This window comes from Arachis ipaensis, chromosome B2, assembly GCF_059453495.1.
Source record: "Arachis ipaensis isolate K30076 ecotype BB chromosome B2, ASM5945349v1, whole genome shotgun sequence".
In the NCBI taxonomy this organism is placed as follows: Eukaryota; Viridiplantae; Streptophyta; class Magnoliopsida; order Fabales; family Fabaceae; genus Arachis; species Arachis ipaensis.
In genome coordinates, this window is record NC_142437.1 from 17,716,189 (window position 1) to 17,788,277 (window position 72,089).

At 31.9% G+C, this 72,089-nt stretch overlaps 3 protein-coding genes, 2 long non-coding RNA genes and 2 pseudogenes across 5 annotated transcripts in view; 6 read left to right on the forward strand and 1 right to left on the reverse strand.

Annotated features, from left to right (window-relative positions):
* The window catches only part of LOC107626964 (uncharacterized), a 2,564-nt gene extending 332 nt beyond the window's left edge, over positions 1-2,232 (forward strand). The window contains exons 1-5 of the mRNA XM_088505696.1: positions 1-511; positions 662-1,066; positions 1,148-1,429; positions 1,583-1,833; positions 1,953-2,232. The exon at positions 1-511 is cut by the window's left edge and continues 332 nt beyond it. Of these exons, the coding sequence (XP_088361822.1) occupies positions 1-511; positions 662-1,066; positions 1,148-1,429; positions 1,583-1,833; positions 1,953-2,232 (1,729 nt within the window). The remainder of the gene's footprint in view (positions 512-661; positions 1,067-1,147; positions 1,430-1,582; positions 1,834-1,952) is intronic.
* Positions 2,233-7,241: 5,009 nt separating this feature from the next.
* LOC107628230 (uncharacterized) lies at positions 7,242-8,294 on the forward strand. Its single transcript, XR_015904805.1, has 3 exons — positions 7,242-7,910; positions 7,995-8,115; positions 8,230-8,294. It is a non-coding gene; the product is annotated as an uncharacterized LOC107628230 (long non-coding RNA).
* Positions 8,295-13,719: 5,425 nt separating this feature from the next.
* Positions 13,720-16,645, forward strand: LOC107628229 (uncharacterized). The gene is made up of 4 exons (XR_001617646.3): positions 13,720-14,452; positions 14,537-14,657; positions 14,772-14,945; positions 16,396-16,645. It is a non-coding gene; the product is annotated as an uncharacterized LOC107628229 (long non-coding RNA).
* A 20,109-nt stretch (positions 16,646-36,754) lies between these two features.
* LOC148573169 (uncharacterized) lies at positions 36,755-37,680 on the forward strand. The gene is made up of 2 exons (XM_088503616.1): positions 36,755-37,526; positions 37,646-37,680. Exons 1-2 carry the CDS (start codon positions 36,755-36,757, stop codon positions 37,678-37,680), a joined length of 807 nt encoding a protein of 268 aa, XP_088359742.1.
* Positions 37,681-44,798: 7,118 nt separating this feature from the next.
* LOC148573170 (uncharacterized) lies at positions 44,799-47,447 on the reverse strand. Its single transcript, XM_088505697.1, has 5 exons — positions 45,798-47,447; positions 45,584-45,695; positions 45,276-45,480; positions 45,034-45,173; positions 44,799-44,950 (listed from the first exon to the last, which is right to left on the reverse strand). The coding sequence occupies exons 1-5, from the start codon at positions 47,445-47,447 to the stop codon at positions 44,799-44,801; spliced, it is 2,259 nt and encodes a 752-aa protein (XP_088361823.1).
* A 2,728-nt stretch (positions 47,448-50,175) lies between these two features.
* On the forward strand, positions 50,176-51,169 carry LOC107626963 (ethylene-responsive transcription factor 1B pseudogene; annotated as a pseudogene).
* Positions 51,170-63,324: 12,155 nt separating this feature from the next.
* LOC148573171 (uncharacterized) lies at positions 63,325-64,611 on the forward strand (annotated as a pseudogene).
* Positions 64,612-72,089: the final 7,478 nt, after the last annotated feature.

Here is a 72,089-nt window from a genome sequence, read left to right on the forward strand (position 1 = left end):
ATGCTCAAAGTACTCCAAATTATCGTTCTTAGTGAAGCTTTATCATATTAAGTGTATGTGCAGTGTGAGTGATAAGGCAATGACCATGATTCTTTACTTACTGCAGGACGCATTCGAACAAGCAAAACTTCCAAAGACAGTGTATGAAGATATGAAGATAATAAGAAAGTTGGGTATTGAATACACCAAGATAGATGCTTGTCCAAAAGATTGTATGCTTTATCGAGGTGATGATGAAAACTTGACCAGGTGCAAGCGATGTAGGTATTTAAGATGGAGGCAAAAGAATAAAAAGGGCTCTATTGTTAGGCTCAACATACCTGTGAAGATAAATGAGAAACCTATAGCAGCCAAGACTCTTTGTTACTTTCATCTCATACCACGATTGCAATGGTTATTCATGTCCAGCAAGACATCAACTGACATGTTACGACATAAAGAGGTGCGTAATAACGATGGTTTGCTTAGGCATCCAAGGGATGCTGAAGCATGGAAAAAGTTTGATGCAAAAGTATACTAACTTTTGAAGGATCTGCGCAATATTCGCCTAGCCTTGGTGAGCGATGGATTTAATCCTTTTGGGAATATGAGCACAAAGTATTCCATCTGGCCTGTGATTCTTATTCTGTATAATCTTCTACCCTGGTTTTGCATGAAATAGACATCTTTCATTCTATCCATGCTTATTCCTGAGCCGAAAATGCCAGGTAACGACATAGATGTTTACTTGCAGCCTTTGGTAGATGAGTTGAAGCAATTATGGGATGGCGTTGAAACGTATGATGTCAAAGAGGAAAACACTTTCAAGATGTGTGCGACACTAATGTGGACTATCAGTGACTTTCCAGGATTGGAAAACCTATCTGGTTGGAATACGCACAGTGAGTTAGCTTGTCCTACGTGTAACATGGACACTAAGCCTCATCGGCTGAAAGATAGTAAAAAATGGTGTTTCATGGGCCATCGCCGCTTTTTGAATCAAGGACACAAATACAGACTAGACCGGAATAGATTTGACGAGCAAGTCGAAGGTAGAGATCTACTGAAGAAGTTATCCGGAACAGATGTATTGAGGCAACAGTGTAATGTGCATGTTTTATTTGGGAAGATTTCAACTATGACATCCAAAAAAAGACGCAATGGTTAGGATGCGGATGAAGATGACTTGCATTGGAAAAAGAAGCATGTTTTCTTTGACCTCCCAAATTGGAAGGATCAGATGTTGCGTCATAACCTTGATGTGATGCATGTAGAGAAAAATATATATGACAATGTGGTATTCCCTATCTTAAGTGATAGCGGCAAATCAAAAGATAATCTTAAAGCTCGCAAAGATTTACAATGCATGGGCATAAGGCCTGAATTATGGCCAAGCGAAGGTGGTAAATATTCTTCTGCAATATTTACGATGTCAAATTCACAGAGGGATGTATTCCTGAAGACTCTGTAGAATGTGGTCTTTCCAGATGGTTACTCTAGCAATATTGCTCGTTGTGTTGATTTGCGACAGCGCAAGTTGTCTGGGTTGAAAAGTCACAACTACTATATTCTGATGGAATAATTACTTCCGATTTTGGTGAAGAATGCACTTCCGAGTCCTGTGTCCAATGTGATTGCAAATTTGTCATCATTTTTTCGAGAACTTTGTGGGAAAGCCATAAATCCTATGCAGCTTGTTGACCTTCAGAATCATGTTGTGCAAACCCTGTGTAAGATGGAAATGATTTTCCCTCCATCCTTCTTCACCATCATGGTTCACCTCACAGTGCATCTCGTTGATGAAGTAAATCTTGGTGGACCAGTACGTTATCGGTGGATGTATCCAATAGAAAGGTTAGCCTATTTATAAATCCCTTTTAATACAATCAGTTGAATTAATTGTGTAAATACTGAGCGTTATATTGTATATATAAAATGTATCTAGGTCGTTTGAAGCAATATGTTCATAATAGGGCACAATCAAAAGGGACAATTGCGGAAGGCTATTTATCTGAGGAAATTCTGACTTTCTGTTCTAGATATTTGGATAATATTGAGAGTAGAATCAACCAACCAGGGCGAGTTGATGATCAACCTGTTGATGTTACACATAATTTAGGGGAAACTTTGTTCCCAACTATTGGAAAGGCATTAGGGGCTGTTTCACATTTCAAACTAACTCCAATGGAAAAACATCAAGGACATCGTCATGTTCTACTCAACTGCGAGGCTGTGGTTCCATTTGTTGAGTAAGTATACACATGTATTTTTAAAACACGAATATAACTCTTTTCACCCAATGACTAGTTGGACTAATTTTCTTTTCTCTTATAAAGTATATTTAGGAAAAAAACAAAGCGAAGTTTACAAGCTCAGACAAGGTCGCAATCTAAGATAGACAGTGTTGTACATGCGGAATTTCTTCGGTGGTTCAAGCATGAGGTTGATAGAATATTAACATGACCAATGTGTTTTTAGGCTAGAATTCGTACTTTATGAAATTGATTTTAATATAAAGCATGAATGTTATGTAGTTCCAGGTTCCAATGGAAAGTACGCTTCATTCGAAAGAAATGAAGTTGCTTGCATGCGGTTCCATGATTCAGGCAAAATATTTTGGGACATACAACGTTAATGGACACAAGTTTAGAACTATCACAAAGGAAGACGGGCTGAAAACCCAAAATAGTAGAGTATATGTATCATCTAATACAAGAAGTTATGCAAGCATGTGTGATAATAGAGTGCTGTTGGGTGTTCCGTATTACGAAAAAAGTGTGGACATAATTAAATTGAATTATAGTTGTCATTTGACAGTGGTATTTGATGAAGCGAGATTGTTGTGATGGTATAGAATTTCTCAAATAAATTCTCGTTGCAAGTATAGTTCTACACGAACAAACAAACCAAAAATCAAGCTATTCACAATATATATAATAACTAATAACATAGCACCATTGCAACTCCCTGACAACGGCGCCATTTTGATGAAGAGATTTGTTGTGATGATATAGAATTTCTCAAAATTAATTCTCGTTGCAAGTATAGTTCTACACCAACAAACAATCCTCCCAATAAAGTAACAAACCCCAAATAAGAATTAACTGAAGTATTTAAACTCCGGGTCGTCTCACAAGAAATTGCAATGAAATGCTCAATTATTGGCTATGAAGGAACAAAGGGGTTTGATTTTATAATTGGCAAGAAAAGTAAACAAAAAGAAAGTAAAATGTCAAGAACTAATAAAATAAAGGAAAAAGAACTCTTGGCTAGACATAGGTAATTGAGATCACCATCCTTGTCAACAAACCAAATATTGATAACTATGAGGGGCCAACCTATTAAGTCTACCTCCAAAAGCTTTAAGTACGTAATATCTACTCCTAAGCTTGAAGTACATCAAATAGGCTTGATCACATCAACACATAAGTCCCAACCTATCTATTAATTAGATTAGTAGTGGGTTAGTGTCAATGGATATCAAATTGATCACCACGGGTTCTCAAATCACCAAGGGTTCTCAAATCACCAATTTAATGAGACCTAATGACTCAAGATCACTCAATTCCCTTAGCCTAGGCCAAGAGTCAAGGAAACTACTCAAAAACTAGAGAAAATATTTTATCAAACACCTAGTATGCAAGAAAAGAAAACATCACAAATTGCAATAATTAATAAAACCCATAACTAACATAAGCAAGAAATCAACAATAACAATCAAGATCAACATAAAAGAAACATGGAAACATAAAATTGCATTAAAAGAAAATCAAAATCCAACAATGGTTCATCAACACAAAAGAGAGCAAAATAAGAAATTAACAAGAGAAAATAGAAGATTAAGACAATAGAACACTAAAATATGAAGAGAATTGAAATCAAAACAAGAATTGAAAGAGAAATTTGAGAGAGATTAACCTAACTTTATCCTAATTTCTATCCTAAATCTAGAGAGAGGAGAGAGCCTCTCTCTCTAGAATTCTACCCTAAAACATGATGAAAACTAAACTATGACTACTTGGTTCATTTCTCCTTCAATCCTTGGGTTCAATGGCATCAGAAATGAGTTGGATTGGGCCCAAAATGAGCTACAAATTGCTGGCCATGATTTCACTTTAGTGAATCACGCTGATCCATCAGCGCATATGCGTATAGTGCACGTACGCATTCTTAAATACAAAGCAAATATGATAAATTTTATATAATTTTGAAGCCCCAGATGTTAGCTTTCCAACGCAACTAAAACCGCCTCATTTGGACCTCTGTAGCTCAAGTTATGGTCAATTGAGTGCAAAGAGGTCAGGCTTGACAGCTTTGCGGTTCCTTCATTTCTTCATGAGTTCTCCCACTATGCATGCTTTTCCTTCATTCCTTCAATCCAATATTTGCCTTCTAAACCTGAAATCACTTAACAAACATATCAAGGCATCGAATGGAATTAAAATGAATTAAATTTAGCTATTTTAAGGCCTAAAAAGCATGTTTTCACACTTAAGCACAAATTCAGGGAGAATTACAAAACCATGCTATTTCATTGAATAAATGTGAGAAAAGGTGATAAAATCTCCCAAAATAATCACAAGATAAACCACAAAATTGGGGTTTATTAGTATTGTTCAAATGTGTTTGGGCTGATACCACTACCAGTAGAGGCATCAAACATGACCATTGGGGCTTACCAGCGTTAATTTCTCTCGTCCAATACACACTGGTAATCGAGAAGATGATGAACCGTACATATTATCATCAGAAGCTCAGCTTGTGTACTATGCGGATGATGAAGTAGCTAAGGAATGGAATGTTGTGGTTCATGTGAAACCACGAGATTTGTATGACATGGGAGAAGAGAATGAAAAAGCTGAACTTGATTTTTCTCCATAGCTAGGGTTAAACATGTCAGTGGAAGGTGACATTGGAAATTTATAGTTGACAAGGGAGGATGATATAGAAGACCCCACAGAATATGCTTCAAAGAATATAGATGATGTTGTGTAATGCTTATATGAAGAATTTTAACATAATTTAAAAAAGATCTTTGTGTCATGAACTAAGTTAAATAAACTCAACGTTGTACGTTGTTTTCTTTGGTTACAAAAAAATTGGTGTATTTTCGATTTGCAGTTAAGTATTTTATTATATTGTGGATTTTCATGAGTAAAAGCAGATTTTCCGTTTATTTCAACGGTTTTTTTTTTGTCAAAAGTTAGTTTACGTTAAATCTTTAATGTTGTTTCAGTTGTTTTTGTTCTTAATGTTGCAGTTTTGATAATCTTGATATCTAATATTCAATATCAATTCCAATAGTGTTATGTTTTTTAAACATTAGTGAACATAACATGACGGTGGAACAGGACAAAAAAACTGAGGACTTTTCATCATCCTCTGCAAGCACAACTGATGAACGGATTTTTGCTAGTAAAGAATTCACAAATAAATTTCCGTTGCTAGTATAGTTTCTAAACCAACAAGAATCCTTTCATACAAAAAATTGTTTGTCACTAAAGCAAACCCAATAAAATTAAATCGAAGTATTTAAACATCGGGTCGTCTCTCAAGAAATTGCACGGAGGTGTATTTATTATTGGTTATGAGATTGTATCTTTTTGGGTTTTTTTTTGAAATAAGAAAACAAGAAAAAGTAAATGATAATGAAAATCAAATGATAAAGAGGTCTTGGCAAGGTTTGGTGGTCAAGGATCTCTATCCTTATCACTAACCACAACATGAGAATTGGCAAGGATCAATCCCATTAAATCATCCTCTAACTAGTAGTAAAGGAAAGTTAAATGAGCTATATCAATCGAAGTCCATAAGTCCTAGCTCTCCACCAATTCAATTAGTGAGAACTAGAGTTAATGGCTCCAATCATCAATTACTTGGACATTAGTAACTCAAAAGTTCCTAAGTTACCATCCCAAGCCAAGAACATAAAATCCTACTCTAACATCCTTCCAAGCATTTTATCAAACACTTGGTAGGCACAAAATAAAAGCATAGAAAAACAATAAGAGATAATAAATTTCAAACAACTAATTGAAAGCATCAATAACATAAATTGAAGAAAGCAACTATAAATATGAAATACTTCAAATTGCATTAAATAGAAAACCAAATCTAACATGAGAGTTCATAAATTAAATTGGGAAAATAAATGCACCAACAAGAGAAATAGATAAACTAAAAGACTAGAACAAATAAAAGTAGAAGAGAAACTAAATTAAAGGAACATTGAACCTGAAATTGAGAAGAAATAAACCTAAAACTAAGAGAAATCCTAAAACCTAGAGAGAGGAGATGGCCTCTCTCTCTAGAAACTACATCTAAAACCTAAAACTATGTGTATTGATGAATGAATGAATCGTCTGTTGAGTCTCTGCTTGTCCCCTGGCTTTAGTCTTCGTTTCTGCGCCGAAAACTGGGTCCAAACTCATCCCAAAATCGCCCCCAGCGTTTTCTGCGATTTCTGCATGTAGCGCATGTCACGCGTACGCGTCAGTCACGCGTACGTGTCGCTTGTCTTCTGCGCTAGTCACGCGTACGCGTCAGGTACGCGCACGCGTCGTCGTGCAAACTCAAATTCACGCGTACACGTCAGGTACGCGCACGCGTCGATCCTCGCTGGTTGTCTCCTTTATTTCTGGTGTTCCTTCCATTTTTGCAAGCTTCCTTTCTATCCTCTAAGTCATTCCTGCCCCCATAAAGCCTGAAAATACTTAACGCACATATCACAGCATGTAAGACCCAAAACTTTTGAAAAGCCTTACTCTAAATTGATTTCAATTTAATTATTCATTAAAGACTTTAATTTTAGAAATTATTTAATTAAAGCTAATTAAATTAAGTTTAGATAATTAAATTAGAATTTTTCTCTAATTTTATAATTGTTAAATAATTTTCTATATTTGAACTATAAAATTTAGTAATTGCAAAATAATAAGAATTTTGTATAAATTGATTTAGAGAATTGAGATTTTGGAATTTAATATATTTTAATTTTTATGAATAAAGAAAATTAATTATATTATCTCTAATTATTGAATTAAAGTCTTTATTTAAAAATAATTTATAAATTGATAAATAATTAAATAGTATTTTTACAAATATTATTAATGGACTAAAAGTTGATTTTTGATTTTCAATTACTCCTAATTTTAGTGAGATGACTGAACCACCCCTAACCCTAATTCCCAAATTGGGAACCCTAATTCTAAAATCCCTAATGAAACCTGAACCGCCTTTCCCCCCCCCCCTCCAGTAAACAAAAGAAAAAGAAACCACCCTCTCTAACACATGAACTTCAGCCAAACAGAAAGGGAAGAGAGGAGAGGGATCTGCGGGAGAAGGGGAGGGGAGAGTGAGGGCGGCGCCGGCAAGCGTCACTGCCGCCGCGCCGTCAGGTCGTACAGAGAAGAGAGAGGGAGAGCTGAGGAAGGAGAAGAGAGAGAAGACCACGCTGCTACCTCGCCGCCGCTCACCGCGCCGTGTCGCGTCGCCGTCCAGCCGTGTCGAAGAAGAGGCGTCGCCGTTTTGAACCCACGTCGCCGTCACTATCGATTGGTCCAACTGAGGGAGAGTGAGAGAGGAACGAGAGAGCCCACGGTGGAGAAAGGGGAGATGCCGCCATTGTACCAGTCGCCGTCGAGCCCGCCGAGCAGAAGCTTCCATGGCCGTCGCCGTTGAGCTCACAAGTGAGAGAAAAAGAGTTCGCAGGTGAGAGAGGAAGGTGTTGCGCCGCCGTTCGTTGTTGTTCAGCCACCGCCACGCCTTGTCGTCGCCGGAGTTACCATCGCCGCGTGCCACCGCCGCTTCTCACCGCCGAGGGGAAGCCTTGTCTACGTTGCTGCCTTAGTCGCCGGTAAGTTGTGCACCGCCACCAGAGTCGAAGACAGCGCCAGCCTTGCTCTGATTTCAATTCTCCTATTCTTGAAACTGTAATGCTTTAAACCTTGCTCTGTTTTATCTTGTTCCTCTGTCCCTTCCTGGCTTAATTATAGGACTATGGATTATTGTTTTAGTCGTTGCTGGTTTACCGTTCGAAAAGGCATAATTGATGCTGAGATCGTTGTTGTTCTTGCTCCGAGAGAACTGATGTCACTGTCGCTGCTGTTGGTTCTGAATCCTATTACATTGATTCTGGTTTGCTCTTCTCCTTGGTTCTGACCTATTTGGCACGTTCTATTTTGTCACTTTTAATTGCCATGTTCTTGTTTTAATTCAATTCTGGTCTTTGAATTGTTGTGAATCTTCGAGAGCTATGTTTGCTTTTGATTCTTATCCAATTCGAATCCTTGTCTTGCTGCAACCATCGTCACTGCTATAAGAGATTGAGAATGCTGCTGCTTTAGTTACGTGCTTGTTGCTGCCATAAAAATTAAAAGAAAAGGGAGTTACCACGTTTAATCTATGTGAATTCAACTAATCGAGGTAGGGGTTTTTCTTAAAATCTAATTTACATTACAGAGTTGTGATAAATAGATATTGATGCAAAAAGATATATTTCTGTGATTATATTTGTCTTGTGGATGTAATGGATTGTTGGACTGGATTATTGGGTTCTTGATTGCTTGAGTGAAGTACGGTTGTTGTTAAGAAATGGATTTGGAAAGTTATTTACTTGATTATTATGAAAAGTGATTTTTCTTGGTTTGAAGTTAAACCGGTTTGATTTTGAGTCGGTTTGATTTTATAAATAATTTAATACTTGAGCTGGTTTGGCTTTAAAAAGAGTTTTATTATTGGAATTGGTCTGATTTTGAAAATACTTTGATATTGGAATTGTTTGAGATTTGGAAATGGTTGAGAAAAGGTTTGAGAAATGTTTGGATGGGACCCAAAAAGGGTGGCAGTGTCTGAGTTTTAGAGGAGATGCTGTCGAAATTTTATAAAATTGGAAGTTTTATTTAAAGTAACTAATTAAAAAGATTTGTTTTAAGCATTATACGTTTTAAGATTGATTTGCCTATCAAAGAAAGAATTTTGTTTTGGAATTGAGATTGTTAACGAACAGAATGAAAAAGAGGAGGATGAGGATTTTATTTGAAATATGACTTTGAAATGAACTTGGAAATGAGATTTGGATTGATGAATGATTATGATGTTGAGAATGTTGAGATGTGAACTTGGAATTATTCATATGGCTTATGAATTTGAAATATCTGAGATACGAGGTTCCCTGGATTAAGTGCCGTGGCTTGCCACCACGTGTACCAGGTTGAAAACTCGATACTCTGTTGACCCTACGATGTAAGTGGGTGACCGGGCACTATATAAATTCCCGAGAATGTTACCCCCATTGAGTAATATTGATTATTTGAGAAAAAGCTATGCATAGACTCTTGGGGATGCACGTCGGGGGACAGTCTAAGTACAATTCAGACTTGTCGGGTTGGCTGGATAACCGACAGATGAGCCTCATTAGCCATAGGACAGGCATGCATCATATGCATTTATATGCTTTGCTTGGGTTTGAACTTGTTTTGGTTTGCCTAATTGCTAAACTGTTCTTAACTGCTACTTGAACTATTTGCTGTAACTGCTACCTGCTTGTGTTTTCCTTGTCTGTCTTGCCTGTGTTTGTCCTGGCGTGCTACATTTGAGAATGAACTTGGATGTTGAATTAATGATTATATTGTTTAATTGCGTGGTTGATTTCTGATTGAGATTTTCTTATAAGAAAGGAAAGATTTCGGATTTCTGAAAGATTAAACATTGTTTCTTTGAAAAGGGTTTTGAACAATTTCCTATTGGTTTTAAAAGATACATAAGGCAATGATAATCACTGAGCTTGAAAACAGTTTCTTATTAAATATCTTCTTATGACAACTTTGAAACTCCGTGGTGAGACCGTGTGGTTAGGTCTCACCCCCCTACAGCTTTACCTTTTCAGGAACCAGATGAAGAAGCATTAAGAAGAGTTATACTACGTTTGGTTTATATGTTGTTGTATTAATTAGATTATTTTTTTCCCCTCGTCTTTGTTATTACAAGTTTGTAAGAGGGATAGGAATTGTATGTTTTATACATATATTATATTGAATTATTATATAAGGAGTCTTGTATATGAATCTATGCCTGTTTGTAATTTTCTTAAAATAAAGTATTTATTTCCGGTTTTCAAAGAAATTAGCGATACAGTATCAAGTTACAGGCTCCTATTCTAGTATTTAGTATGTAAAGTAGTCGTAATACTTCTTGCTATCAGAGTAGCGCAGCCGGAAGCATGATTTCTGATAGTGAGGGTGTTACATTATGGTATCAGAGCCGTCTTTTCTGTAGAGCCTGAGGAATGGACCGATTATGCTTTAATCGCATACTCTGAGTGTCTGTCATGTTATAGGTCTTGTCCGAATGACGAGAATTAGAGCTTTATGCACATGACTGTTTTTTTTATTAACACTGTTAGCTTTCCATTGCATATCTGTTATTATTAAGTCTGGCCAGCTTAATATTAATGGTTTACGTATACGGTAAAGTTAATGGGTTATCATTGACAAAGTTGAATTAATAAGCGATGTGGTTCACGGGTTCTGGGAGCGTTAGAAATTAAATTTTGAAGTTAGTTCCGTTTTGATGTGTAATCTTGTTCATGTCGTGTAGCTTAGTACACCGTTCTCTCTCTTATTGGTTATGTTGGAATTCCTTGTTTTAGATTTTTCCTTTTAAGATATGATTCGACTCTGTTCCTAGCGATACTTATTCATTCCTATATATATATTTCTGCTTGATTATAATCCTGATTATTCACTTAAAATCATTTGGAACTTTTACCTTTGATGTTGCTCATATTTCTCTTCACGAATCACGAGTTCTTCTTTCGAGTTGGTTTTGAACTTGTTTCACAAGACAATGGTCCTTAATTCTTTGAAAAACGTCAGATGTTATTCCTTGATTAGTTTACACCGAAGGTAGGTACTTTAATCATGTCACATGATGCGTGTGCTGCTTATCCTTCAATTTACCATCTTTTACACTCCTTGTTTCAATTCTTTTTGGAACCTGATTTGATTATTTATCATTATCATTATTTATGCATTTCTTCATAAATTTTGTATCCTTTTATTTGATCCTAAATCTGTTCTAGCGTAACACATAATTCTTAATACTTGAGTGATTTGAAACCGTGAGAGTTACGATTTGTAGCAAGCTAATTGTGTGATTTGGTTCTTCTACTTTGCCTTCTACAACTTATGCGTATTTTGCCCAGGTTACAATTTTTGATCCTGTTTTTCTCTAAATGAATAAAGTACTTCCCTTGGTAAAAATTTCGAATTTGTCTTGGTATGAGATAACAATTCTAGTAATATTCTTTCAATGTTTTTGTTTCGGAATCTTCGTTGAGAAGAGTTTGGATCTTTTTATTTTATCTATACTCTTATTAACTATATAAGAAAACTTTACATTAGATTTCTTTCTTTGAACATAATTTGATTCTCCTCCAATATTTACTCAAATTTTTATATATGTCTTTTTACTTGATTATGTACTCTAAGATTCTTGATAAGAAATTTTTGCTTCTATTCTAGTTAATCTCTAATTGACAAACTTCAATTAATTTATTTTAAATTGGATTGTTTTCACACAATACCTTATTAAAACTTATAGTAATTATTTTGGGAAAGTGGCTTCATTCCTTCATAAGGTTACAACTCGATTTTCCCTTTCGGTACATCTTCTTGTTTTTGTACATCCTTGCTTACTTATAATTTCAAACGTTTCTCCAAGACCTTGTGAAACACCATTTTGGTTACTTGTTCTTATTTATCAAAATTTGTATTCCTTTGAATAAACTCCAAACTTATTTTGGTGCACATACCACTTTTTATAATCTCGTTCTAAGGTTTTTGTTTTAGATTCCATTGAAGAAATTTCAATTCAGTTCTTGTTTTACTGGATTCTATCCGTAGCCCTAACTTAAATTTTAACAAAATCGTTTTGGAACTTAGCATATATTTACTGATACGAAGGTTTAAAACTTTCTTATGCAATCGAAACCTATTTGTTTGTAACGTACCAAGTATTCTTTTATTGACTAATTTATCTCGGACTTTTTCTTCTAAATAGAATTTAGTTCTACCTCTAGGTTTGATATAAATTTTTATGCATATTCTTGTTTGATTATGATCTTTTAAGATTTTTCAACATTTTTAGCTCAATTAATTTTCATTATTTCAAGTTTTGCACAAATTTAATTTAACTTGAATTTGTTTTAACATAATCCAATATTTACGCTTCTGTTACCTCTCTCTTGAAGGATATCTATTTCATATCTTTTCTTTTTAGAATGAGAAATCATACTTTCTTAGATTTTTCCATGCTTCTGAGTTTTGCAAATGATATCGTTAGTTCAGTTATTCCTCTCTTGTGAACTTAGTGTTCCTCTGTTCTGGCTTGAACTTATTTCAATTTAAATCATCACTACTTTTCTTATCTCTTAAGGAGTTCCTAGATTCAAATTTCCTATTTAGATGCAAAATGATTTTCTTTCTAGAACATTTTCTCGTGCCTGTAAATCGTTACTTAGTTGCAATCTTACGTATCCTCCTTAATTTATACGAATTTTATCCTCGTCACTTATTCATTTTTTCCTTAGATTTGTAACTACTTGAATATACTGGTGCTTATCTCAATGTCACATGTGGTCCCTAGAAAATAAAAACCGAAGCGTTAGTTTTTCAGGAAATGACTAATAGATGAGGAGATGAACTTCGGCAAGTTTGAAAACGCCGTAGGTTATGACGTTTAAATTTCGGGAAAGGAGTATTGTCGGGAAGATATTCAAGTTTTCGGTAGCTCAATTCGTATAAGATAACGATTCGCAACAAGTTAGTTAAGTGACCAGAGCAACGTGAGATAGATAAACTTAAGGTGAAACTTGTAACGCGGTAGTTCTTTAGGATACGGTTCATGAACGTTGAACGTGAAGCTTGTAAGTATGTGACATCAAAGGGAGTTGTGATAGTGAGCTATGTTAAAACTCATAAGGTTGACACCATGTAACCCATTTTCTTTTCAGCCTATTTCGTAACTACTGCTTTACACCATGCTTTTCCTTTATTTCTAAGTCTTATGGTTTATTTGCTATTTGAAAATTTATATATACCACAACTTTTTGTTTTTCTAAAGTATTCAAAAGAAAAGTATTGAAACCGTGTAATATTTCTTGTAATATTCTAAATTTTCTTATCTAAAAAGCATTTGAACAGTAGAGTACTTATTCTTAGTATTACCTTGTATATTCTTTTAATTTTCGAGGACGAAAATTTTTATAAGGTGGGTAGGATGTAAGACCCAAAACTTTTGAAAAGCCTTACTCTAAATTGATTTCAATTTAATTATTCATTAAAGATTTTAATTTTAAAAATTATTTAACTAAAGCTAATTAAATTAAGTTTAGATAATTAAATTAGAATTTTTCTCTAATTTTATAATTGTTGAATAATTTTCTATATTTGAACTATAAAATTTAGTAATTGCAAAATAATAAGAATTTTGTATAAATTGATTTAGAGAATTGAGATTTTGGAATTTAATATATTTTAATTTTTATGAACAAAGAAAATTAATTATATTATCTCTAATTATTGAATTAAAGTCTTTATTTAAAAATAATTTATAAATTGATAAATAATTAAATAGTATTTTTACAAATATTATTAATGGACTAAAAATTGATTTTTGATTTTCAATTACTCCTAATTTTAGTGAGATGACTGAACCACCCCTAACCCTAATTCCCAAATTGGGAACCCTAATTCTAAAATCCCTAATGAAACCTAAACCGCCTTCCCCCCCCTCCAGTAAACAAAAGAAAAAGAAACCACCCTCTCTAACACATGAACTTCAGCCAAACAGAAAGGGAAGAGAGGAGAGGGATCTGCGGGAGAAGGGGAGGGGAGAGTGAGGGCGGCGCCGGCAAGCGTCACTGCCGCCGCGCCGTCAGGTCGTACAGAGAAGAGAGAGGGAGAGCTGAGGAAGGAGAAGAGAGAGAAGACCACGCTGCTACCTCGCCGCCGCTCACCGCGCCGTGTCGCGTCGCCGTCCAGCCGTGTCGAAGAAGAGGCGTCGCCGTTTTGAACCCACGTCGCCGTCACTATCGATTGGGCCAACTGAGGGAGAGTGAGAGAGGAACGAGAGAGCCCACGGTGGAGAAAGGGGAGATGCCGCCATTGTACCAGTCGCCGTCGAGCCCGCCGAGCAGAAGCTTCCATGGCCGTCGCCGTTGAGCTCACAAGTGAGAGAAAAAGAGTTCGCAGGTGAGAGAGGAAGGTGTTGCGCCGCCGTTCGTTGTTGTTCAGCCACCGCCACGCCTTGTCGTGGCCGGAGTTACCATCGCCGCGTGCCACCGCCGCTTCTCACCGCCGAGGGGAAGCCTTGTCTACGTTGCTGCCTTAGTCGCCGGTAAGTTGTGCACCGCCACCAGAGTCGAAGACAGCGCCAGCCTTGCTCTGATTTCAATTCTCCTATTCTTGAAACTGTAACGCTTTAAACCTTGCTCTGTTTTATCTTGTTCCTCTGTCCCTTCCTGGCTTAATTATAGGACTATGGATTACTGTTTTAGTCGTTGCTGGTTTACCGTTCGAAAAGGCATAATTGATGCTGAGATCGTTGTTGTTCTTGCTCCGAGAGAACTGATGTCACTGTCGCTGCTGTTGGTTCTGAATCCTATTACATTGATTCTGGTTTGCTCTTCTCCTTGGTTCTGACCTATTTGGCACATTCTATTTTGTTACTTTTAATTGCCATGTTCTTGTTTTAATTCAATTCTGGTCTTTGAATTGTTGTGAATCTTCCAGAGCTATGTTTGCTTTTGATTCTTATCCAATTCGAATCCTTGTCTTGCTGCAACCATCGTCACTGCCATAAGAGATTGACAATGCTGCTGCTTTAGTTACGTGCTTGTTGCTGCCATAAAAATTAAAAGAAAAGGGAGTTACCACGTTTAATCTATGTGAATTCAACTAATCGAGGTAGGGGTTTTTCTTAAAATCTAATTTACATTACAGAGTTGTGATAAATAGATATTGATGCAAAAAGATATATTTCTGTGATTATATTTGTCTTGTGGATGTAATGGATTGTTGGACTGGATTATTGGGTTCTTGATTGCTTGAGTGAAGTACGGTTGTTGTTAAGAAATGGATTTGGAAAATTATTTACTTGATTATTATGAAAAGTGATTTTTCTTGGTTTGAAGTTAAACTGGTTTGATTTTGAGTCGGTTTGATTTTATAAATAATTTAATACTTGAGCTGGTTTGGCTTTAAAAAGAGTTTTATTATTGGAATTGGTCTGATTTTGAAAATACTTTGATATTGGAATTGTTTGAGATTTGGAAATGGTTGAGAAAAGGTTTGAGAAATGTTTGGATGGGACCCGAAAAGGGTGGCAGTGTCCGAGTTTTAGAGGAGATGCTGTCGAAATTTTATAAAATTGGAAGTTTTATTTAAAGTAACTAATTAAAAATATTTGTTTTTAAGCATTATACGTTTTAAGATTGATTTGCCTATCAAAGAAAGAATTTTGTTTTGGAATTGAGATTGTTAACGAACAGAATGAAAAAGAGGAGGATGAGGATTTTATTTGAAATATGACTTTGAAATGAACTTGGAAATGAGATTTGGATTGATGAATGATTATGATGTTGAGATTGTTGAGATGTGAACTTGGAATTATTCATATGGCTTATGAATTTGAAATATCTGAGATACAAGGTTCCCTGGATTAAGTGCCGTGGCTTGCCACCACGTGTACCAGGTTGAAAACTCGATACTCTGTTGACCCTACGATGTAAGTGGGTGACCGGGCACTATATAAATTCCCGAGAATGTTACCCCCATTGAGTAATATTGATTATTTGAGAAAAAGCTATGCATAGACTCTTGGGGATGCACGTCGGGGGATAGTCTAAGTACAATTCAGACTTGTCGGGTTGGCTGGATAACCGACAGATGAGCCTCATCAGCCATAGGACAGGCATGCATCATATGCATTTGTATGCTTTGCTTGGGTTTGAACTTGTTTTGGTTTGCCTAATTGCTAAACTGTTCTTAACTGCTACTTGAACTATTTGCTGTAACTGCTACCTGCTTGTGTTTTCCTTGTCTGTCTTGCCTATGTTTGTCCTGGCGTGCTACATTTGAGAATGAACTTGGATGTTGAATTAATGATTGTGTTGTTTAATTGCGTGGTTGATTTCTGATTGAGATTTTCTTATAAGAAAGGAAAGATTTCGGATTTCTGAAAGATTAAACATTGTTTCTTTGAAAAGGGTTTTGAACAATTTCCTATTGGTTTTAAAAGATTCATAAGGCAATGATAATCACTGAGCTTGAAAACAGTTTCTTATTAAATATCTTCTTATGACAACTTTGAAACTCCGTGGTGAGACCGTGTGGTTAGGTTCTCACCCCCCTACAGCTTTACCTTTTCAGGAACCAGATGAAGAAGCATTAAGAAGAGTTATACTACGTTTGGTTTATATGTTGTTGTATTAATTAGATTATTTTTTTCCCCTCGTCTTTGTTATTACAAGTTTGTAAGAGGGATAGGAATTGTATGTTTTATACATATATTATATTGAATTATTATATAAGGAGTCTTGTATATGAATCTATGCCTGTTTGTAATTTTCTTAAAATAAAGTATTTATTTCCGGTTTTCAAAGAAATTAGCGATACAGTATCGAGTTACAGGCTCCTATTCTAGTATTTAGTATGTAAAGTAGTCGTAATACTTCTTGCTATCAGAGTAGCGCAGCCGGAAGCGTGATTTCTGATAGTGAGGGTGTTACACAGCATCGAATGGTAATGAGAGATGACTAATAATTAACAATTTTAAGGCCAAAGAAGCATGTTTTCAATCACAGCACAGAATTAGGAAGGAAAATGTAAAACATGCGAACTATATGAATACGTGTGAGTTTAGTCGATAAAATCCACTCAATTAAGTACAAAATGTACCACGAAATTGTGGTGCATCAAATCTCCCCACACTTAAACATTAGCATGTCCTCATGCTAAGCTCAAGGAGATATAAAGAATGAATGAGGGAAAGTAAGACTCATGAGATGCAACCTATATGAATGCAACTATATTCTAAGATGTTCCTATCTACTTGGTTGAAAGTAAATAACTTGTGAACTTTTTTACGTAAAACGAATCTAGAAAAAGTGTTACGAGTTTAAGTAACAATGATTTAAACAAATGTAGTTTAAAAAAGTAGTGTTAACTTAACTAGATTATACCCAGATGGTTATTACTAAAGAAAATATTTAAGTATGTGGTTATACGCATTTTGCGGCGGTTGGAAGAAAACTATCGCAAAATGTATAACGATAATTCACTCCATGTTACATATAGCGGTGGTTTATACAAGGCTGATTGCAATTCCACTCCCAACCGCCGCCATATGTGCTGTAATTATTCATTTTGAGGCGATTTTATAAAATCGCTACAAAATTTTCGCCGCTATCCGTTGGAATTATTGTAGTGATTTTATTCTAAACACATCTTAAAAGAATAATTAAGACAATAATTTATTAATTTTCATTTGGTAAAAAATGATTTGCATGATAGAATAAACAAATTTTACTAATGTGTTTTAAATGATCATTCGTATATAGAAGTAATTAATTTTTATTTATATGATAATGCTTAAATAATTATATATGCAAAACATGTTTATGCTAGATAGTGCATAAAATTTAAATCCTGAACAAATTATAATACAAAGAAAAGACAAATAAAATATTGTAAGAAACACGAAGTTTAGCGAGTATAGAATATACGTCGCATTTTCTTCCTCAAGGCCTTCAACAGGAACAAGAAAAGGAGATAGCATATCAAATATTTAAATTAATATAATTATTGCTTACCTCATCATGATGTTACTCATAATAATAAATATAGTCTTTTTCGCAACTTGGTGTATTAAACTAATATATTTTAACTGTCAAAATATAGTTTTATATACCGTCATGTCACTGCCATAAAGATATCCAACTTGGTATTTTCGGAAACATTTTAAGTGCATCGAAAAGTATTAGTTTTTCATTTATTTTAACTGTTAATTTCAATTAATATATATTATATATATTTTTTATAATTTAGATCGGTGTACCATTTATTTTAACTGTTAATTTTAATTAATATATATTATATATATTTTTTATAATTTAGATTAATAATTAAAATAACTAGAACACCAATACCCTGTGTACTTAAAATGTTTCCAATTGATTAATCAGTTATTGATTGCATTCAAAACTTGCTTATGCTTGATTTAGAAAATTCTACTACTCTTTCAATACGTCGTAGATTTTATTTTTCTCAGTTTTTGAGGCAAAAGTTTGAGATCACTAATAAATAAAAAATTTAGGGTAAAACCCTTATATAATCAAAAAAATAACCTAATATTACATAAATCATTTAAAATAAAAAAAAAACATTAGACATATGTCTTTATGTATATATCGATGTAAATTGAATTTAGATTAAATTATTAATTATTAGTCTTTATATTTACAGTAAAATTATAAATTAATCTTTACACTCATTGTTATTAGAATTGGACCGGATTGATAAACCAAAAGTCTGACCGATTTGATTGGTGAATTGAACCGAACACGTAATTGAAGCAGTCAATAGTAATTAAATTCGTTAAAAATCGGTCGATTCGCGTTTTAGACCACACACTAAACCACGCGGGTCCATGATGTACGTGCGCGCTGCTGAACTATTGTAGGAGCTCCGTCCACAACAATTCGAGGATGCAATCCTTCTCCGTGCCATCTTGCTTCTTGATAATATATGTGACAAAAATTTAATATATAATAAATCATGAATGAATTTTTATTTGTTTTAATCCTTTTAAGCATGGATTGACATGGATACCAAACAAGTAACAATTCATAATATACAAATGTATTGATATATTGATATTGATAAATTAAAAAAGTATTTTATACTAGTGATTAATTTATTATCTTTTTTTGCACCATAAATTATATCTAAGAATTGATATTGAATTATCATGAATATATTTTTTTAAAACATGCATTTAATTTTTTATTTTATTTTTATTTTTATTTAATTATGACCAAATCAACCGGGTAGATCAGTGACCCATCGGTTGAACTAGTAACCCAGTGACCCGATCGAATGACTGGATCAATTATCGATTCGGTTTTGATAACTATGATACTTTAAAAATTTGTAATTAGGTCATCCTTATATGAAGTATAATTTTATAATTAGGTCCCCAATGATGTTTACCATAAAAAAAAATACACATTTATTATAATGTCCTCTTTTTTTTCTTCTCCCTTTTTTCCTCCTCTCTTCTTCGCATTTCAGTTATTCTTTCCAAAACATCATTGTTGAACCACCATCAACTGCCCCTTATCACCATCGCCGTCGAGTCCCTATCCTTCACGGGCCACCCTCCTCCTCCTCCTCCATTATTACCATTATGAGCCCGCCTGCATCCCCTTCTTCCATTATCCCTTCCGTCCAGTAACTTTTTCTTCTCTTCCAATTCCAACATTGAACATCGATAACAAGAGAACAATTCCAATTCTAAACATGCTCAAAGTAAATAATCCAATGTCTAAAAAAAAAACAGCAACAAATCAACCTAATTCAGCGAATATTCTGTTAAATCAAACGTTGTTTGAACGATAGGGACTAAATTACAAAATTTAATTTTGTTTAGAGATTCAATTACAAACTTTTTAAAGTGTATGGACTAATTTGCAATTTTAGTAAAAGTATAGAGATCAACTGTGTAATTTAACCTCGAATTTACTAAATTCGGTTTACACATTTTAATAGTAAATCGAATTCAGTAAATTTGATTTATATAGATATATGCATGCATCCAAATAATATTTTTTGTTTCTAGTGATTCATGTAATATTGGGTTGCTTTTGATTTATGTAAGTGTTTTACCCTAAAAATAATCAAAATGTTAATTTTTTAGTTAATATCAGTAAATTTTTTTAAATCATTTTACTATAGGTTTTAAATTCTCAATTTTAACCTTTATTTAGATTCTAAATTTCAAACACTAAATTTTAATCACCTAAATCTTAAATATTGTAAAAAAATAATAATTAAAAAATAATTTTATAATAGAAAACTTAATTAATATTAAATAATTAAAACTTAATTTTTTATACTTATTTTAAATTTATTAATTAGTTGATTAACTACCAAATTAAATTACGAATATAATAAGCTTGAATTTGTTAGCACAATTTTTCTTTTTATGTACCTCGTACTGGTCACACATATTCTATTTCTATTAAATTTTATTTATTCACCCTTTACGCACCCCAATTTAATTATGATGTTCAAATAAAATTATCTTTAAAAAAATTGTTATAGTTCTTCCCCTTGATAGTAATAATCTCCATTATTTTTTTAAACCCTAGTCTTTTTGTCAATTCATGATGAATCGCAAAAGCAAGCAAGTCTCTTAACATAGAAAGCATGTTCCAAGTCAATGTTTTCTAGTTTGAAAAATTCGCAACCGCTTATATATTGTTATTGAATTAAATAAAGTTTATTTTTTAGATTAATACTATCACTATACTTGGATATAAATACACCAAAATTGAACAGAAAGTAGCTATTTGTTCTTGGCGTGACTCGTCAACCATAGGCTCCTAGTTTGACTAATCTAGAAAAGACATGCATTAAGCTCTTCAAATTAAAAGATACCACAAAATTATTGAATTAAATTAAGTTTATATATCGGAATGAACGAGTCAGTGCAATGTTGGTTGAACTACTCGCCATTAGAGTGTGTGATAATAATAATAATACCGGCCAAATTATACTTGGAGAGAAGAATGTAGCTTTTTTATTTTTTTATTGAGTAAATTAAACCACCAATAATAATTTAGCACCAAAAGATTATGGGTGTGTAGAGTTTGAAACCTAGAAAATACGTTCAATCTTTTTAAACACTAGAATTTTTTATTTGGTTATTTTTTTGTTATAAACACAAACATGATTTTATGTTTTAATTTCTATTTACCAAAAATAATAAATTATATCTTTTGTGTTTGCATTCAATTGTTAGATTAAAAAATAATTGAAGAAAATTATCTCTTTTATTTTTTATCAATTTTAGCATTCAATCTATTTGTAATAAGAACTACTAGTAACAATCATCATAATTTTTGTATTTTTTTCTTGGCCATGATTTTTACAAACAAATATTTTTTTCATACTATTATTTTTTGTATTATTTTCTAAGTTTTGATTCTTTTTTATCAAAATTTCATTTATATTTCTTGTTCATAGTATCGATATTTTTGTTTAGAGCTTTTTCATATGTTCTCTGATGCATATTGTTGTATTTTTGTAATGGAATTTTAGTTCTCATTATTCATATAAATTTTTAATCATTTTTATTAATATATATTTTTTTATTGAACTCTTTTTTTTTTTGTTTAGCTTTGTATAATTTTTACCTGTGTTTTTAATTAACATGTACTTTATTTATTATTATTATTTTTTATAATATAAATTATTAATTTTAATAAAAATGTCAAATTAAAAAAATACTAAAAAAATAATGAAAAATTGACAAAAAAAATACTAAATTCCAACACATAAGTTTAAGTTCTTCACAAAAACAATGATAAAAAAGTGTTAAAAAATATGGTTTCAAATGATATAAATTTATTCTTTTAATAATTTTTTGTTTAAACGTAATTTTAAATAATATAATTTAAATAATATTTATTTTACTATAATTTATTTTAATATAAAATTATTAAATATAAATTATATTAATAATAACTCTTTTTTTTATCAAAATCGAACTTATAAAATTAATTTAATACAAATTTTTATTTTCAAATTTTAATCTAAACACATACTATGTTGATGAGAATATAAACTCTTGAAAAAAGAAAGAAAAAAAAAAAAAAGACCCGTAGAATTTTCAAATATGAACAACATTTGACAAAATCCTCTTTCTACTTCTAAGATTTTGGCATACGCAGAAAGGCATGTTATTTCTTCTGGGGGCTAACTTGTTAGGTCACTATCTGTCATACATTAAATTGCCGTTGACCTTTCTTTATTTTCCGGTATTTTAAGTCAGTTGAAGTAATGAATAATCTCTTTACTATTTAGCCTTCGATTAAGATTGTACAGTTGGCCTCGAAATGTTGTTTTTAAGGGATGAGTATTTTTTTTCCGTACCAAGGTCTGGGTCAAAATCAAAATCGTTTTCGATTTTTTTTTTATTAAAATCATCTTTAATGTTACAAAACGTTATAAAATCGTCTTTTTCCACTTTAATTTTATTTTTTTTACCATATTATCCTTCATTATTAATAAAAATAATTAAAAATAATATTAAAAATTAAAACAAACTCCCCCCTCCCCTCCCGTAACCCCCTCAACCCACTCCATCACCCCCCACCCCTCATCCCTCATCCCTCATCCCTCACCCCTCACCCCACTCTCGATTCCCGTAACTCCCTCACCCTCTCAGCCCACTCCCTCACCCCTTCACCCTCCCGTAACCCCCTCACCCCACTCCCGTCCCACTCCCGTCCCACTCCCGTAACCTCCCATCCCCTTCCTGATGCCCCTCTCTTTAAAACCCCAACTCCAATTTCAATTTCAATTTTTCTTAACCAAAACAGCAAACAAAATTTAAACAGAATTAATTAAGAACATAATTGCAAATAGGGAAAGAAAACGCAGAGACAAGGAGGTAGCGACAGGGACAGCTGCAGCGGATGGGTCGCTGGCAGTTTGGGCATGACGGAAGGGGGAAGAAGGACTGCCATGGTGGTCTGTGATTCGGTTCTGTGCTTGAGAAGGAGGGGGCTCTGTTCCGCTGCTCTAAAAGTTTCGTTTCAGTGAAAAGGAGAGCGAGCTGGAGGTGATGGGTCTCGCACAGAGCAAAGGAGAACCAGTGGCGATGTGGGTTCTGGGAAGAAGAAGGCTCGGTGGTTCGCTGATGATGGTGGTTTCTGGTTCGAGGAGGTGCAGGGGTGTGCGAGACAGGGGAAGAGAAAAAAAGAAAAGAAAGAGAGGCTCGCTGGCAGTTAGGGTTGCTGGCGTGGTGGAGGTGGTTGACGCGAAGGTGATGGTGGACGACGGCGAGGAGGAGCTGGCGCGATGGGTTCTGGGATCGCGGAGGTGGCTCGCGATGGTGATTCTCTGGTTCGGCGAGGAAGTGGACAGAGGAGAAGAGAAAAGAGGAGAGGAAGATGAAAAGAGAGAGGAGGGTGGTTGTGGTTCGGGTGGCTCGCAGAGGTTAGGCGAGGGGAAGAAGAAGAAAGAGAGAGGGAAAGAGTGGTCGCGGCGAAGCGTGGTGTGGCTCGTTGGTACGAGTGATGGTGAGGACAGCAGCTGCTAGAGGCGGCTGAGGTGGTCGCCGGTGGTGGTTCGGCCATGGCGAAGGTGAGAGGAAGAGGTTGCGTGACTTGTTGGAGGGTGATTGTGGTTCAGAGAAAAAGAAGAAAGGGAGAGAAAGTTTGTTTTAGTTTTTTACTATTATTTTTAATTATTTTTATTAATAATGAAGGGTAATATGGTAAAAAAAATAAAATTGAAGTGGAAAATGACGATTTTATAACGTTTTGTAACTTTAAGGATGATTTTAATAACAAAAAAAGGTCGGGGACGAAAAAAGTACTTATCCCTTTAATTTACATTAGAAAAATATTACTTTTATTGGAGGTTTTGAAAATCGAACGGTAGGATTAGAGATTTTTTTTAAATAAATAAAATAAATTTTTTAATTATAAAAAACATATAATTTGTAGTATTTTTACCAATTTAAATTTAAAAAATACTCACACGATGACATCTTTATATGAAGATGATATTGTGAATCTTTAGATAATTAATCAAACATATTTAGTCAAACATATAAACTTATCTAATGGTTCATAATGCTATCTTCATGTGAAGATGTCATCATGAGAGTATTTACCTTTAAATTTTATGTCTTATTTAGTTTATGTATAAACGAAATAAAAATGTACATATTTCGTTTATACTATAAATGAGATAAGGCACTATATGTGAAACATGTATATCTCGTTTATAGTGTAAATAATATACACACAATCTTATTTTGTTTACACTGTAAATGAAATAAAAGACAAGCAGTGACAGATCCAAAAAATTTTATCAGTGGGTGCAAAATATATATAGTATAATAATAATTTATATAATTATACTATAGTATTATAAAATATGATTACTCATCAAATTATTTAACTAACAAATTAAAATAATAAAATAATAATTTAAATAATAAATAATTTAAAATTCCATTCTTCTTGGTTTCATATTTTGAAAAGATTGAATAATCTTTTCATTGTCAATACAATCAAATGTCTCTCTTTCTATGTATGTCACTAAACAATCATTTAAAAATTTATTTCCCATACGGTTGCAAAGCCGACTCTTTATGATGTTCATAGCAGAAAAAGTTCTTTCAACTAATGCAGTTGCTACAAGCATAACTAAAACCAAAGCCATAGCATTTACAATGTCTTGATCATTCCTTTGTAATGCTTGAGATAACTTGAATTCCATTAATAACAAAATTCACAAAATAACAAAATTGATCAATTAATAAAATATAAATTCAGTATAAAATATTTCTCCGTCAGAACACAATTACATCAGAACTCCATTAGAATTCCATCATAACACAACTATTAATTAACAAAGTAACAAATAATTACATTAGAACTCTATCAGAACACAATTACATCAGAATAAATTCAATCACATCAGAACAAATTAATGAACTATATCAAATTGAATGAATTAATGAACTATATCAAATTAATAAACTATATCAAATTAATAACAATGAAACAAATGAGAATAAAAACTGAATGAAGCAACTAAGTGAACTAACTATATGAATTATGACCAAGAGGCTAAGAAAACCAACACAAATACCATCTAAGAGGCTAAGACCTAACCAAATTATAAGCAGCAGAAGAGAAATGCAGGTACAAATCCAGAAGACTGATAAGAGGAATGCAGGTACGCAGCGGCAGAATCACACAAATCATAAGCAGTACCCAACGGCAGAATCAGCGGCACCCAGTGGCAGAACCAGTGACACCCCGCACCCTAAACTGCTGAAGATAGAACCAGATCCAAATGCCGAAGGAACGGGAAGACAGAACCAGAAGAGGATTGAAGGCTTGAAGCTGTGAAGACCAAAGAGGAAGACCTCACCAGACGCTGAAGGAACGCAGCGGCAAAACCAGACGCGGGTACGCGGCGATGCAAGGAGAAACCGATGGAGCCGACGCGGGAGAAATGCTGAACGGGACAACGACAGAGAAACTGGCGGAGTGGGCGAGTGGTGGTAGACGAAAGTAACTCTGGAGGGCTGGAGTCTGGAAGTGGAGGTTGGAGGCTGGAGAAAAGGAACAAAATTAAAAAAAAAGGGAGAAGGAGAAGGGGGTTAGCCCGTTAGGGATTTGGAGGGTGGGGAGTGGGGTCAAAATGAATTGGATGGGGGGGGGGGCAAATTAGACAATTCACTGGGGCAGTTGCCCCTACTAGGTGCTGAGTAAATCTATCCCTGAGGACAAGTTATGACATTTATATTGTAAACGAGATATGGTATGACAGATTTTCAGCACCTATAAAAGGAGCTGCTACCATTTGCATTCTACATAAACATTTCACTTCTTCTCTTCTATTACTACAAGAAATTACCGGAATAGCGACCGATTTAGCAACCGATTCTGGTGGTCGCTAAAACCTTGGTCACTAATAAAAAAATAGCGACCAACTTCGGTTGCTAACCGTTAGCGACCGATTTTTTAGCAAGGCCACAAGCCCTCACCAAAGAGTATCGGTCGCTAAATCGGTCACTAGCATAATCGGTCACTAAATGGTGACCAAATTTTCCGTCGCTAAATCGGTCGCTGAGTAAATCGGTCGCTAAATGGCGACCAAATTTTCCGTCGCTAAATCGTTTGCCATGAAATCTGTCGCTAAATCGGTTGCCAATGCCTGATTTGAAAAGCTAAAATCAGCCACTAAATTGGTCGCTAATTCCTGAACTAAAAATCTAAACCGATCACCAAATCGGTCGTTGTTCTTGATTTTAATAATAATTTTTACTAATTTCACATTTACCACCATTAAAACTTAATTTTCTAATTTGTTTATGTGCATAATAACATAATAAAGTAATTTTCTAGTTAGGAGTAGGACCATCTTGAAATACAGGGGTAACTCGATCTGTCACTCCAATAAAAATAATATATCAACCAAACATTGGAAATACAGAAATGAATTTATCCAAACAAAATAGCAAGGTTCTGAGAACCGAATCGGTCATCGAACCATTCTAGTCACTGATTTACTGGTTTATTGGTCTAACCGGTCTAACCGTAGTTCAACCAAAAAATCGTTTTAGAATAAAATAATAAATAAATTATAAATAAACATCTTAAAATATAAGTATAGTTTAATATAAATCTTAAAATATCTTTTAATTTTAAAATACTACATGAAAGATCATCAACCAAAGCCATATGATCTTATAAAAATATACTAATAAAACTAAAATTAAATATAGAATTACAAGTCATCATCTAGATTTTCAATGATATAAAAAATTAAACAATTCTGATTCCAATGAATCGGAATAGAAATTGAAACTCTATATTTGGAAGTTTGATAATGAAAAAATGAGCATTGGCTACTCTTGCAGCTTCTTCAATCTCAACTTGGTCAGCATCAAATCTTTCTAAGAGTATGTTTTCTCTAATTGTTGTCGCAAACAAAGCCGGTTTTTGCCTCACTACTCCTATTTGCTGCCTCAACCATTTTAGCTTCAAACTCTTAACATCATGTCTATCTAGCAAAACTTGTCCTACACACAGTTTCTTCAATTAATTAGTGTAACATAACATACCATACCATATCATATGGCCTTTAATTAATATGCATAACTTCAGTTTTAGATTTTTTAATAAGCAAGTAAACTACATACTAAACAAGAATGCATTACTTAGCCATCCCTCAAATTAGGTGAGAAATTGTAACTTTTAAGTTTACCTAATGAAGGGTCATAGAATCTCTCTATGAGGGACACAATCGTGCTCTTTCTGGAGCCGCTGTTGAGCAATCCTCAGTGCAGATGAGTAACCTTGCAGTGCTCTATTCTCCCCAACAAATGCCAACACCACTCTGATTTAAACAACATTCTGCAAAACAAAAAAAGCCTCAACAACAATCACAACACCAACCCAGATGAAAAAAAGTTAAAGAAGCTCCCAAGATTAATACTTTGGTGTATTATTAGCCTGTTCAACAATGTTGCCTGCTTGAGAAAGAGCTTCTTGGCTTTTAGTACAGAGCTTAGCCAAAGTGGTTGTGTGAAACTGTAAATGGCTCCAATGACAGCTACAGAGAAATAAATCTATTTTTAGCAATAATTTCAACAACACAAAATCAATTATTTGATTTCTATTCACAATTTCACATTCAGAAATTAAAAGCAGCAACAAAGTAACAACTCCATTTTTAGCAACAATTTCAATAACACAAAATCAATTATTTGATTTTCATTCACAATTTCATATTCAGAAATTAAAAAAAAGCAGCAACAGAGTAACACATCCATTTTTAGCAATAATTTCAACAACACAATCTATTATTTGATTTCCAATCATAATTTCACATTCAGAAATTAGAAAAAAAGCAGCAACAGAGTAACAAAAAAAATAATTATTCAACAATTATTATTACAAAAAAAATTAATACCTAGGGCTAGAAGCTGGATGCTAGAAGCCTAGAACAGGGCAGAGCTGGCAGTGGTGTGGAAGTTGCTGGGGACAGTGGCTGGGAAGACAGTGGCCAATGGGTGGTGTGGAACAGAACTGGCGCCGGTGGGAAGTGGCTGCGCAACGGAGGCAGGAGGCGAGACCGGCGACGGTGGCTTCGATTTTCAAATCCAAACGGCGGTGGCTGGACAGACGTTGCGCCGGTGTCTTCGAAGCTCGAAGTTGGGATGGTGGCGGTGGCTGGACGGACTTGCACTGGGGGCTTCGATGAGGTTGAGACGAATTAGAGCTGGAGTCTGGACTCTGGACTACTACTTCGCGTTGTGGAGGCTGGAGACTAGAGGGAAGATGGGTCAGGGAATTTAGGGTTGCCCATCTCTGCACAATGAAACGCAATGTTTTTGTTAAAATTCAAAAATCGGTCGGGTCACGGTTTGGTTCGGTTCGACCGACCGATTTTCAGAACCTTGCAAAATAGCACTAAATTGGTATGCCCACAAAGTTCGAAGCTTAAAACTCATGTTTGTGAAATGTACGATCAGAATACAAGTATAATACTATAATGTAACTTTGTTCATAATGCTTATGCCTTTGATTTGCTTAGGATGTAGGTATGATGTCATTGTGAGCATGGCAATCTACTTGATCAAATTCATACTGAAATCCCATAGTTTCTTAGTCAAATCAGCATCAGTTTCATGGGAGGTTGTTTTAGACAGGTTGCTATCAGAGAAGTATTTTTCACTAACTCCCTTCACTTGTGGGTGCAATGCTACATAGCATGTTGTTGCTGCTCCCTACATAGCAAGCAAAATCTCATATTCAACATGATGAATGTTTCAACTATCTTGTATGCTAAATAACCATATATATATGATGTCATGTGTCATACATGTTGGACATTTTTAAGCACAAGTCTCCCAATTGCATTAACTATAACTGCATGAACCAAAAAATTGGATGGAAAATGAACCAAAAGCATACTTTATGAGTTCATAAAATAGTAGAAACTTAATTTCAAAAAAAAAAGCAGCACTGATTTACAATTAAATTATTTTTTTAACTCTGACAACCCAAAACTGCAAACTTTTTTTTGAAAGATAAATACTACTACTCTGTCCTATTATTGAAAGGTGAATTATACAATTCATATCCAATTTTATAGATATTTCCAAACAATCACAAGTTGAGCAACAAAATTTGAAAAGCTAAGTACTATATTAAAATAAACAGAATTTGAAAACAATGTTTAAAAGTAATGAGATTCCAGGCGAACCGAATTGTCCTGCAAAAATGAATGCAACAGCAAAATAACTTTCTAGAGTTAAAAAATTTAAAATAAATAAATTGAATGCAGGCTATGTATAGCCCTTGTATGAAAACTAGAAGCAAGCTCTCGTTCCCAACATATTAGGTTCCTCAAGAAGTTATAATTTTCTATCATAAAATAGGTATTTCAGAAACATGAACAAACTAAAGCTACTAACAAACAAACAAGGGGGAAAGCTGAGTCATCTTAAGCCTTAATGCAAATCTAATTTTGCCGTTACTCTTCCAACAAACACTTCGACGAGTAATTTGATGACAAAGAACAGCTCTTGTAGCAATAACATGTTATCAATTATATGCATGTAACTGTAGTGGTAAAAACAAGAACTTGTGCAAAAAAGTCTAAGAATTCCCAATGTTCTCAATAAATCTTCCTTGGACTAAAGCTCTCACCAATTCGCTTAAATCTTGCCAGTGGAAGAAATATATCCAGTGTTGTAAATAGGATAATAAATGTCCTCTCGGTCCATCAATGTGCACCAAACCATCCTTCTAGGATACCAGAATGATGTTCTCCACTTGCAGATGTTCCAGACAGCGCATCACCTGCAATATCACCAATTCAAAACTGAATTAGTTAGAAAGCCTTATATCTGTTGCCTCCAAAAACTCATACGTGAAACCTAAGCCTATAACAGAAACTAACATCAAAACAACAATGATAGAAAAACAAATTAACCATAGCCAGTTCCACTAGGTGCAATCAACTATATACATCAGGAAACATCATACCATCCTATGTATCAACAACAAAAAAGCCTCATCTCACTAACCACTAGGTGAGGTCGGCTAAATAGATCAAATAACACCATAATTCCTGGTCAAAGAACACATACGTATTTAGCTTCTTTATACTTGAATCCTTTTAGTAACACAATCATATATTTTAATAAACTCAAACAACAAAATCAATTAAGGAAAGGGCATAGCATACCAATTATGATCATGTAAACAATGAGCACACCAATGTTATTGATTATGATATATAGCTGCACAAGTGCTTTCCCATATTTCCCAGATGAATCCCCATGAGGCCACCATAGGAAACAGCTTTTCCTGCCCTAGTGAACCTGATCAAGAACTCAATTGACTTCTTAGTCAACAAAGCCATGAAGACTATGAAGGCGAGGCCAGGCAACATCCCCAACTCCGTCAAGGTTGCAGGCAAGGCCATGATCCCAGCACCAATGATTGTTGTTGACAAGTTGAAAACTGCTCCCGAGGATGAAGCTCCATTGAAATCATCAAAGCAGCATCACTCTCTTGAGTCTTAGGCAACAAGGAAGCGTTCTCATTAACTATTGCCTTGTTCTTCCTTGACTTCTTTCTCTCAGTCTTAGGTGCATTGCTCACAATCATCATTTTCAGGTTCAAATTATCAAAGGTTTTGGAAAGTTTAAATCCAAAGAAGCTTCAGCTTTGTAACTGTGTAAAGAACAAAAAAATGATAAACAAATAAGAGTTTTACAGCTTAATCTGTTGGGAACGAGAGCGAGGTAGGTAAGAGAAGAAGGGAAGAGGTAAACGAAAATGTGAGTGCGCGACAGTATATATTAGCATCATTTAATTAACCCTACTGTTAGTGTGTATGAATGAGTCAGCAGTTATTTTAGCAACCCTTTAATCCCTTCTCCATGAGTGGATTGAAAGAAGCTCATTCACTCTCTTTCCCTCTGTTTCATCATCTGCTCATAGCTTCCAAGTGATATATTTTCCCTGAGTGCAAATAGATTTTGAGATGAATTATACTAAAACTTTGAAAAATAGCTCTGTGTATAGGCACGGACCCATGCATAGTAGTGAGGGGGCACTTGCCCCACTCTTATTTCATATTTTTCAACAAAAAAAATTATATATATATATATATATGCCCCCATTTTAAATTTTAAATGACCCCAGCCACTACAAATAAATAAAGTCCAATTGTTAAAAGCCCCAAACTCATTTTACCTTTCTATCATTTTGACTATTAGTTAACCTAATTAAATTTAGTCTTCTTCTATTCTCAAATTCCAACCGTCACTCATTTATTCTTTTAAACCCTCTTCTTAGTTTCATATTTTCAATCTTCTTTTCTATTTCTTATCTAGTGATCATTTTCTCTTCATCAAAAGGTAAATTTTAAGTTTTCTATTTTGTTTTATATAACTCTCTATGACTCTATTTATTTTTCAATTTCATTGTTTCTCTTTTTGATATTTTCAATTGCAAATTTTAATTCAGACAATTATAGTTTAGGTATTAATCTATTTTTTATTCTCTTCATGAATTTATATATTTTATTTTATTCTCAATTTAGTGATCCTTATTATTTATTTATTTGTTTAACTTTCGTCCTATTCTATTATATGTAATTATATTGCATATAAATTTTTAAAGTGAATTGATCAATTTACTAATTTAAAATATATATTTTTTATTTTTAGAAATAATAATAAAAAATATTTCAAAAGAAAGCTACCACTAGAATCTGAAGTCACTCCATTATTCTCTTCTAATAAAAAGAAGTTCTTAGAATTGAAGCAAAAAAAGTTAGCGGCTATGTAATTTTTGGTTTTTTTTTATTCGAATAATTAATGTGCATTTTTATATTTTTAAATTTAAATTAATATATCTTTTTATTGTAATGTGTATTATTTTTGCCCCCTCAACATAAATTTTCTGGGTCCATCACTGTCTGTGTACTCAAAAATAAGGTATAATCTAAAAAAAAAGATGGAAAAAAAAATTGGTCAATAAAAAAGAAAGAAAAGAAAGAAGAGAAAGCTCAACTAACGAGCATAAGGTACTAATTAGTAACACGATGTATATATATTCTCATGCAAGTTTAGAGGATCACATAATAATAATGCTTTCTTCGCCTACTATTATTACAAATAATGGATATCAAATAATCATCATTCAACGAGAGACTAACACCTTTTGCTGTACTCAATCTTCCTTGGTAACTATCACAAAAAGCTTATAAATAACACATGCAATGTACAAACAGTTTTATAGTTAATGTATGTTATATATTTAATGTCCAGACTCCAGAGGCAAGATCATTTATGTTAATAGCGGCAAAATATTAAAGAGAAGGTAGAAAAATAAAGAAGGTAAAAAACCTCATTATTATCCAAATCAAAGGAACAAAATAAATTATCCTCAGAACTTGCAAGCACTAACCACAAATGCACACTATTCTACGAAAGAAAATGGTCATCCAAAAGATTAAATTAATGAAATTTTCTGGCAGTTCTACTACAGAGCTCAGACAACAAATCATGCGTACAAAATTTGCCCACAACAATTCACTCTCTGATTAAAAGAATTGCAGAAATAGAATGATAAATAAAGTGGCACAAGTGAGAAGAAGAAAAACTTTGCATTTGTATCAAGACAAGACTAAACGATCAAGAACTTGACTTCTTGACAAAAGTGTCATTTGCAACTTTGGAAACACCATAGGCTGAATGATGAATACAAAAAGGATTTATATGAGAAATTTAATAAATGGAATAAGAACCTGCTCTACAATGTTGGCTTCCACTTTAGCCCACTTTAATTTTAAAGTGTTATTCTAGCTGAATATATAGAATAGACTTGAAATTCAAGAACTCACATGATTTTTAAAAAACCTGAGCTAATAAGTTTGATATTGCTGGCAGGATCCATAAACATCAAGCATTAATTAGCAAAGGAAGAACAACCATTTTGTCCTAATACACATTACTTTTTTTCTTCTACATATCAAGTTATCATTTAAAATTTTCTGATCCAGTAGGTAAAATAGAACTCCAAAGAAAATGATAAAATAATTACCAATCTGAAGCTAACATTAGAAAACACCTCTTCTGGTTCCAACATATAAATCCGGTTTGCCAACTCGAATGAACCTTGCCACCGCATAAGAATATTCACAAGTACAATGAAATCTCAACCATCTCCATAATAGCAACCAACTTTCACAACTCACAAAAACATGAATTTCTTCTCTACAAATCTCTAATAGAACTCGGTCATAAATCGCTGCAAGCCATCAAAATGCGTAAAACCCTCAATATAAAGAAATAAACGAGAAAGGAATAAGAGGCATAACTTGCAAACATAGAAGACAGAGGCACGACGACGGCAGAGGAGAGACAGAGATCAGCCACAAAACACAAACACACAAATTTCATTTATCATTTGAGGCATTTTCGGAATCAATTAACAGGCATGCCATCATATCATAGAGAACAATCTAATTAATAATCACACTTACTAAAACAACTGAATGAAAAATAGAAAACACAAAGATTGAAGAATAGAAAATCACTAAAGTTTGAAAGAAAAAAAGAAGAAACAAAAGATCAATTCGAACGGAATCAAAGAAAACACAAGAAAAACACATTTTCTAGTAGGCGAATCAGATCAGAGAACGAAGAAATCAAAAACAAAGAAAAAAAACCTGAAAACATATTTAATTTGAGAGAAAGAGCGTTTTTATTTACCTCTTTGAAAGAGCCTGAGCTTCTTCCTCCATGAACTGGCCTCAATGCAAACAACGAAAAGCGATAATTAGAAAAAGAATTCGAAAATTCAGAGAGAGAGAGAGAGAGAGAGAGAGAGAGAGAGAGAGAATAGTGCGTGGATGAATGTGTGAACCTAACCGGAGCGGGTGGAGGAGGTAGGAGGTCAGGTAGCGGTTTCCGTGGGAGGAAGAAGACGGTGGTGAGACCTCAGGAGATGGCGCCGAGACCGGAGAAGACGACGCCGATGGGACCTCAGCAGATGGCGGCGAGACATGCGCAGAAGACGGCGGTGAAAAAGACGACAACGCGCGCAAAAGAAGGATGACAGTATCTGATTGGAGGATATGAGAATGGTGTGGGTGACTTAAGGTTAAGGAGGGTAATTTAGATAATATCTTTGTTTTTTTAAACTTAGCGACCCTTTTGTGATGGATTAATTTATAAAATTGGTCGCTAATTTAAAAATTAGCAACCTATTTAGTGACCATAACTTTAGCGACTGAATTAGTAACCAACCAGGTTATTCTATTTACCTATAAATCGGTTGCAAAATCGGTCGCTAAATTAAAAAATAGCGACCGATTTTAGCGATCGTTTATATTCTACTTGTATAAAACTAGTTGGTTGCTAATTCGGTGGCTATTAGTGACCGATTATGTTAGTGACTAAAATCAGTCGCTAGATTAACAATTAGCAACCAATTTAGCAACCATTAATTTTGTAACTGAATTAGCGACCAAACAGTTGTCTACCCTGTTTCACTATCAGTTACAAAATCGGTAGCTAAAATAAAAACTAGCGACCGCTTTTGTGACCAATAGTTCCAAAGACATTATTTCTATTTTGGTTGCTAAATCAGTCAATAAATAAAAAAATAGCAACCGATTTTAGTGACCGATTTTATTTTGGTTGTATTTAAAACTTATTGGTCGCTAATTCAGTTGCTATTAGCGACCAAATTTGTTGGTCGCTAAAATCGGTCACTAAATTACATTTAGCGACTGATTAAGCAACCAATATTGATTTGGTCCTGGAAGTTCTATATCGGTCGCGATTCCGGTACTTTCTTGTAGTATGTGTTTCTTCTAAAAAATCAGCAAAAATATATAGTAATAGTGGATATGTGGTTGTAAGTGTGTATCTCAATTATCATATGAGAAACAGTGACACTGGAGTGATATTTGAGTGTGATAATCCCATTCTGTTGTTCACTCAGTGAGTAAATTTTTTGTCCGAGCTAAAAAGTCTGATATTGAGGAGCGTTTGTGCTAGCGGGAGAAAAGAGATCAGAAAGGTTAGGTATAGGTTGCTAGCACCCGATGAAAAATGGAGTTTTTTGGTTTCGTCTGTTTTGGTTCTATGACGATGAGCATGTGCGCCTCATGTTTGACATCAATGGGAAAATCATGGTAGAACACACCACAAAAAAGACGTTGAGAATTATTAAAGTTACTGTCGGATTTAGCATCGATAGTTATTGGCGGATTTTGCGTCGGATACAAGATAGTTTAGATTTTTTGAAAATATTTACCGTCGAATTTTATATTCCAATGCTAATTCCGACTGTGATTAATGACGCAAAATATGATTTTATTGGCGCCACAGTTATCGACGAATTTACCATCAGTTTTAGCGGACTGTAAATGATTTTAATGAATTTAATGACAACTCTACCTATTTTAAATATCTCTAATAATGAGATATCAAAGTAACACTACTCCATTCAAACTCAAATCTCAAAGAGAGCTTGTGTTGATGCTCTTATGTGTTTTGGTGGTGCTTTGAGCCTTCAAACCATCTCTTATGTATAGAGAAGCAGATGTTAGAATTTTTATTCTAATTGTGGTCCAATTTGTTAATATAGAAATTAGTTTGGGTGGTATTGTAATTATTCATTATTATATTGACAGTTGGTCTGTTCTTTGATGGAAAGAACACGACTGTTCATCATAAACTTTATAAAATTTGGGTCCCCAATTCTGATCATAACAACAACAAAAAATACACCTTGATTCCATCTGGCTCTCTGTGATTCAAGAATTGGAAGTTCCAAATTAAATCAAAGAATTTATTGGCAATGGCTGGAGGTACGTAAATTACTGGTTTTATAAAGAAATTCTAACATGTGGTATCAGAGCAAAATTGTCTCTGCCTTGCCATTTAAAAATTTGATTACTCTGCATTATTTTGATAAATTATTTTCAAAAGAAGAATGTGTAGTATGAATTTTGAAATAAGTAAGAAAAATCATTGAAAGTTAAAGTTGACGTACCATAAGAAGAGAGAATAATAAATAATATTCTCAGAAAGAATCTTCTAAATTTGTGTCGTAGTTGTTCTTCATAATAGTATAATTTTCCATGATTCCCATAAGTTTTCTTATTCTTGAATTAAAAAAAAAAGGAAAGAGAGAAGAAGAAAGGGAAGACGGTGGAAGAAAGAAGACAGAATAAACTTGTTTCAATGGATGAATTTTGTTTGTTATATAATATTAAATGCTTTCTACTTTTACGTTGAAGTTGTTGTGTTTCAAAATTTAAATTTTATTATAAAATTCAAATTTTGGTTGGAGTGAGGTTTGAACTTGGATCTTCTAAATATTGGCAAAATAGTTATCCATTAGATCATCTTCACTTTTGATATTAATCATGTTATTGAATTTATTTATTTAATGATTATATTTGCATGCAATATAAATTCTTCCGCTGCATATCATATTGTGATTAATATATGATTTATTGAGGAGTAGCCACAGCATCCTTAATAATAATTATATTTAAAGAAATCACATAAATATTAATATAATATATTTGTAATTGTTGTGAACTATATAATAAACTTACCTACAGGAATTTATTATGTTATTCACATATAATTAGATTGAAATAGAAAATATTTTTTACTTCTTAATTAGCCTACAGGTATTAAGAAGTAGTATTTTATTTTCTAGTTTCAATACTTTAGTTCATATAGTAAATATTATGTGTGTTAAAATCTTTGCCCACAGGTAGATTTTAATGATACTATAATTTATATTTATTTTGATATGACTTGCATTGGCATGTATTATCATATATTATAGATTTTGATGTGCCTATTTAAAGTTGAGTAATGTTAGCATGATTTATTATTTGCAGCAGTAATGATATCTGAAACTGTATCTGAAGTTCATTTGTTAAGTGGTGACAACTATAAAGAATGGAAAGATAAGATTCTCTTTCACTTAGGGTGTGCAGACCTTGACTATGCTCTTCGTAGGGAAGAGCCTCCGACACCTACTGATGCTAGTTCTCAAGCCGAGGTAGCATTATACGAACGGTGGGAGAAATCCAACCGTTTAAGTATGATGTTCATTAAGTCTCGTATTTCAGCTAGTATCCGAGGTTCAATTCCTGATTGTAGGAATGTCAAGGATTATATGAAGGCTATTGATGAACAGTTTGAGTCTTCTAGTAAGGCACTTGCAAGCACCCTAATGGCACAATTGTCATCTATGAGGCTTACCGGCGTAAGAGGTGTGCGTGAACATATCATGAGGTTGAGAGACATTACAGCACAACTGAAAGCTTTAGAGGTTGAGATCTCTGACTCATTTCTGGTGCATCTTATTCTGAATTCTCTTCCTGTCCAGTACGGACCATTTAAGATTTCTTATAACACACATAAGGAAAAATGGTCCATTAATGAATTACTGGTGATGTGTGTGCAAGAGGAAGGAAGGCTAATTCAGGAACTTGGTGAAAGTGCACTATTAGTGACAAATGAGGGTAGTAAAAAGCAAGCTCATAAGAAGAAAGGAAAGGGTATTGTATCCCATCCTATGAAGAAAGAAGGTGCACGGTGTTTCTTTTGTAAAAAGAAAGGACACATGAAGAAGGAGTGCCCAAAATTTAAAGTTTGGCTTGAAAAGAAAGGTACTAACCTTTGTGATCTTATTCCTTCAGTGTGTTTTGAATCTAATTTTTTTGAAATATGTCATGACACTTGGTGGATTGATTCTGGTGCTGAAATTCATATTTCAAATACCATGCAGGGTTTCATAAGGAAAAGGAAACCGATAGGAAGTAAACTGAGCATCTATATGGGCAATCGGATGCGTTCACGTGTGGAAGCTGTTGGAACATTTAGGCTTGTATTAAGTACTGGTTGTATTTTAGATTTAGAAAGAACCTTTTATATTCCAGATTTTTCTAAAAATTTAATTTCTTTATCTAAGCTTGTAAAACAAGGATTATGTATAAATTTTTATGATGATTCTGTTGACATTATTAAAAATTCTAATATTATTGGACGTGGTACTTTAATTGGTGATTTATTTAAAGTCCATTTAGCTAATAATGTTCCATCTAGTCTTATGGTTATGCATGGTAATGGTATGAATGAAAAATCCTCCATGTTATGGCACCGAAGGTTGGGACACATCTCCATTGAGAGAATAAAGAAATTAGTAAGTGATGGAGTTCTTGAAACTCTAGACTTTACTGATTTTGATACTTGTGTGGATTGCATTAAGGGAAAGCAAACCAAAAGGTCTCAAAAAGGTGCTAAAAGGAGTTCTGACATATTAGAAATAATTCACACTGACATATGTTGTCCTGATATGTCCTTAAGTGGTCAGAAATACTTCATCTCCTTTATTGATGATTATTCACGATATATGTATCTCTATATGCTTCATAATAAATATGAGGCATTGGACGCTTTTAAAGTTTATAAAGCTGAAGTAGAGAAACAATGCGGAAAGAAAATTAAGATCGTGAGATCAGATAGAGGTGGAGAATTCTATGGGAGATATACTGAAAGTGGACAAGCACCTGGTCCATTTGCAAAGTATCTTCAAGAGCATGGTATTGTGGCACAATACACCATGCCTGGCACACCAGATCAAAATGGTGTAGCTGAAAGAAGAAATAGGACTTTGCTGGATATGGTGAGGAGTATGCTTAGCAACTCCAATCTTCCTTTATCCTTGTGGAGTGAAGCCCTTAAGACAGCTGCGTATATATTAAATAGAGTTCCAACAAATGCAGTTTCTAAAACGCCATTTGAGCTATGGAAAGGTTGGAAACCTAGTTTGAATCATATACGTATTTGGGGTTGTCCTGCTGAAGTTCGGATTTATAATCCACAAGAAAGGAAGTTGGACCCAAGGACGATAAGTGCCTATTTTATCGGCTATGCAGAAAAGTCTAAGGTTACAGATTTTATTGTCCCTCCCATTCAAGTAAAATAGTTGAATCTAGAAATGCAAGGTTTTTAGAGCATGATGTGGAAAGTGGGAGAAATCATCCTCTTAAAGTTGTTGAGAATGATAATGTTTATCAAACCTCTCCATGTACAAGAATGATTGTTCAATACAATGCCCATACAAATAGGGTCAATGTAGAACAACCTATTACTAATGTTCCACATCATGAAGATAATGTTCAAGTAGATCATATGGTGGAGGATCAAACTCTTCAAAATGAAAATGTTGTTCAAGAACATATTGCTCAAGAGCAACTTCAAGAAGAGGGAGAACCTGTTATGCCACTACCTTTACAAGAGGTTGATGATGTAACATTAAGAAGATCAACAAGAATAAAAAAGCCTGCAATTTCTAGTGACTATGTAGTGTATCTTGTTGAGTCTGACTATGATGTTTGTGATGAAAATGACCCAACGACGTTTTCACAAGCAATGGAAAGTCGTAATTCCAATTTCTGGCTAGATGCTATGAAGGATGAAATGAATTCTATGGCAGATAACCAAGTTTGGGATCTTGTAGAATTGCCTGATGGGGAAAAGGCCATTGGCTGTAAATGGGTATTTAAAACCAAGAAGGATTCATCAGGTAATATTGAGCGCTACAAGGCTCGACTTGTTGCCAAAGGATTTACTCAAAGGGAAGGAGTTGACTACAGGGAAACCTTTTCTCCTGTTTCAAAGAAAGACTCTTTCCGCATCATTATGGCATTGGTAGCACACTTTAACATGGAATTGCATCAAATGGATGTGAAAACGGCCTTCCTTAATGGAGATTTGGAAGAAGAGGTCTATATGAGACAACCCGAAGGGTTTATCTCAAGTGCTGGTAAGGAGTTAGTTTGCAAGCTTAAGAGAGCAATGTATGGTCTTAAGCAGGCTTCCCGACAGTGGTATTTGAAGTTTCACAATGTGATTTCTTCATTTGGATTCATTGAAAATATTTCTGATCAATGTATATATCACAAGGTTAGTGGGAGCAAGATCATATTTCTCATCTTATATATAGATGATATTTTGCTTGCAACAAATGATTTAGGGTTGTTACATGAAGTGAAACAATTTCTCTCTAGACATTTTGATATGAAAGATATGGGTGATGCATCTTATGTCATTGGCATAAAGATTCATAGAGATAAACATAAAGGAATTTTAGGTTTATCTCAAGAAGCCTATATTAATAAAGTTCTTGAGAGGTTTAAAATGCAAAATTGTTCACCAAGTGTTGCACCTATTGTGAAAGGTGACAAATTCTGCTTAAATCAATGTCCCAAAAATGAACTTGAAAAGAAACAGATGCAGAATATTCCTTATGCTTCAGCTGTTGGAAGCCTAATGTATGCTCAGGTCTGTACAAGACCTGACATTGCTTTTGCTGTTAGCATGTTAGGAAGATATCAAAGCAATCCAGGAATTATCCATTGGAGAGCTACAAAGAAGGTCTTAAGGTACCTTCAAGGGACCAAGGACTTCATGCTTACATATAGACAAACCGACAATTTGGAAATTATTAGATACTCAGATTCAGACTTGGCGGGATGTGTTGATTCTAGAAAGTCAACGTCAGGATACATCTTTATGCTTGCTGATGGAGCAGTATCTTGGAAGAGTGCAAAACAATCACTTGTAGCCACTTCTACCATGGAAGCCGAGTTTATTGCTTGTTTTGAGGCTACATCACAAGGTGTTTGGTTAAAGAATTTCATCTCTGGGCTTAAGATTATGGATTGTATCTCTAGGCCATTAAGAATATATTGTGACAATTCAGCTGCTGTGTTTATGGCTAAGAATAATAGAAGTAGTAGTCGAAGTAAGCACATCGACATTAAGTACTTAGCCATTAAAGACCGAGTTAGGTCTAATGAGGTACAGATAGAGCATATTAGTACTAAACAGATGATAGCTGATCCTTTGACAAAAGGCATGCCACCAGGATTGTTTAAGGATCATGTTACTAGTATGGGTTTATGTTCTGTAACGTCACTTATATGACTCATGTTATATTATATGACATATTTGGATATGAAATTCCTATTATTGTTTGTTTCTCATTTGGTCAGTATATATGCGCATACATGATTGAGAATGACAAATAAAATTCAGTGAATGACCTAGAATAAGCATTGGGCTTATTCCTACAGAAATACCACATGAAGAGTTTATTCAGTTAGGAGATATTACGTTGTAATACATAGAAGGTAATACTCGATTAATGAGAAACTACCGCTATGATTCGTGTAATTTGTCTTAATTGTTTAAGCATAGTATGTAATTACAAACTATACGTAACAAATGTTGGACCAAGTGGGAGAATGTTAGAATTTTTATTCTAATTGTGGTCCAATTTGTTAATATAGAAATTAGTTTGGGTGGTATTGTAATTATTCATTATTATATTGACAGTTGGTCTGTTCTTTGATGGAAAGAACACGACTGTTCATCATAAACTTTATAAAATTTGGGTCTCCAATTCTGATCATAACAACAACAAAAAATACACTTTGATTCCATCTGGCTCTCTGTAATTCAAGAATTGGAAGTTTCAAATTAAATCAAAAAATTTATTGACAATGGCTAGAGGTACGTAAATTACTAGTTTTATAAAGAGATTCTAACAGCAGAAACAATCCAAGCCACACACAAGAGCACTTGGTCATTAAAAATTATTATAACCAAACATTAGTGGTTTGTATTTAGGGGTGGCAGGCGAGTAGAGATGGATTTTTTCCTATATCCGGCCCCACTCGGCTCTTTCTACTTAGATACTATCCATTCTATTTTTATTTGCGAGTTCTAAATTATTGTATCCTAACCCACTTTCTTAAGTACATGTTCCGTCTCTATCATTCCTATAGTAATTAAATAAAATTTTAAAATTTACATATATATTCATACAACGACATACGCATTATACATTATTTTCTCACTGAAAGTAATTATTCCTAAATATCTGATCTGATATCTTTTAAGAGAGATACAACGACAATCTTAATGCCAATTAATTCATAACCAGTGCGCAAACTAGAGCATCTACTATTTTAATATAATGTATTAATAATTGTAGGAAGCCTTAGATTCCTCATTCAATTTGTTGTATGGTTTGTTGATTATATTAAAGATATTATAGTTATTAGGTATGTGTAATTACTTCTCTCAAAATTTATAAGTGTGTATTATGTAATAATGATCCATACTAAGCTAACGGTAATTAATATCTACAATAAAATAATTAAACATAAATAATTTAATAATTTATTTTCAAAATTTATTATTAAATATTAAAAAATATTTTAATAAAGTATTTTTTACATTGAGAAGGTTCACAAATATTTTTTATAGTTAATTATTAAAATGTAGTTCATACTTATTTTTTGTACAAACCTTCTATGTCAAAACAATGATCTTATCTATTTTTAATATTTACTAATTTTTAATATCAATAAAAATTTTGCTTTAAGTTATCGATCAGGATTCTTTAAATTTTTTCTTAGGATTTCTTCCAATTCCAAAGAGGATGACAGAATTAAATTTGGTCGGTCATAAACTTTAAATTTAGTAACCTCCAAATCTAGAGTTCTCCATATTTAAAAGAGACAAATAGTAAAGAAGAGATAGAGAGAAACAAAATAAAAGGAGAATAAGGAAAAGAGAAGGGGTAAAGTATATTTTATCTTTGAAATTTGTCAAAAAGTTTTAAAAATATTTTTAAGTTTTATTTTATTTTAATTTTGTTTAAAAAATTTTTGATTTGTATTAAATATATTTTTAAAAGCTAAATTTTTAAAAGGATAAAGTATATCTTTTGTCCCTAAAAGTTGATACAAATTTTAAAAATACTCTTAAGTTTTATTTTGTTTCAATTTTGTCCCAAAAATTTTTTATTTGCATCAAATATACCTTTAACGGCTAATTTTTCAAAAAATTTAACACCAATTCAACAACAATTTCGTAAGAACAACCCTTAACACAAGCAAATCAAGCATAATTTTCATATATTACTGTTAGATTGGTCTTAAATGTTTTGAAAATTTAGCCGTCAAGTATATATTTAATGTAAATCGAAAACTTTTGAGACAAAATTGAAATAAAATAAAACTTAGGAGTATTTTTGAAACTTTTGCCAAATTTCAAGGATAAAAAATATACTTTATCCTTTTTAAAAAATGTAAGACCAATCTAACAATAATATATAAAAATTATGCTTGATTTGTTTATATTGAGAGTTGTTCTTATGAAATTATTCTTGAACTAGTTTTTAATTTATTAAAAAATTAATCGTTAAGAATATATTTGATGTAAATAAAAAATTTTTGAGACAAACTTAAAACAAAATAAAATTTAAAGATATTTTTAAAATTTTAACTAAATTTCAAAGATAAAAAATATTCTTCACCTCAAAAAATAAAAGGAAAGGGCGGAGGGAATCACAATCGCCGCCATCTCGAACGATCAACGCATGGAGGAAGAGAAAGGGTTTTGTCACCAATGAAGAAGAAGATAGGTGGAGGAGGAGCGCCACGTCATTTCCAAACACGGGTCCAATCCCCACTTTGACGACATCACCACCACAATCAACAAACAACAATAGCACTATGCCTTCATAACTATAACTACAACAATTTCTGAATTAATTTTTTTTTTTTAATTTTGATCTGAATCTGAATTCAAGGGAGGTATGGAACTCAAGACGAGGGAGAAAGAGAAGAGGTGGATGTATGGGATCATGGTGAGGTAGAAATTGAGAGTGAATGCAAAAGAAAATATTCTAGAGACCGAAGCAAGATGGATCAAAAATTTAAAAATTTAGGATTTTGTTAGGTAGACAATATGAACAATGAGCTTTAAGATTGGCCTAATAAAATAAAAATACATTACACTCCTAAATTACCTACTTAAATTTTAATATTAGAATAATCATCCGTACATCTAGTGAATTAAACATCCGATATATCAATTGTTTACATTATTTAGTATTTTTATTGTCTACCTATACTTTTCAAAAAATTTAGGGTTTGAAAAATTAAAGGGGTAGTCATTTTTATTATTATTTAGTATGTTAAGAGATCGAAGATAATAGTAAGAATAATTTAAAAATTTAATGTATTTTTTATTAAAAAAATAAAAAATTAATAATTAGATATTTTTATTAACAAAATTAATTTTTATGAATATAATGTTAGTTAAATTTTTGTAATTAATTTTAGCAGTGTTCGAATTTTTTGTAATTAGAAATAATTATGACTTATAATAAGTTTAATTATTCTGTCGGTTCTTATAATTTTATCGAATTTTTAATTAGGTCCCTGTATTTTTTTTTAATTGGATCTTTATATCATATCAGATTTTATAATTAAGTTTTTACCGTGACAAAAATATTAAAATTAACAAAATATTCTGTTGAACTATAGAAAATATTCAGTCAAATGTTAGGTATATTCGTTTTGTTTAATATAATATTCTGTTAATTCTAATATTTTTATTATAGTAGAGATTTAATTACAAAATTTGATATGATATGAAGATTCAATAAAAAAATAATATAAAAATCTAATTAAAAATTTAATAAAATTATAAGAATTCTTCGAGTAATTAAACCATCATATTATTTCTGACAAGTTGTAGTCTTAAAATATTTATGAACATGGATAATGTTAAAATAAATTATAAAATATGATGTGAGAAGTTAGTTGATACAAATGTGACAATCAAGGTTCAAAAAACCGGATCGGTCATCAAACCGCTCTAGTCATTGGTTCACTGGTCTAACCGGTTCAACCGGTGGTTCAACCGAAAAAATTGTTTTAGAGTAGAATAATAAATAAATTATAAATACACATCCTAAAATATAATTATAGTCTGATATAAATCTTAAAATATCTTCGAAATTTAAAACACTACATAAAATATCATCAACCAAATACACATCCTAACATCATGGTTTATCAATAATCAAAATCCGCAAGAACTTGTTGCAAATCTGCTTCGGTGGGATGATCTTCACCTTCATTCCCACCCTGATCAGCAGAAGAAAGAGATGCAGCATAAAGACCACTACTACCACCGCCACTTGGATATAAATCAGCATCAATTTCACCTAATAAAATAGAAATGTTATCATTATATTATAAACTAACAACATTCTAATAAATCATTAGAAATTAAATATACTATACTCACGCAATAAGTCATCCACATTACTAGGAAGATCAGGCTCTTTCTCTACAACCTCTTCAGTCACCCAGAAGTCAACTTGACTGATACTTTCATAATCAATTGGATCATGCTGTGTCTTTTGCTTTCTTTTTTCTTTTTCCTTCCTAAAAGGTTAAATACAATATATGGAGATTTAATAATTTACAAATTTATTATGATAAAGATTACAAATGAAACAATATAGTATTTCATGAAACATATATTACCTGGATTTAAGACGCAAATTATAGGTAACATAAACAATGTCATTCAGTCTATCATGCTCCAATCTATTTCTTCTTTTTGTATGAATTTGGTCAAAAAGGCTCCAATTTCTCTCACACCCAGAAGAAGCAGATGCTTGGCTAAGAATGCGAACAGCTATCTTTTGTAGACATGGAGCAGAGCCTCCGAATAACCTCCACCATTCATCTACCAATTATAAAATCATAACATATTATAAGATATTAATTAAGAACATAGGAGCTCAAAACAAGTTACTATTGATTAAACAAATATTCAACCATATTCTTACCAGGCTTAAGTTCAGATGCAGCTGGAATAACTTCTTGTCTATCAAAACTTTCCTTCCGATCTCTATATAAATGTATTTCTTTCATTGCCTGAACTGAATCCAAATTGTTATACTTGCAATACAAGGTAACAAGATCAAGCAAACCTCACATAACATCAGGTGCTTCTTTATAATTTTCATTAAAAAAGAATTTAGGATTCAGGAAGTAAGCTGCCGCATGAAGATCTTTCTTCAAATGCTTGTCCCATCTTGAGTTGATAATATCTGTATACGGCTGATATGCAGTCTTGGATTGCCTAAACATCTCCTTAATTGCATCTTCTGCCCTTAACATTCCTTCATAAACATACCCCAAAGATGGGGGGTCATCAGCATCAACAACCCTCAGCAAGTAAATCAGAGGGCTCACAAGTTTACATACAGTAAAGCAATCGTCCCAAAATTTGGCATCCAGAATAATAGCACTCACAGCTCTACCAGTAGCACTCCTTCCTAATTTGTGATCAGTGAAAATTGAATCTACAACCAATTGTTGCAACTCCTTTTTACGGTCAAAGATGCTCTTCAATGTAATAAACACAGTTGCAAACCGGGTTGCACCAGGACGTACAATTTCTCTCCACTTAGGTCTTTCTCTTAGCCAAGATAAGAAAACCGTATGATTGTACACAAATACTGTGATCTTTGAAGCACGAGTTGCAAGGTTAGAAATATGCGCCATGCTGCTTATATCTTTTAAAATAAGATTAAGGCAATGAGCAGCACATGGTGACCAATAGATATTATCATATTTTCTATTGATAAGCCTACCAGCAGCAACATAATTGGCCGCATTGTCAGTCACAACATGCACAATATTATTTGGGCCAATCCATTCAATCACCTCAGAAAACAAAGTACACAAGTGTGAAGCATTTTTTACCATACTGGAAGCATCTACTGATTTCAGAAAGCACAAACCTTTAGAACAATACACCAAGAAATTGATTAACGTTCTTTGTCTTTGATCTGTCCAACCATCAGCCATGAGGGTACATCCAGTTTCCTTCCATGCACTCCTATAACTATCAACTAGCATTTGACTTTTTCTTTTAAGATCAGCCAACAAATGAACCCTTAACTTATCATAAGAAGGCCCCTTGTAACCAGGTCCAATACCAGCAACACCATCTAACATATCTTGGAAATATGGCGACATCACAGCATTAAATGGAATTTTACAATCCAAAAGCCACCGAGCAAATCGTTTATCAACCTCGTGTATCGCCTCTTTGTTTTGCATAACACTTTTAATACTTGGTTGAGCTCCTGGAGTTGTTCTTGGTGCAAACATAGGAGGAATGACTTTGGCTTTTTTCTTTGGATCGCCTCCAACTCCTTGCTGACTCGAGGTACGCTGCTGTTCCTGTTCTTCTTGAGCTATTGCCTCATCAATTGCATCCTCTACCTCATCACCACCCTCTTCACCAAAACTTACTTTTCTTTTCTTTTTGCTGGCCTGAATATCTTTCAACAAACTTTTCATCTGTTTTTCCACATCATATGGAACTTTAGGACATTTTTTCACGTCTCCAATAATCTTTGCTAGATGTTTCTTCATCCTGTGAATTCCACCTCCATTGAAAACTTGTAGACAAAATAAACATTGATATTGTGGTTTTCCATTCACGTGTTGTAGAGAAACATATTTCCAAGCTAAATCCGTTTTTCCCCTAAGGTTAGAAGAACCTTGTGAATGACTATCGTTAGCACTACGGGAATTAGGATTAGCAGCATCATTCGGAATAGGAGTATCGGCAGGCATGTTATTATTCACAGAAGCATTGTTATCAGCAGTTGCTTCTTGATTAATACTATCTTCCATAACTAAAATTAATAAAACATGTATGAAATTAAACAACACAACACAATACAACACAACACAATGAACAAACACAGCCACTTACTTTTCAGATTATTAATTTCTTATGCTAATTGCTAACCAACAAACAGTCAAATAGAAATTGAGCAGAGGAACGAAGTTCATAGAAAATGCACAGTTCACAAAGAGCAAGTTCACAGGAATTGAAATAAAAAATTGAAATAAAAAAATGCACAGAGCAAGTTCACCGAACACAAATTGAGCAGGAAATGCACAGTTCAGTTCACAAAATAGAGCAGAAAATAGAGCAGAGCACCAAACACAAATTGACCAACAAATAGAAATTGTGCAACAAAGAGGAATTAAGCTGCAAAATAGAGCAGAAAATGCACAGTTCAGTTCACAAAATAGAGCAGAAAATGTCAAAATGCACAGTTCAGTTCAGTTCAGTTCACAGAAAATGCACAGTTCACAAAGAGCAAGTTCACAGGAATTGAAATCAGAAATTGAAATTAGAAAATGCACAGAGCAAGTTCACCGAACACAAATTGAGCAGGAAATGCACAGTTCAGTTCACAAAATAGAGCAGAAAATAGAGCAGAGCACCAAACACAAATTGACCAACAAATAGAAATTGTGCAACAAAGAGGAATTAAGCCGAGGTCTAAGTTTAGTTAACATTGAGGACAAAGAGAAAGAGAACATGAGCAGAGGTCTAAGTTCAGTTCAGTTTACAGAGGACGAGGCGAAGGACAAAGAGAAATGAGCAGAGGACGAGTCACTCACCTGGGGTCGATGGAGGGCTACCGGTGTTGACTGTTGAGGACCGCCGATGAGAGGCTACTGCGTGCTGGTGTTGAGACTTGAGAAGATGAAGACGATCGAAATTGAGGGCTACTAGGCAGGAACCAGGCGACGATGGAGATTGGAGGGTTGCTGGAGCTAAGGATGGCGACACCACGGGGGCGAGGGATGGCGACAGGGCTTCAGGCAGCGCCGCTAGGGTTCTTCTTCTCCATTGGAGATGATTCAGATGATGATTAATGAATGAATGGGGTCGGGGCTCGGGGGAAGAAAGGGGGGTGGGGTGCTCCACGGGCGGGTCGGGTTTGTTTTTTTTATTTTTTTTTTAAAAACGTAAAACGGCGTCGTTTAGTGTAAGCTGCGTAACCGGCCGGTCACCGGTTCGGTCCAACTGGCCGGTTTTTGATCGGTTCGCCGGTTCTTGAGCAGTTCTTCTCTCCGCGGTTTTCAGATAAGGATCGGACCGCTTGCAGCGCCGGTTCACGGTTAAACCGGTCGAACCGGCCGGTCCGGTCCGGTTTCCAGAACATTGGTGACAATATGTTGAAGTTATTGCCGAAGAAGTTGTTGGTTGGGGCATTGGATTTTTGGTAGGAGATTTCTCAAGGTAGTGGGGAATTGGATCATTGGATTGGATGTGTATTTAGATAGTTTAGTTGATTTTGTTGGTTCTGTTTTTCGCGTGGTTCTCTGTTTGTAGGACCGTGTGTTTAACACTTGATAAATACATTTAATATTACACGTCAGTTTTAGTTGTAAGTAGATTTTTCATATAAAAATATATTGACTTCATTTTGGTATTACCTCAATTATATGTTATCTCTATCTTTCAAGAACGTCAAACAAATAAACCAAATTAATTAATATGGTTTAACTATACAATAGAAATTATGAGAATTTAATTAGTAACTATTTTAATTTCAAAAGTTAGTTCAAATAGTTAAAGTTGTCTCACAATCATTATCAAAACTATATCCTCAATTGATATGAAATTTATATTATGTCATGAAATAGTATCGTATTAATAACGAAAAAAATTAATAAAATAATAAAATAATATTTTAATTATCTTTAAATTTATAACATTATTATATTATTTGAAATGTTCATTATCTTGATTTAAGAATAATTAAAATATTATTATTTTATCACTTTACTAATATTTTTATTTTAGATCAACTCAATCGATTAATAATTATATCTCTAACATATCATTGATGCGAGAATTTTTTTTTTTTAGATTTGTATAAATTTAACATAGATTTTTTTTTTAATTTTTCTTATGCTGTATTTTTTTAAATCAACAAGCATTAGACTTTAATACTATATTATAAAATTATTTTTTAAAAATAAAAAAATAATATAAATAATTATATTTCTATCTAGCTATAAAATTTAGTAGATTACACCATGAAAAATTATAATCTAAACTAAAATCCAATTGATCAAAACAAGCTATACATGAAGATTATTCTTGAAATTACAATATAATTGAATTTTGGCCTATACTATATATCAAAAATGCTATTTGTATATACACAAAAAATAATTATTAAAATTAATTACCATATATTTATATATAAATATATATTTTGTTTAAATTATTTTTAAAATATTTTATATTAGTAATTAATTTTAAATTTTTAATATACACCTCCACAAATGACATAATAAGGTTTGAAAATTCAAACAAAAAAACCATCATTGGATCTCATCTCTACATATCTAACTACATCTAAGAAATTTTTTTTTTTTCTAATAAGACAAAACAAGATGAATATTCTTTCACAAATGTTACCATAGCCCATAGGTGCTCTTGAATTATTAGTATGACGTCATAAATGATAGTGACACATAATCATACTATACCAAAGATTATAGGTTTTGGGGTCAACATGATTATATAAATGATGATATATCCAAAAGAGAAATTGAAATGATCCTTATCAGTTGCCAAAAATGACCAATAATCCTTTGTTCTTCCACAACACAGATTTTTGGGATCAAGATTCATCATACACTGCCTCGTTTGGGTTCCAACCAATGAAGAACAATGATTGTGTTGGTTTTGATGAACCATTTGAAGATTCTTTATCGTTTGACATGGTTGACTTCTCATCATCATCATCATCAGAATCAAGAACCTTAAAGAAGGAGAAGAAACACGAAGAAGAAAAAGAGGAAGATGGTAAAAGAAGAGGAAGAAGAAGTTACATAGGAGTTCGAAAGAGGCCATGGGGAAAATTCGCAGCGGAAATTCGAGACACAACAAGAAATGGAAGAAGGGTTTGGCTTGGAACATTCGAGAGTGCTGAAGAAGCTGCTTTGGCTTATGATCAAGCTGCATACTCCATGAGAGGCTACTCTGCTCTTCTCAACTTTTCTTTCCAAAGGGTCAAAGATTCTTTGCAAGGAATCATCATGGATTCTGATTCCAACAACAAACACAAACCCTTTTCTTCTTCTTCTTCTTCACCTGCACTTGCACTCAAAGAGAGGAACTCCCTCCAAAGAAAATTGTCATCATGGTCCTCAAAGTCTAAAAACAAGAACATCAAGAACAAAAGCAAGGAATCATCATCATCATCATCATCTAAGGAATCTTCATCAACTACTACTACTACTACTAATAATAACAATAATAGTGGTGGTGTCATGGTTTTAGAAGATTTGGGAGTTGAATATCTTGAGTATCTACTAAGCATTTCAGAATCTCATCATCATCAAAACACAACAAGCCCTAGCTACTCCATACTACCACAAAAATGAAGTCTGTCTCATTCGCCAGGTGTGGTCGGCTACAATATCCAATCATATTTTAGTTTCTTTTGCTTTTTTTTTTTCCTTTTTTTTTTTTGACAATTAGTATCTTATTTGATCTACTAAATTAGTAAAAATCTTAGAATAATTCAAAAACATTATAATATTTACAAGCTAGTTTACTCAGTTCTAAAATATTAGAACAATTTTTATTCTGTTATAAAATTTTATTATATATTGGATAAATTACGACTATAGCAATAAGTTAATTATAAAAATTATCTAACAACTAAATAAACTGAACAATTTTCGATAATGTTAGGAAGACAAAAAATCAGAACTTGTTTTATTTAGCATTTATTAATTGTTACCAAATTTAATGAATGCTAGATAAAACAAATTCTGAAACTATATTTTTAAATAAATAAATATAAATATAGAATTAGGGCATCCATGCCCAAAATGAGTTCCCTTCTATAATAGGTCCTTTCTTCTTTGTTGATCCACTTAAGAAAGAAATGTTGTCAAATTATTGTTGTAAGTTATATAAGAAACCTACCGTTTGCTCTTCATCTTTATTAGTTGAACTCAAATTGTTCTCCAAAATTGGGTGGTTCCTCCTCTATATAGTTTGCTTTTGCATACATATAACTATCATGGTCTTAATAGACTGCAATTCACAACAACAAATACAACCAAATTAGCCATGGTATTATTGTAGTGGTAACTGAGACAACTTTATTTTTATGTTTTTTTTTTTTGTAATTTTTTAATTAGGGTTGTAACTACAATCTAAAATCATCTAATATATTCTTGCTGAAGTGTATGTTCTTCATCTTACACAGACTTAGTTTGCTTTGACAAAAAAAACTCAAGTCATTATTAATCAACAAATGGTTTCAGCATGAAATTAAATCAACACAGAAAATACCAAAACTAACCTTCATCCCAAATAGAACACAGAAAAACAACAAAGGCATTTTAGTAATTGGTTATGAGGCATATTGCATTATAAGCATTCAACAAGTATAATTACTTACTTACAAAGGCCTTAGGTTTATGATGATGATGCTTCTACAAAAAACAATGCTCAACTTATAATGATTTATATACTTGCACAGAAAAATACCATACATTCAAAATTTTTGTCTAAGTTGTATCACATGTGATTTTTTTTGGAATTTAGAGATTATTGTAAGCATTTCAGAGTCTAATCAAAACACAACAAGCCCTAGCTATAACTGCATATACAATGATTAAACCATGTCATTGTGTTTGTGTTTCACTAAATTTTCTTTTCCTTTTTTTGACACTATCAAAAATTCTGAACTGCAACAACAATTACAAGATTCATCATATCAAAACAGCAGTAATAAGTACTATCACTATTTTCATACCAGGATAATCACAATCCTGATTGCAACCAATTTAAAACCATCATCGTACAAACTATTAGAATTGAAATTAAATAGGTCTAACTCAGCTCTAAAAACTAGTTCATAGAACAAGAAGTGTTTTATATAATTATAAATTCTCTAAAAAGTAAAAACCTTATTCTTAAGAGAACTTATAATACAATCTTTTACGCTTAAAGATGATCATAAAAAACATGAACATTTACAAGTGAATAATCTAATAACATTAAATTGGATAAACTCTCACCAACACATTTTTCAGCAATTACCAATAAACACACAGTCTTAAAACATGCACAACATAAATATAAAGGATAAGAAAACTCCATGCTTTAAGAATAAGATATACAAATTAATATGAAAAAGTTTAAGGGGCTAACTATAACATAAGCCAATTCAAACCAATTTTTTTTATTTTTAGTTTTGAAATTTAAAAATTTAGTATAATAAATTCTTTTTTTTAATTATAACAGATCTGTTTTTCAACTAATTGACTCTAGTTAGCTAGAGTTGATTCTCTAACAGAACCGTTATAATATACTATACTTTGCCCATCTCTAATATCAAACACTTTCACAATCACATATATACATATCGGATTATGCTATACGTACACCAAAATCAGCTACTAGTATAAAATACATATTGGAATATAAATACATATTAAAAATAAATTAAACTGCACATATATTTATACATAAATACATTGGTAGTTAATTTTAGTGGCTGATTTTAGTGTACAAATAACATTTTCCATACGTATCAGCATAGAGTTAAGTAAGCAAATCAATAGAGCTTATAGTAATTTAGTACCTTATGTATTTTATATTCCATCTCATCATCATATCTCGATTATCCCCTTCTTCACATCCTGTTTGTAATTAATCAAAAGGAAATGAGAGGATTTCACAGCCACAATAACCGAAAAAGCATTCAATATATGTGCAATATCAATCTCAGTAAATCATAGAAAACAAAACACATCACTAATGACATTAACTTCATTAACCTATGCACGCAAAGAAAGCATTCTTTAGTTTGCTACTTTTGGGATAATAATGAGAAAAAGAGTGTAATTTAAAATATCATTTTATCATTGGTTATGCTAGAATTCATTTTGAGATACAAAAATTATTAGAACTGAGATATATCCCAAAAGCTAATTTGTGAGGTGAGAGATACTCACACTTCTAATTTTTTTTAGAAGCTCTATCTTTGAGGGACGTAAAATTTGTAATACATCTCAACAACATTGTTGGATCGAATAAACTTTAATATCATATTAGAATTAAAATTGAGTGATACTAATTCAACTTTAAAAGTTAGCTCATGAAGTAAAAAATGTCTTGTATTTATAAACTATTTAGAGACTTTATTCTTAAAAAATGTGAGATTTATAATAAAAGTACTTTATGTATATTAAAATTCAATCACTAAATTAATGATTATATATTTATGTATATTTATACATATTTATTCAAACATTCTTTCAATTATATAATCAACCACCACCAGAATAATTAAACATGCCATAATAAAAAAAATTCAACCAGTAATAAATGAATAACTAAACTTGTTTATAATAATATATTAAATATGATTTCTACACATAATGGCTAACTGGTGACTAATTTATGTATATATAACATAATTAATTCAGATAATATTTAGATGTGTTGCATAGTACACAATGAAAAGTACATATTAATAAACGAAGAATACAATCTAATCATAACTACAAAATCAATTCAATATCAAATTAAATCAACATAAAATCATAACAAAATATACTTTATCTCATGGCGATAGAATGTATTTCAAGGTTAATTAGGAAGATGAATACTAAATTAAGAGACACTAGCTAAATTTATTTGATTATGAATTATGGGGGCTTTGAAATATAGGGTAGTTTGGATATGAAGTAATCATTAATGGAGTATTATTCCATGAAAATAAATACTAATTCAATAACACAAGTTTTTTTCTTTTCGGTAACACATTTTTACTATCCAATAAAATCATGATCTCAATTCATAACTTATTTTTTCTCAGAGCACAAATGATGAAGAAAAGCAAGAAGCAATTTCAAGAAAAGTGAAAAATAATCATGCATCACATCATATACTACATAGTTAGTAGTTGTTAGAAGGATAAATCCTATTTCATTTTATTTAACCACCTCCATAATTTGTATTGAAAGTTTTGATATTCTAAGTCTCATTTTGATTGCAACCAGTGTTATTCTTCTATTTATTTCATTTCCAATAACATAAAATAACAAAGCAAAAAATTCACATAAACACAAATTAAATCAATAAGTGCTTAATTGATGCCATGAACTAATTATTAACACCTACACATAGATATAGCAAGCAAAGACATCACATTATTCAACACTGTTACCAATATACCTAAACGATTCAAATCAAATATATTCTCTAATTAAGAGCATCACCAATTTAATGATGATTAATTAACAATTAATCAATTAATTAACCATAGTTAATAATCAAGCACCATATATCCCATTTTCAGTACATGAATACAGAAAGAAAGACAATGCTATTTATTGATCCTTAATAAGCTTGCACAAAACTTGGGTAGTGAGCTTGTTTAATTTATTTGGCCAAATTAAATTAAAAGGGTTGTGTATGATTATTGTTCTTCAAGAAATTAAATACTGCATAGCTATTACTCAAAATCCAAAATGTTAGAAATTAGACAACAATTAAGTACTTAAGATTGTAAAAAAACAACAATTCTTTTTGTCGGAGTCATAAACTTACATAACAAAAAAAAAAAAAAAAAAAAAAAAAACAAAGAGAGAATTGGAATTTGAAAATCCAAATTCTAGTTCATACAACAAAATTGAAGTGAATTTACATATATACATAATAATTTATATAATTATTAGGCACCATATATCTATCTAAAAATCATCATCCATCTCCACCCATAAATATCATACTTTTTAATATATTTTAAGATCTATTATTCTTGTGAATGCCGTTTAATACATGGAATTTGTACGGATTAATTCTCATTTGAATCAAATTCCAATAGGAGAATAATAATCCCCTCAGCTCATACACCGAAAAACACAATAAAGCTTTAATTTCCTTTCATTAAATATTAGTGTATATATATATAATATGAAACACTAAAATGACTTTGATTCTAGAATCACCCCATATATATATGATATAATAATATAATTCTCCACGGAAAATTAAAGGAAGAAAGAAAATCAAACCTACCTTATAATAATGTAATCCACCATTGGCGAGCAACTAATCTTGAAGAAGTAATAAAGGTACTTGGCAACACAAATTAATTTGATTATTGTAGCATTCATATCTATCTTATGAGTAGAAATGAAAAAAGGGAACTGAAGAGTGAAGAAGAAGAAGAAGAGGGGTTTAATGTGCGAAACATAGGGTTTAACAAACACAGATCTAATTGAGAGAGAGAGAGAGAGTGAGAGTGTCGAAATCTATGACCACAAACGAACTTTATAATAATAATAATAATAATAATAATATAATATGATTATTTATATGAGAATGTGAAAACGAAATGATGCCTAATATACCACATACACCTAACTAATTTATCAATTATTATTATTATATTATTATATCTGCTGTGGGGTTATTCAAATATTTTAAAAATTAGTTTCCTTTTATTTTAAGGATTAATAATAAGAGTTTAAGTTATGTGATAAAAATAAAATGTGAAATTTTTGCTTAGTTTTAAAGTTCTAATATGAAATAATATGTGCTGAAAAATTATATTTTATAAAGTTTCATCACTAGTCGTAGAAAATCATTTTAAACAAGAGGATGTTATGGCTTTTAAAAATAAACAGTTAAGGGTGAAAATAAAGTTTATTTATTAAATACTGAAATCAATGCTGTATCAAATTTTAAATGTAATAAATCAATTTTCTCAGTTTCATTTTTTAAATTTTAGCTAACTGGGTTAAGATTTCAATAGAAATTGAAGAGAATACGACAACGAAAGTAAAGAGAGGGAAGTAAATGATCCACGTGTACAAGCTCATAACTGTTTATTTATTTATTTTTCTTAAGAGTTTGAAAACGCGAGTTAAAATATCGATATTATTTGTCTATCAAAAAAAATTATTGATATTATTTTGAAAATGTTTATTTCTAACCGGAGTATCTAAATTATTGTTAATTATTAATTCAAACAGAATTTATTAGCCAACTGTATCCTTAAGTCTTTAGTGTCCAATACTTACTATTTTTAAATTACTCGTCAATAATGAGTTTAAGAAATATATGGAAAGAAAACTCAATAAGTTTTTAAAAATTTGAAAAATGAAAAATCAGTGATGTTTACTTTAATTTTAATTTATACACAAAAAATAAAAAATTAATTCTTAAAATTTACCGATAAATTTTTAACAATGCATAAATAGACATATTCTACCAATTTTGATTTATTCAATTTATTAAAAAATTAAAAGTTACATTTTTAATAGCTTTTACTAAAATATTTTTTTATCAATTTTAAAATATATTTTTAAAACACATTTAAAATATTTTAATAGTACAGTTATTATATTATAGTAATTAAATAAAAACTGAAATTAAGATTTTAGTCCTAAATCTAGAGCAACTAGGTAAGGGTGACTCGATTCACTTTATAGGATTTTTTATGGAAAAAAAAACCTCACAGATCAATCATTTATACCTAATATATATTAAAATATAAAATATATAAAATAATATATATATTTATATATAAATATATAGTGATTAATTTTTAGTGTATACTTAAATTTTTTTTTAAGAATTGAAATCGAGACCATATGTTCTAATTGGAAAAACTAACTAATTTTCAAATCCTCCAGGAGCAGGTGAGATTCTCAAGCTTCAAAATAAAGGCATTCTGTTATATGAACGAGTGGAGCAAAATTGCGAGGCATTCTGTTATAAAGGGTGATTTAGATACAATAGAAACTATAATAATTTAGGTGTGGATTCAGCAAAAGGATTAATCTTTTTATTTATCTTGATTGCAATGCGAAATGGATAAATAAAGAGTTTTACTTTGTAGCTTATATATCGTGTTATTGGTGTGTTTTTTTTTAATTACAATATTAGTGTGAAACATATTTTGTTAAGTGAAACATATTTTCTTAATTCAACTATACAATTTCACGTTAAGGGTTGCTAATCATCAAGTGTTTTATTATCTTGATATATAGTATTATCGAATGGACAATTTTAGTGTTAGATGTTATATATACTATGGGTGAATGATTGAAAAGAAAAACGGAATATAATTTTTTTTATGTATTTTGAATATGTTTGTATTCAATTTTCTCTCTTTATTTGGGTCAAGATTTAGTACAAATATCAAAAAAATAAATAAATATTTATTTATCAAAAAGTCGCACAATTTTAAACTCCTAACTATTTAAATATGGAAATTTAAGAACTTCCATTTTTCCACTTTCTTAAGATTAATCACGTGCCTACACTAAATTTAATTATCAAAATTAGTTATTAATATAAAATATACATTAAATTAAATTAAATAATATATATTTATATATAAATATATAATAATTAATTTTAATTACTAATTTTAATATATAAATAATATTTTTTTAATATTCATCAGTTTTCTTACAAGCACATCATTGAACCCACTCCTAAATGTGGGTTTCAAACATTGAATCACAATTTTGCATCACTGATATAAGAAATTGTAAGAGTCTTCTGTACAACTAAAGAAATTCGAGATTTCAAATTCCATATATTATGACTCAAAATAATTAATCATAAATCAAACACCTAAATTCAATTCCTATATTACATAGAATAAACCAACCATGTTAGGTATATACTAAAATTATCGATTAAAACCAATCATCAATATAAAATACACATTAAAAATGAATTATACTACATATATATTTATATATAAATACATAATAACTGATTTTGATTACTAATTTTAGTATATAAATAAATTACCATTTATACCCATCAAAAGATATAGACGCTAACAAATGTACCTATATAAGAATAAAATGATAATTGTAACCATGGAAGATAACTTTTGTCTTGACACACGAAGGTCATCTTCCGTGGTTACAATTGTCGTTTTATTTTTATATTTTGGAAAGATAGGAAACTCGAACCACAACCTCTTAATTGAGTATGGAAAGTCTATGCCATTTGAGCTATTACTCTATAGTACTCAAGCAAATTCAACAATGTTCATAATTATTCTAATTACTGTATTTTTCACATCAAAAATAGAATAAACGCTAACAATCTTCACAGCAAACAATAAACATACAACAATTATTTAAATTAATATCAATTATATTAGACATTAAATTGAATTAAAATTTAATTGAGTTTAATCACAATAAAGTTATTAGCTAAGGATACATACCTATATGGAGAGAAATCTACTGAACAAAAAAAGATCAACGCAATCACTGAGTCCAACAGTCTGGCATCCAATTAATTATATACGCATTAGTCATCTTTAAAAATTAAAATAACTAAATAATTAATAAATTATAATGTTTTAGATTCTAAAAAATCACACATACAAGATTTTCTTCTCAAATAACATTTATGGTAAACATATATAAAGTAAAATGTAAAAGTAAAATTTTACTCAAAACCTTTCTTTTTTTTTTTTTTGACATTATATGGGTTGGGTCACAACCAGGACTAACCTTTTTAATCGAAGTTTTGATGGTGACTTATATATACATAATATGTTAATATACAATTTTTTTTAACAGACAATCAATCAATTACATCATCAGTAAAAGTAAGTAATTATTAAATTTATTATTTAAAAATTTATTTAAATATATAAATCTGATTAAATGATATTAATACATTAAAATTAAACTCTTATATATATCTTGTGTACAAAAATATAATTAGAAGGTTATAAATTTTTATACTGAAAATTGTGCAGTTCAATATGTTCTAACAAATTTTCAATCATGCAAATATATGAAAGCAAGCTAACGAGTTATAACTCAAATGACATAATCTCTCCATACTCATTTAGAATCTCATTTTTAACTTTGAAAAAAAAAAATATGAAAGCAAGCAGCAAGTTGGCTCTAAGTTGAAGATTGCCTAAGTTTTCAGGTCGCTTTGGGGTCTTATATATCCTTGACCTTTAACTATGTTGTATATATGTCCTAGTCTATGTACTGCATTAGAAACTGTTTAAACGAGTTTTTAAATTGATTTTTTAATTATATTTAAAAAAATTAAAAATAAAAGTAATTTCATCTTTGAATATTTTATTATGTAAAAGTATTTTTTATTTATTAATTATATTTTAGTATATATAAAATTATTTTTTGTTTATTTATCATGTTAAAATATTTTTTATTTTTTTAATATTTTTAATTTTATTGTTATAAAATAATAACTAAATAAATGGACAACAAAAATAAATAAATAAATAGTGCGCTTTATTGACATGGTTCTTCTGAGTTCTGACCTCATGGGCTTTTAATATAATAAAGGAAAAGTATAGGTAACCAATATATTATCTGCTAACTTCTATCAACTCTTATTTATAATGTTTCATGGAAGTGTGTTTGTGGATGTGTCTAATAATTAATATATTTTAAATACATATATAAAGAGACACATCCAAAAAATATATCTATAAAGACACTTCTATTAAACATAGCTATAAAAAAGACATTTTTATTAGACACATCCACGAACACATTTCTATAAAACACAATTATAAATAAGAGTTGGCAGAAGTTAGCACATATGCTATTAGTAACGTAGCGGAACCGTATAATAAATTAAAAGTACTTTTGAGAAAACGCCAAATTCTCATTGGAATCCGTTCCTTGGTTACAAGTCAGCAGGATTCATCAAATCCTTAACTTGGTTACACCTAAATTTTAACTTTTGAGAAAATATTGATAACTTACAAAAATGAATACTTTTATTAAAAAAAATCTAGAAATATAGAAAAACGTAGAATAATATAAAAAAAAAATGAGGGCGATGTTAATAATAATAATAATAATAACTTTTTTAGAAAAAGAAGAAGATTATTTAACATTTGAGTAAATAAATAAATTATTTTGTATAGTAAGGGAAAATCGTAGTTCTTCCATTAAATAAATAAGTAAAAAACATTAAAAATGAACATTTTTAATAAGAAAATAAAAAATTACTTAATATTAAATTAAATACAAAATAAATATAAAAATATTAAGTACTAAATATTTTTCAATAAATAAATAATAGCAACTGATTTTTAAAAAAAAATGTGTTTAAATTTATCTGTTGACACAGCCACTAATTTATCAAAATAATCTTTATCTATACTTTTTTAAACATTTAATTGACTGTAGAAAATAGGTCCTATTAACAAGTTTAAATTAGTGATGACAAATAAATTTAAATAAAGTATACTTTTTTTATAACTTAATTATTATAAATATTTTTCTAATGTGCGTGTACTATACTCATATTGAAAATGAAAAGGCATACGGAGGAGGATTAAGCACCAAGTTTTTGGTCAACCGCTGTTTACTCTTGTTTAATAATACAAGATTTCATTAATTTAATATAACATATATATAATATATTATGTGCTGAGATCATTAATTAATAATTAATAATTAGTTGTACTTCTTAACTCTGTACTCTTTTCTGGTGGAATGAAATAATTCCTATTTTAGAAACTACATATGCTTTTTATGGAACCCACGGCTACTAACCAAGCATGGTATGCCCAAAACTAAACAGCATCATATTACAATATTTTATGGGAGCCCAACAAAATTTTATTTAATTTATAATATGCATATTAGACACTTAAAACATAATAATAATAATAGAGGGACATGAAATGATAATTAGTACTTACATGCGTATATATATAAATTTCTGCTCTCCTCCTTCATGAGTGCAAGTTATTTTCTTCTTGAACCTTAACAAGTAAAAAATAAAAAATAAAATAAAAAAAATAAAAATAAAAATACATGATACAGTAAGTTATAAAGAAGGAAGGATGAAAATAAACAAAATAAAATAATCCTACCTTTTGTATTGTGATGATGTTCTTCAATTCCCATGCATGATAACTCACCAAGTGGAAAATAACAAACTATAGAGAGGAAATGAAGTGAAGTATAACTCACCAAGTGAAACACACACATTTTCACCACTCAATTGCTTAATATAGCACCCACATTAAGACAAAAATGCAATTGCAATTGACAAGTTTTCTATAAACATATAATAATAATAATAGTTAAAGTAGTAGTAGGTGTATCTAGTCACAAATACAAATGTGTGTAAGACTTGTGAAAAGTAACTGACAATAGGTGCATGCATTCATCCATGAACACTATTCCAAAGCTCAAATGCATTGATACATAGCAATAATTAGAGGCTGCTATGCTTCCATATATGTCCACATACATACACTTCTCTCAATCTCATAGCTAATAGTAGCGGATTAATTAGAATATAATTAATTAATTAATTATAATGTTTAATTAAAGAGGTCTAGTTATGAATAGGTTGCACTTGTTAGTGAAGAAACATTGAACATTGTTAAGTTTGATAGTAGCATGCATGCATGTATCCATAAAATGAAACTCTCATTCATATAATGAATTGAGTGATATCATCATTTCATCTTTCTATTAGTACTATTATGATACATTGGTTGAATTCTATTGCGCATAATAATAAAAATTTACAACTTGGGGCAACAGTACTATAGTAAGATTCGTGAATCTATCTTTTCAAAAATATTTTTGTAGGTAGTGACAATTTTGAACAATAATTTAATATGAAGAGCGCAAAGTTACTACTTTTAAATATTAAATATTAAATATTAATATATAAATCGGATGAAGTTCTTATTTCCTGGGACTTGGAGTTCATGCGCTGGAAAACCCAAGAAACACGGAGTTTGCTGACGTGGCAAGGAATAATGTTTTATAATAATAATACTAATTGCTGTGTATCTTCCAATATTTAATTATTTATCGTACATGGACTCCTCTGTCCTAGCTAGTACCTCATTAAATTCTAATATATATATATATATATATATATATACTCCAAGTATTTTAATTTCACGTTAAACCTATAACTTTTGATTAATTGACTCATATATTTTTATTGAATAATTTAAGTTTTTAAAATAAATAATTTTATAATATCTTTTTTGAAATATTGAATAATAAAAATAAAATATTATTTTAATACTTCACGTTTTAATTAGATTTAAATTTTATTTTAACGTTTAAACTATTTTATTTTTAATATTTTATTTAATTTTATTTTTATTTTTTGGTTAACATTAAATTTTTTTCTTACAAAAATATCATTTTTCTCTCCATTATTATCATCTTATTTTTTAAGATTAGATTTTGATATAATTTTTTACAAGTATTATTGGATGATAAGGCTATGCAGTTCATATAGCTAATTAGTTATAATCTTCAAATCAGTAGAATTGTTATGTAAGTTCATTAGAGTCTGAAGTTTGTTAGAGGCTGCCAACTCATAACATTAAGTTAGTTAGAAGAGTACTAAATTAGTGTAGTTTAGTTTTTCTAACATCTACAAACACGAACTAGTCATTTGCAAGTAAATGAGATTAATCATAATTACAATTCCATTTTTGAATCTCTCTCAAGTTCACTCTACACTTTCACTCTTTTCTCATTCTCCGATTCAAATTCTGTAGCATAATAGCATATTTTATTATGGTGCGGTGAGCGTGGATGTGCAAACGGTGACACCTTGGTAGATCTCCTCCATTGCAAGGTAGAGAGATCGTGGAATTGAGAATTTACAATTGTGTCCAACTTTGACAAATTAGCAGACAGTATGGTTGATCCAGAGCAAGGCCCATGTCAAAATATGGAAACTCAAGTTTTATTAGCCTCCAATCTTCAAAATTTGGCTCAATTGATGAACCAGCTAGCGACGATGCAAGGGCGCTCAATCTGCGAAACCAAGCACAAATTTGATGCAAGATCGTGCATCTCCATACTACCTTCAACCGAGTGAAAATCCAGGTATTTTACTCACTCCAAATCCTCTAACTACACTGAATTACCACTCATGGTCCCAATCAGTTTGGATATCACTGAAGACGAAGAACAAGCTCAGTTTTATAGACGGATCTTTACCAAAATCCGAGAAATCTGATTGCACGTTTGAAGCTTGGGATAGATGCAACACCTTTGTTTTGTCTTGGTTGCACGCTTCCCTAAGTAGTGAGATTTTGCAAAGTGTAATGTGGTGTAATGTGGCATCAAAATTGTGAAAAGATCTTAAGCACAGATTCTACGAAGGATATTTGTTTAGAATCATTGAATCGCAAGAAGAAATGTACTCAGCAAGACAAGGAGATTTGTCAATCACTTCATTTTTTACAAAGATGAAGGGACTATGAGAATAATTAGAAGAGTTTCAACCGATTCCATCATGCAATTGTACAGGACATGCACGTGTGGATTAGAGATTGTTAGAGGATATAGAAAGCAGTCATAAGTGGTTAGGTTCTTGAGAAGCTTGAATGACGAGTTCAAAAATGTGAGATCACAAATCATTTTAATGAGACCCCTCCCTGATGTTAATACTGTTTTTTCACTATTATTGCAACAAGAAAGGCAAATATCAAGTTCAGATCATGCAGAAAGTAAGATGTTGATAAATGTTGCAATTGACAGCAACTTCAACACTAATAGAAGCAATATGAGCATTCGAGGAAGAGGGAGAGGGCGTGGAGGCAGAGGCTGTGGCTTAGGAGGAAGAAGAATGATTAAGAAGTTCTCTCATTGTGGCAAAACTGGCCACTTAGTTGACACATGTTATTGCAAGCATGATTTTTCTCCACACTACTAGCAAGATTCAAGCTCAAGAACCATAAATCATGTCACCATTGATGATGAAATTGAGAAAATCAGTAACTCTACTTCAGGAAAGAATAGTAACAGATTAAGTTATTTATTTTCCAAAGAGCAAAAACAAGCTCTCATTGCTTTATTCCAAGATCGTGAAGAGGATCTTGTTCATAAATCAGAACTGGAAATTGAGGCACAAGTCCCATCCCAAGGTATAAATCACATTCTTTTCTTGGCCAAACATAAATTGAAATCAAATGATTAGATTTTGGACAATGATGCTACTGCACATGTCTCTTTTTCATTAAAATTCTTCAAAAATTATTATAAGATAAATCCAATGATGCTTCAATTACCAGATGGTTCAAAGATTGTTTCCACCATTTGTGGAACAGTCTCTTTTTCAAGCAATAAATCTATACCTGCACTCACAGTAGATTCTGCTTTTAGAGATATTTGGCACAGTAGGTTAGGACACATCTCTTCTGAGAAATTAGACATAATAAAAAAAGCTTATGATTTTTTCATTTCTGATAATGAAAGCATTCCTTGTGCACCTTGTCATTTTGCAAAACAGAAACGTATTCCTTTTTCTACAAGCATTAATAAATCTAAAAATTATTTTGATTTGATGCATATTGACATTTGGGGTCCTTTAGCAATTCAATCTATCAAAGGCCATAAATATTTTCTCACTATAAAAGATGATTATAGTAGATTTACTTGAACTTATTTTATGAAAACCAAAAGAGAAACCTCTGATTTGCTTCGAAACTTTATCACAATCATTGAAACTCAATTTCAAAAGAAAGTGAAATGCATAAGATCAGATAATGGTAAGGAGTTTATCATGCATGATTTTTACAACTCAAAAGATATTTTACATCAAACCACTTGTGTGGAATTCCCACAACAAAATGGTATAGTAGAGAGGAAGCACCAGAATATCTTAAACATGACAAGAGCTTTTCTATTTGAAAGTAATGTTCCTAAAAAATTTTGGCATTTAGCTACTGCTCATGCCATGCATGTCATTAATAGAATTTCTAGCTCCTCTCTAAATTTAAAAATCCCTTATCAAGTCATGTTTAATAAACTCCCTTGCATCAAAAATTTTAAAATTTTTTACTGGTTGGCATTTGCCTCGACTTTAGCTGCTCACAGAACCAAATTAGAAAAGGGAGCCAAACAAGCTGTATTTTTGGGTCTTAAGTCTGGCACTAAAGGGTATCTCCTTATGGATTTGTAAACTAATGAACTTTTTTTTTTATCACGAAATATCATTTTCTATGAAAGAAATTTTTTTTTCACACTAAAGATGCCTCTGACTCTTCATTCACTAACAATTCATCTACTAATAATGCTCAAATTTCAAATAATCGTGCTTTACTCTTTGACGACACATTCATATCAGCACATACACTCATTATGCCTATTACAAATAATACACCACCTTATGTTACAGGATCTGCTATTAGCACACCAAATCATGTTTCACATACACCTCACTCACAGTCACATCTCACCACCTCATACACTCCTCATGATGCACACAATAATCATACTCAAACTCTTGTCCATCCTTCTTCCCATACATCCACTGTCTCACCAACTTTAGCTCCTAAGAGATCATGTAGGATTAGAAAACCACCAGCATATTTGTCTGATTTTCAATATTTTCAAACTAGTACAGCAACTCAGAATGAATCCCAATCATCTTTCAAGGCAAGATATCCACTCTCTCAATACATGTCCTATGATAATTTCTCACCTGCACACAAAATTCTTTTTTTAGCTATTGATTCTATCATTGAACCTTAAAGTTATGAACAAAAAATTTAACATGATTGTTGAAAAGAGACAATCAGATCAGAACTCAATGCTCTTGAAGCAAATAAAACTTGGACTGTTACATTCTTACCAAAAGGAAAGAGAGCAATGGGGTGCAAATGGATTTTTAAAACCAAACTCAAAGTAGATGGGACAGTGAAAAGACACAAAATAAGGCTCATTGCAAAATGTTATACTCAAATCCCTGGATTGATTTTTTTGACACATTCAGTCCTGTGGTAAAAATGTCTACTCTTCGAGTTTTGTTGGCACTTACAGCATCTAAGGGTTGGTTTCTCCACCAATTTGATGTCGACACTGCCTTTTTACATGGTGATCTCCCTGAGACAGTTTATATGAAGGTTCCTCCAGGTTTATCAGCTTTTCCAAACAGTGTTTGTAAGCTTGAAAGATCTCTTTATGGGCTCAAACAAGCTAGTCGTCAATGGAACCACAAATTATGCTCAGTTCTCAAAGCTTCAGGGTACATTCAATCTAAAGTAGATACATCCCTCCATACCAAAGGCACCAGAGATGATTTTACTTGCATTCTTGTGTATATGGATGATATGATTTTATCTAGAAACAACATGAATGAAATCAATCGGATGAAAAAGGTGTTGCATGATGCATTCAACATCAAGGACATAGGTAAACTTAAGTACTTTTGGGTTTTGAAATCGCACAGAGCAAAGAGGGAATTGTCATGAATCAGCGAAAATATACTATTGATCTCCTTCATGAATTTGGAATGACAAATGCCAAGCTTGCGACTACGCCAATGAACTAACAACTCCACTGTCTAAATCTTCAAGCACAGCATTAACTGACTTGACTCCTTATCGCAGGCTTGTTGGGAGGCTGCTATACCTCACAAATACAAGACCAGACATTTCATTCACCGTCAACAAGTTGAGCCAGTATTTGGAGTGCACTACAACTGATCATTTCAAAGCAGCCCTGCACATCTTAACATATATAAAGTATGCACCAGCTAGTGGAATAAAGTTCTCTGCCGCCTAATCAGATTTGTCGCTCACAGGATACTTAGATTTAGACTGGGGGACATGTCCAGACACAAGGAGATCTGTCTTTGGATTTTGTTTCTTTTTGGGTTCATCTCTTGTGTCATGAAAAAATAGGAAGTAAACTATGGTTGCTAGATCATCAGCGGAAGCAGAATATAGAGCTATGGCTTTAACAACATGTGAAGAAAAGTGGCTGAGCTACATACTTCGAGACTTTCATACCTCACCGAGCAAACCGATCACTCTTTACTGCGACAACCAATCTGCAATGCATATAGCTGCCAACCCTGTATTTCACGAAAGAACGAAGCATATCGAGATAGATTGTCATACGGTGAGAGATAGAGTACAAGATGGTTCACTAAAGTTACTGCCAACTCCAGTGGATGGCAGATAGCAGACGTGCTCACAAAGAGATTAGCTCCAAAACCATTTACATCATTCTATCACAAGTTTGGACTGGTTGATTTATGCAGTCCAAGCTTAAGGGAGGCTGTTGGATGATAAAACTATGCAGCTCATATAGCTAATTAGTTGTATCTTTAAATTAGCAGAATTGTTACGTAAGTTTGTTAGAGTCTGAAGTTTGTTAGAGGCTGCCAACTCATAGCATTTAGTTAGTTAGAAGAGTGCTAAATTAGTGTGGTTTAGTTTTTCTAGTATCTACAAATACAGAACTAGTCATTTGCAAGTAAATGAAATTAACCATAATCACAATTCCATTTTTAAATCTCTCTCAAATTCATTCTGTACTTTCACTCTTTTTTCATTCCCTGATTCAAATTCTGCAGCATAATAGCAGATTTTATCAAGTATGATTAATAAAATAAGACATTTTTATCTTTAAAATTTAGTGTTTTTCTATATTTGGGTCATTTTTGTGATTTTTTGTCAGTTGTTAAAAATATTTTAAAAAATATAAAAAATTTAGAAATAAAATTTTGATTAATGTTTTTACTAGGGGTGCACATGGGATCGGATGAAATCGGGTTTGCTTTAACCCAAACTCGACCCTAAATAATTACCGAATCTATTTTTGAGACCCTTATCCAGCTCTAGACCTAGTGAAATCACATTACTTTTGGGCCACACTAAAATCGGGTCTTGACTGGGTGAAGTTTGGGTCTTGATAAATTTTATGTCAAAAAATTATGATGCATTCATCTATAAAGAAGAAAAAAACATACTTATTACAAAGAAATTGATAACCATACTTGAATTTGAATTTGTATATAGATTCTACTTTCATGCTTCTTTGATCTATTTTCTTTTTCAACAAATGTGATTAAAAACTAAATAATAAGCTTAATAATTAATATAAAATAGTATTGGAATTAATTTAAAACATATATATCGCTTTTAGTCCCCTTAAGGTATACATGGACCAAATGAAGTCGGGTTCGCCTTAATCCGGACCCATCCTAAATAATGACCAGGTATATTTTTGGGACTCTTGTCCGGCTCTAGACCCGGTGAAATTACATCAAAAAAGTCCCAAAATATTCGAGTCCGAGCCAAATCTTCAGACCGGACCGAATCATGTACACTCCTAATATTTAAATAATTATTTAAATATTTTAACGAAATTTTAGATCAAATAAATAAATAATTTAATAAATAATTTAACAAATACAAAAGAGTTTACTATTTACAAAAAATGATAAATTTAAAAATGACTTTCATTAGAAATTTACTCATTCAAAAATACTTTTATTAGTAGTTACTCGTTAAAGTGTTCCTGGGAGTGTTTGTCCATTTCCACCGAATCTAAAACTTAATAGTGTTCGTTGGAAATAGTAGCAAATTTAGGGAGCAGGTTGCAAGTAGCTAGTTACGACAATTTAACTGTAAATCATTTTCACAAAGACAGATACAATGAACATGTCCAAACATCGCAAAGATCACTTGAATTTGGTACACATCGTACTAACTTAGTGTCGTTATAATAATGAATCAAATAGTTTTTATTTATCTATTTATGATTGTTCTGTTTATAATTATATATATATACACACTATAGAGGATCTACTGAGAATTTAGTCAAGGCCTGTTAATTTTTCTTGGTCAAGTCATGCTATTTAATAATAATTATTATTACCCACTTTTCATTATTATTACTATTTTATTCCTTGCTTCCATGTAAATGGACCAATAGCCGCCACTATCCATTGATGATGCAAAATTATATATACCCATGAACCTAGACAAAATTATTTTTAATTAATTTTTTTGTCATTAAATATTTTTTATTTATATAATACTACTGTATGTATTATTATGTTATAAAAGAATTTAACTATATATAAATATTATTAGAATACTTGTTAATATTAGCGATATATAAAAATTTTTGTTAAAACACTAAAAAATTAAGTTAATTATTATTATGTTTAATTTCAATCCATTTATTATTTTATAAAATTTTAAAATTTTAAAATTAAGTTAATTATTACTAATACCGGATATATACTCGTTTAATTTGGATTATAACTTAATCCCACTTGCCACGTGTATTTGCAGATGCTAATAATATTCCTAGATGCATGAATATTGTTGCACTTTTCAGATGCTAATAATTCCTAGATGCATGAATATTGTTGGACTTTTCCACTTTTTGGGTTGAATATTTCAAATTTGTTGGTACCATGTATCTTATAATGGTCAAGACTCAAGACCAAGTGGCATTAATAATTAATACACATCCTGATATTACTGGTGCTGTCATAGTTGGAAGGAGGCAGCTGAAAAAGTGAGTTCAAGAAGTAACTGCTTAAAGGTTAAAATTTTTTTATAATTAACAGTAAAAGTTAAAAACCATTTTTGAATTTCTTCATAATTAATTTTTGAAATTAGCTTCAAATTTCAAATATACTCAGTTATCAACAAAAAAAAAAAACTTGAAATAAAATTAATTAATTAATTAATTAATTAATAAATAAATTTAACTAATTTTATTTAAAAATATGTTTTTTTTTTTGTGATTCTAAAAAATAGAACTATTTTTATTAGGAGTATATTTCTTAGTTGCCTTCGGACTAAATTTTGGCAGTGAATGGACAATATTTTGATAGCGGTTCTCAGTTACAGTAATATGGGTTATTGATTTGTAAAGCTAAATTTTTGGAGATTAAGTAATACTTAATTTGGTCTCTAAAATTTGAGCTCAAACTCAATTTGATTTTTAAAATTTTAATAGACTTAAATTGGAATCTAAAATTTGTAATTGTAATTTGTATTAGTTTTTGAGTTGATTTTCGTTAACGACATGTTAATTTAATACATTAACTTATTGTGATTTGGGTTCTTTACTCAAATTCCATATGATCGATACCTATTAGAACTTTCGGAAGCTTGATTGCTGCTCCAGAGTTCCAAAATTTTCAAATTGAACTATTTATTGTAGTTTTTGTGAGGATGTTGGAAGTCCATCAAATTTATAGGAAGTCTAATATATTTCAGTCACATGAAATCTAAGCGAAAAATTTAAATATTGACAAATTAATGTATAAAATCAACGTGTTGTTTCACAGATTAATATTATTATAATATTTGATGTTTAAATTGAGTTAATTGTAATTATAAGAATAAATTTAAATTTCACCTCAAATTTTAGAGATTAAATTGAATATTGTCTCCAAATTTTTGTTTATGCATATTTGTATGAAACCAAAGCAACATTCATTAGTTTAGACAAGGCTATCAAACGGATTAATTATCCAGTCCGTTTAAATTAGATTAGTTTGTCGTCTAAATTCACAGATTAAATGGATCGAATCTATTATATAGGGTCTGTCTAAAATCAGCTCATGTCTTTTGAGCTTATCTGATGCATCATTCAATTTAAAGCATTAGATTAGATTGATAACAGATCTAATGGTTTATATTTAATTTATAAATAATTTATTAAAATTTATACTAAAAGGTAACAAATCTTTCAATATTTTAAATTTGCCCCAATAATAAAACCCTCGTATCAGCTCATATTGTTCCTAACTTCCTATCTCTATTCAATTTCGACTCAGCTCGCAGAAGAACTTCCCAAAAAGAAATTCTATCAACACCTTCATGGAAGACCGCCAATCACCCTGCGGCTTCTTCCTCTCCCATCTTCCACACCAGGTACCCTCCATGTCTCTATTCAATTTCGCGATTTCATCGAAATTCTTGCGATTCTCGTCGTTTTTTTCTCATTCCACCGAAATCTCGTGAATTCGTTTCATCCGCACCAGGTTCAACTCGTTGAGGTCGACACCGCAGTAGTCGTTGAACTCGATTATCTCAATGTATGCGTAAGGAGATAACAGATCTTGCGCTGATTCATATAGAAAGTGAAGCAGAGAGAGAATCCGAGATAGAAGCACATTTTGCAGAACGGCGAATAACCCTAACAGTGTCCACAATTGTGATAATATCTCCATTTTTGCAATGCTGATAAGCTGATATTTGTGTTTGCTGGTTTGAGATTTGTTGTTCTTGAGGAATGGTGGAGTGGAAAATGGAGTGAGAATTTGTTTGTTTCTTTTCACATTTTTTTTCTTTTTTTCTCCTTTGGATTGTAACTTTGGGGGTTCTTATACATTGCATAAAGTGAGAACATGGTCTGCTAAAGGTTGGTGTTTTGAGTTTGGGATGAAAATAAAAGCAGTATTGAGCATATTGCAGAGAGCCAGAGATAGAGTATGGTAAAGTTAAAAGCCAACAATAGAATGGCCAATTTTGCATAAAGATATTGTGAGATGAGTGAGGATACATTAGATATGATATTTTTAGTCATGAATGAATTAGAAAGATAATTGGGGTAGCATTTGTTTTAAAAAATACCATAGAATCTCTTTTTAGGTGGTTTGATCATGGATGAAGATTGTTATAAACCCTAATGAAAAAA

Excerpts from the sequence above, each read along its gene's own strand:
- LOC148573169 (XM_088503616.1), top strand. The coding sequence starts at position 36,755 with ATGATATCTGAAACTGTATCTGAAGTTCATTTGTTAAGTGGTGACAAC. Across the intron at positions 37,527-37,645 it reads AGTTTGGCTTGAAAAGAAAG|GGTTTCATAAGGAAAAGGAA; the intron begins GTACTAACCTTT and ends AATACCATGCAG.
- LOC148573170 (XM_088505697.1), bottom strand. The coding sequence starts at position 47,447 with ATGGAAGATAGTATTAATCAAGAAGCAACTGCTGATAACAATGCTTCT. Across the intron at positions 45,481-45,583 it reads TGCATCTGAACTTAAGCCTG|ATGAATGGTGGAGGTTATTC; the intron begins GTAAGAATATGG and ends TATAATTGGTAG. Across the intron at positions 44,951-45,033 it reads TAATGTGGATGACTTATTGC|GTGAAATTGATGCTGATTTA; the intron begins GTGAGTATAGTA and ends CTATTTTATTAG.